The sequence below is a fragment of the Amphibalanus amphitrite genome, unplaced genomic scaffold (genome assembly GCF_019059575.1).
Source record: "Amphibalanus amphitrite isolate SeventyFive unplaced genomic scaffold, NRLGWU_Aamphi_draft 000698F_arrow, whole genome shotgun sequence".
NCBI classification, from domain to species: Eukaryota; Metazoa; Arthropoda; class Thecostraca; order Balanomorpha; family Balanidae; genus Amphibalanus; species Amphibalanus amphitrite.
In genome coordinates this window covers 224,823-295,726 of record NW_024882192.1, presented here as the reverse complement: position 1 = coordinate 295,726, position 70,904 = coordinate 224,823, and the positions used below count along the sequence as shown (strand labels likewise).

At 52.7% G+C, this 70,904-nt stretch overlaps 2 protein-coding genes across 3 annotated transcripts in view; one reads left to right on the top strand and one right to left on the bottom strand.

The window, feature by feature from the left end:
* The window catches only part of LOC122364796 (cell surface glycoprotein 1-like), a 7,244-nt gene extending 6,669 nt beyond the window's left edge, over nucleotides 1-575 (top strand). Inside the window, exon 3 of the mRNA XM_043335541.1 lies at nucleotides 1-575. This exon is cut by the window's left edge and continues 2,500 nt beyond it. Coding sequence (XP_043191476.1) covers nucleotides 1-89 — 89 coding nt within the window. The 3' untranslated portion in view covers nucleotides 90-575.
* A 12,558-nt stretch (nucleotides 576-13,133) lies between these two features.
* On the bottom strand, nucleotides 13,134-64,095 carry LOC122364795 (mucin-17-like). Of its 2 annotated transcripts, XM_043335539.1 has the most exons (18): nucleotides 63,895-64,095; nucleotides 41,992-42,027; nucleotides 29,601-41,021; nucleotides 29,124-29,165; nucleotides 28,452-28,565; nucleotides 27,368-27,498; nucleotides 20,552-24,067; nucleotides 19,730-20,252; nucleotides 19,249-19,532; nucleotides 18,687-18,825; nucleotides 18,314-18,457; nucleotides 17,853-18,089; nucleotides 17,431-17,552; nucleotides 16,919-17,170; nucleotides 16,428-16,666; nucleotides 15,649-15,775; nucleotides 14,531-14,608; nucleotides 13,134-13,937 (listed from the first exon to the last, which is right to left on the bottom strand). In XM_043335539.1, the coding sequence occupies exons 1-18, from the start codon at nucleotides 63,971-63,973 to the stop codon at nucleotides 13,827-13,829; spliced, it is 17,595 nt and encodes a 5,864-aa protein (XP_043191474.1). In that variant the 5' UTR covers nucleotides 63,974-64,095; the 3' UTR covers nucleotides 13,134-13,826. The 2 variants fall into 2 exon arrangements, with proteins under 2 accessions (XP_043191474.1, XP_043191475.1); XM_043335540.1 differs by lacking the exon at nucleotides 29,601-41,021 and having other exon boundaries at nucleotides 63,895-64,074.
* Nucleotides 64,096-70,904: the final 6,809 nt, after the last annotated feature.

Sequence of the window (70,904 nt, the reverse complement as noted above, 5' to 3'; positions counted from 1 at the left end):
CGGTGCCCGAGCCTGTGCCCGAGGGCTCCGGCGAGTTGGCGGCGGAGGCGCCCGTCGCCGAGGTGGAGGGAAGTGGGTACCTGGTGTGAGCTGACACGGCCTGCTGAGAGACGAGCAGCCACCAGCGTCACTCACCGAGCTGCAGCTCACTGGCAGCATTCAACAGGCTGAAAGGCGCCTTGGGTCATCAGCTTTTGCTTATTTCTTGTGGTCTGCCGGGCTGTTTTAAAGCATATTGATGGCTTGGTCCTCGGGAAAGTGAAAGCTGTTTGCGGTTGTTTCGGTAATGTCGGAGATTAAGTGCCTTGTGATATTGTTATGTCCATATAGGTTTATTTCTTCGCTTCTAGCTCACGATCAAATACAAGGGAACTGGCTTAAAATGATATTCTTATCTTACAATGTGCACATACTTTAGCATATATCTACCTACTGTTTAGGTTTTCATCTTTCGCTTAAGTAGGTACACAAAAATGAGTAGTTTTTTCTGGGTGTGATATACCTATAGGTCAAGAGTGATGATGTGACTTGTCAATTCGTTTGTGAATAATATATTGACTACTAAAACGGAAATATGATGAGTTTTTTTACTATTCGAATGTATGTTCCAGAACTTCGACTCAATTATAGAAAATACGCTGAACGCGGTTTTTGGCGACGCTGAGGTCTTTAATATTCTAATTTACACGATGAGTTGGCAAAATTACGGAAATGTGAAAACGTAAAACAAATTAGGTGCTTTAGCTGTCCGTATTTCACATAAGTGGATCAGACATCCCTGGATCTGTCAGTAGGCAAACCGCAAACAAAAATCAAGAGTTGGTGAATCTTTGCTGAATATCAATTAGGTCGTTTAGGGGCGTATATTGAGGCTAGCCTCTATCACAACATTGGTAACCAAGCTGCTTGGGGAAACGTAAACACTCAAACAGATATGCACACTCGTAGAATATTACTTCCATTCGTTATTGAACACCAACTCAAGGACAATATGGTATAGCGCCACCCATAGCCCATACTGTCACCGAACTCGACAATTTCAATCGCCAAATCATACACACGAGACTCCTCACACAATCCTGCACTGATCAGTGTAGGTACGGAGGAGTGCGACCCGGCCCGTCACGTCATCTCGACGTGAAGCGGCCGAGCAGTGTCGAGCTGTGCCGCCATTGTCGGCACGCTGTCCGGCCACCACCCATCAGACCGGTATCCGGGACGTGGAGCTCCACGCGAGGCCCCGTTTTCCTCCTGTCCTGGCAGCAGTACGGGGCCGACAGCCACGCTATCCCGGTCGAAACTGACCGGGGACGAGCCAACTGGCGTGCCAAGGTCATCGGCGCTCCTCCATAGTCGGCCTCCTGTCAGAGGTGGAACCTTCGAATTCGGCTCAGCTGGTGTAGATTAGCGATCGCGGTTTCCAGTTGCTGCCGAGTTTGCGATGAATATCCTTCCAGGCGGTGGGGGGGGGACATTTTTTGCCCCCCCCCCCTTAGTTTTTTCGATATATCTCGAGAACCGCTGCGCCGATCGTCACCAAACTTTCAGTACCCTCCCGGGAGCAGCTAGCGCACATGGTGACCAAAATTTTTTCCAAAGGCTATGATAGGTTGGCCGCTAATGACGTCAGAGTGACGTCATTTTTGCCATTTTCGACCCAAAAAAAAGGTTTCGCGGGAAGAGCTGTCAGGCCTACAGCTTTAGAGATACAGAAAAATGTTTCAGACATAAAAGGTGTGGAATTAAAAGGGCTACAAAACTGCTATTTCGGTTTTTCGATTTTTTTTGGATTTTGACCCCCAAAAATAAAAAATAGATTTTTTTGAACATAATAGCCAAAAAATCCAAAAAGTTTTTTGAATTTCGAAAAAACCTTAATGTATGTGATAGCCCCTACCGCCTTCTATCTACATACCAAATTTGAGATCGATACCTCTTTTTTTTGGCCAAGTTATAGCGAAAAAAACTGTTCAAAATTGATGACGTCAAATTTTCAAACTCAATTTTTAGCAATTCTAGACCTTGTAGCGCAAAACAAAGACCACCATTAGACTCCCCGTGACGAGCTGCATCGAATCGATACCCATTTTATGCAAAAATATCAACTTTGAAATTTGACCTTTTTTGACCTGACCTTGACCTGACCTCCACCAGAAAGTGACCTAAACCGTACCTGATGGTCTTATAACCAGCACCATTGAGTTGGAAATGAAAAACTGGCCATAAAACATGCATCGCATAACCTTAGTAAAGTTGGGCTCATGTGGTGACCCTTGGTGACCTTTGGTGGCCTGACCTGTGACCTGACCTGGTATGACCAGTGACCTCTAATAGCAACATATGTACTAGACAACTGACGCCTTATCGCTGATTTTCGACAAAATGCGTTTTACTCGGTGTTATAGCGCCTTCCCTAGAAGCCCCGTGAACGGTGAAACATTTTATCTTTGACCTGACCTGTGACGTCACCGGTGACCCCGAGGTCAATGAAATTTGGTTGCCCTTGACAAATTTGACAGGGCTATCGAACGCCGTTTGAATTTTCCGGATCCGTCCAGTAGTTTCGGAGATACGGGGGGGGGGCAAAAAAGTGCCCCCCCCCACCGCGCGGAAGGTGGCTGGTAGGCCCACCGCCTGCCGGGATATGGTGCTTGGATCGCCTTTCCCCGTCTGGGATTTGTCCTGGGGCCGTATTCAGGTCGACTTCGAAAGTCGATTTTCTTTCGTAAGTATAATTTGGTATTCACGTCGACACTTCGTAAGTTTTTACCGACGGAGTTCACGTAACTAAAAAAATTCTCAAGACGTAGTTCATGCGTAAGAAAATTCTTGCGAAATGATCGTCGGGAATACGGCCCAAGAACTCTGTTTACCAGAGGAGATCATAGGAGGTGAACCGTTGTCGCCTCCCTGCTAACTGCGGGTCTTCTGTGCCAATTTTTTTATAATCCAAAAATGTTATAACAGTAGGTAAAGCGCCCAAAAAAACATTAGGTATGGAAGATGTCCGGCAGCGCAACCCACCTGTTCGGGCTAGCTCGCTGTTTGAAAGTGACTTCGCTGCGATAAAGAGTCTGGAAAAAAATGCCAAGAGTCTCGCGGGAGAACAGGGCCGCGACCCACAGGTACCGGAGGCTGGCGTATCGCTCGACCGACTGCGTGAGCGCCACTTACAGCCAGGTACCACAACCAGCACAGCATAATATCCGCAGACTTTTGAACGTACCTACATTTTAGCAACGAATGCATTGTTCACTCTGCACCACCCTTTGGCCACCTGCAGGAACAGAGGTGCGGTATTTTAGTATTGCGCAGAGCCCCTATCTTTACACACCGATTCACTGTGGTCATGCGCCACTGCTGATTTGACTAACTGTGGGTAAAGCAGAACTGGAACATCCAATCGAGCAGAACTGGAACATCCACATCTTTTCGGGAAGACACTCTTCGTGATGAATTCACGACTTGCCTAATTTCCTTTCATGCTTCTTTGCACAAAAGTGTGTTGGAACTAGTGATGTCAATTACGGAAAATCGGAATACCGATACCAAACCAAATACCAACTAAAACCATGGGAAAATACCGAAACCAAACCAACTTGGGAAACTGAGGGAAATACCAAATTTTTACCGATTTCTTAGCCTCTTATACATTAGTGAGGGCTTATGATACCAACAAAATACCAAACACATTACGACTGAAATACCAAATACCAAGTTGGTATCGGTTTGGTATCGGTATACCAAAAAGTTGGTATCCGATTGACATCTCTAGTTGGAACGCTCGAGAACAAAACCAGCTGCATACCGATAAGACTTCTTTTAGGAGCATACGACATGTGTTTTCCATTTTGCAATGTCTTCAGTGTTTGCACAATAGGAAACCCTAGTGCAAAATGATGTTACTTTGGAACTACATAATTGGTGAATTAGGTACGTACCTAGACCTCTTTAAATACGAGACTAATTTGTTTCGAATCGGTAACGATATTAAGCCACATTGATTAAACAAATGGCGAACAACCATTAGTTATTTGTATTGTTATATGTACAAACATTCCGAAAAGCTTGCTTCAAAAGATGACTAAGTATCCTGTTTTTACTTATTTGCCAAATCTTATTAGTCAATACAATAAATTAATTGAAGTAGGTATGTCTCGTTTCTTTTATCCTTTGTAAGCATCTGGGAAGACCACATACCTACTTATTGTCGTTACATAGCTCACGATCCAAGTAAGAGCGAATCGTCAAAACGCCTCCCCGGTCTCGATACGCTTTGATCGGACCACCTCCATGATCATTGCCTGAATTACATCTCACTAGTAGAAGTCATTCTTGTTAGGTACGGAGCGAGCGAAGCGAGCGTAGTCTTTCGTTGAAATTTTCTTATGAAATTTCTGAGCATGAGCGGCCGGTCGGCCGACCGTGCGGACGCTTTTGCGAGGCTTATATCTCAGCAACATCTTGACCGATTTACATGCGGTATTTTTTGGGTAGCTTCATTCCTTCTACCAAGTATTGGATCATTTCCGATGCATGCATGGGTGACCCCGTATGCACGTGCCACGTACAAAACGAAGAGGTGCCAGTGTGGTAACAATTGCAATATCTCGGTAACTACTTAGTTACTGGGCCGATCGCGCTGAAAGTTGGCATGTAGGTAGGCACCCACCAGTATCGGCGGAACACCTTCAATTAAGGGGGGGGGGGCACTGCCGACTTATGGTCCCATTCTTTCCATGCAACGCCCATAGGTCTGATGTTAAAATGGCAAAACCATCAAGGGGTGGGGGGCACGGTGCCCCGGTGCCCCCACGTTCCGCCGCCTATATGGCTCCCACTAGGCAATGCATATCCATGTGCCACAGTTGGGGTGCTGTTGCACGTGCGCACGTGCAGGGGTCGATTCCAGATCTCGAGAACGACTGATCCGATTGCGCTGAAATGTGGTTTATGGTTAGGGACCGGTTAGTAGGGTGCCGTGCAAAAGTCAGTTGGGACCAATTTTGCATGTGCGCACGTGCAGAGTGCCGCTTCCAGATCTCGGCAACGGCTAGGCCGATTGCGCTGAAATTTGGCACATCGCAAGGGATCGGTTAGTAGGGTGCAGTACACAAGTTAGTTGGAGGTGCACCCTCACAATTTCGCACGTGCAAGGCCCACCCTCTCGCTCGCTCCGTTGGTCGCCCCAAAAGGCGTTTTATACTGGTATTGTCATTTCCAGTTTTCACTATTAACTCGGAGGCTAGTCTGTCTGTTCCGTACTTGCCCGCTAACAGTCCATGGCCAGCATCCCACACTGATGCACACCAGGAAAGTGGGAATCTGGAAGTTTCCAGAACCAGTTCTGGCCGGATAACCTTCGGTACCTTCTCCCACACCTTTTGGGAGCGACTCGAGCTCGGTCGCATGTGGGAGCCTGCAGTGACCGAGTCACTTCTTTTCCCCGGGGCGGCGCCGTTTTCCTTCTGCTCGCTTCTTTTCAGCTCACGCTCTTGTTAGATTCGCAGAAACCGGTCATTATGTCCCACTAGCATGGCAGCGTCGCTTCCACATCAATTTAATTGACAGTTACTCAGACAGGAAGTCCTGTGCACGGCATTGTTTGCCCGTGAAAACATCGTGTACACAATTCAAGAATAACGGCAGAAAATTGATGATACGACAACTGTGTTTTCTGTGGCATAAAAATAAAAAATGCATATAACGGTCACGTATTTATTATTTATGAACCTCGTCATCAAACATCAGATACCGCAGTGCACCACTATTGGGACTATTGGTATATCGTCAGCAAGGCCGCGCCAAGCTTCCACTAATTGTTCTTGCCTTGTCATTCATTGTGAGCTGAATCACTCATTACATATAGAGCATTTAATGCGTGTCTTTTACCACAGGCTTTTAATGACACGCCAAAAAGTATTGTATGCTTCGCTCTGTACCATTAGAATCGGAATAACATGACAGCTATCGCAAATGTTTGTAACTATCACTTCTGCTAGAGCAACTGCAAATTGCGATGTCAACGCATGCTTTGAACATGTATGGGGACTAAAGAGGTATAGTCTGGCAAACCTAAGAAAGAACGGAGTTAAAGCGCCTGATTCACTTTGCACGTGTTTTGACCACTTGAACTGTGTCCTTTTTCATAAAGCCTGGAATTGTAGAATTGTAGTTGTAGTTTGTAGGTTTGTACTTTCGATTGTACAAATCTGTTTCATAAAGGAAAAAGTACAATCCGAAAGTACAAACTACAATTCCACAAACCTACAACTCACATTCGGCAATTATCAGCCAAAAAACTAGCAATCTGTTTCATAAAAAGAACGGTTCCTCTGATTTTGGGATTTCCTTGACGGAAAATACAATCGAAATCTACAACGCCCTAACCGTGTGTAGAATTTCGGAGATGAAGTATAGGAATCAGCCTAACGTTGCTAATAATTTAATTCAATAATAACCATAATGCTCAGATACACGATGTATTATTACGATATAGATATGTATGTATGTATGTATGTATGTATGTATAGATATGTAGGTATTATTACGAGCGAGAGAGCGCAGCGAGCGAAGCGAGGTCTTTTCAATATAACGAAAAATATCAGTATTGAGCGGCCCGGTCCGGCCCGGGCAGTAACACTTTTGACGGGCTAATATCTCAGCAACCGCTGGACCGATTGGCCTGCGGTCTTTTTTGTTGGGTAGTCCTATTCCTTCTACCCCGTAATTGACTACTCCTGACACATTTCAAACACCCTCGTGGCACGTGCCACCATAGGCGGTGGAACGGGGGGGGGGGGGCACCGGGGAACCGTACCCCCCTTTGATTTTGCCATTTTTATCATTAGCCCTATGGGCGTTGCATGAAAAGAATGGGACCAAAAGTTGGCAGTGCCCCCCCCCCTTAATTGAAGGTGTTCCGCCGCTACTGCATGCAACGTGAAAAGTCAAGGGTGTTCATTTTCAAGCTGTTTTGCAAAGGTAGAGATTTTGAGAGGCTCATATCTCAGCAGCCGCTAGGGCGATTGTCTTGCGGTAATTTTTGTAGGGTAGCAGCATCCCTTCTACCAAAGGTCAGATACTCGTGACCTATGTAAGTGGCCCCCACTGCATGTGCAAAAAGCAAAAAGGAGAGGTGTCAACTTTGTTCCCATTTCAATAACTAGGTAATTACTGGGGCGATTTCGCTGAAACTTGGCATACATGTGGGCGCCCACCTAGCAATGCATTCCCATGTGTTGCGGTTAGGGTGCTAATACACTTGCGCACGTGCAGGGGTGCCTCCAGATCCAGAGAACCCTCTGGGGCGATTGGGCTCAAATTTGGTACACGGTTGGGGACCGGTTAGATAGAGTACCGTGCAAAGTCAGTTTGGGCCCTAGATATGGCCTTGGTGTGGGCCCCGTTTGCACGGGCGCACGTGCAGGGCGTCACATCCAGATCTTGGGGACGGCTGGGCCGCTTGCATCCGACTTTGGTGCACAGTAAACGGTGGTTAGGGTGCCGTGCACATTGCACGAGCCAGTTGGAGGTACCCTGGGGCCTGGCGCTCTGCACATGCACGGCTCACTCGCTCGCTCGCTCGCTCGTTCTTCGCCCAAAAGGCACTTAACAGGTTATTTTTATCATTTTCCTGTTTATATGTTCATGTGACTTCATATGTTTCATATGTTTCTTCATATGTTTATATAACTTCATGTGTGCCAAATTTCCGAAAAAATGCGGGCATTGAACGGCTCGACCCGACCCCCCTCGATCCGGCTGACCCACGCCAATGGCGTTTTTTGAACGGAAGGAGCTAAAGCGCTGAAATTCGTAGCATCGTTCGGGCCTATTCATAGTTTATAATTCGATAAAAAGACGGCATTTTATCAACAGTTTATTTCCCTTATTCATACGAACCTTTTATCAGTAGGAAGTCATAATAAGTTCACGAATAATGTCTAAAAGTGAAGCTAAAAGCATTTTTGTCGAAGTTATTTGCGAAAAACTTAAACAACATTTCGGGGTCGTTGACTTGACCTCTGACCTCAGGTCACCAAAACTATTTTTCTATTTTTCTCTAAGGACAAACGCTACACAACCGTGCTCGTAATTTGTCTTTATCTCTAAAACTCTATTTTTAGCAGCTATTTGAAGTTCGCGTCTGTGACGCCGAAATGGACTGTGCAGGGGTCTAAAAAAATCGACCCTGTGACGTCATCAAGGGGGCTAGGTCCAAATTTTTCCTTCAGAAGATGTCAAATTGATGGGAGAAAAGGTACTGAAAGTTTCGCTTTCCTATCTCAAAGCGTTCGGGAGGTATCGCAAATATTCGCCAGGGGGGGGGGGCGAAAAACGCCCCCCCCCCCGGGCCCGCGAGGGTTAACATAGCAGTCTTTTTTGCGGATGAAATTATCTGGAAAAAGAGCAGCCTACGCTCATGTCCGCTCAGTTTCTTCAACCAACACTAATGGAATGACCATGCACCTTCTCTTCAAGATGTAGCCCATTTCCTTTCACGCAGTAGGAAAGGCTTGCACTTTTATCAGTTTTCATCCCGTCTCCTGGGTGGCTCCAGCCTCCGTCTCCTGGGTGGCTCGGCCCAGCCGTTCTTGAGATGTAGAAGCGGACCCCTCACGTGCGCACGTGCAGTCGGTCCACCCTACCTGTCACAAATGACCATTAATCGCCAGGTGAGTGCCCCCTCCGCCCACAGTCCAAGTTTCAGCTTAATCGGCCCAGTAGTAGCCGAGTTATTCCTAGTACAATAATGTGCTGTTTACTGGTAAGCGCTTATTTTCAGTGTTTTCTAATTCCCCTTGGCGGGCGGTGCATTGAAGCCCATGCTTTGATAGCTATTGTCAAAATTTGAATGGCCTGCCGGCCATAAGCCATCGATCGGATTTTGACGAAAAATACCTGTAACGTTAACGAAACACGGCCGTATGCTTGAGTCATTTTCACAAAAGTTTATTGACTTTTCGATAATATTTTGGGTGGATATTGGTCAAAAAAGAATGCTCTTTCCGAATATGCAGGTTTCATTGCGATTTATCAGCGTTTTCAATACGTTTTGATGTTGTAAAGGACATCGCGCTCCGCGCGAATCAAAATTTCAAATTAATTTTTCATTATTAAGGAAATGGTACGGAGCATCAGTTTTTGTTTGCTATTATCTGATTACACATACATTTGTCTGCAAAATGGTACCACATCGATTTCATTCCGTCAAGCTGTTTTCCAGCGGCATCGGTTTTCTTCCCACAATGCACGAAATCGGTCATTTTTTCACAACCGGCGGTCCTGTCTTGCACGTGGCGCGTGCTATACTATGAAACCATGTCAATACGCTAGTTCCATCTGTCCTCTATCCAGTGGTGAAAACTGCTTTTCGCTGCGCCCACCCGTTGCCGACTTATACAGCCGGGAAGCGGGCGCCGCAGGCCGGTTTTCGTCCGATGTTCGTTTTGACCGTTTCCCGTGTTAACCCTATGGCGCACGCGAGCGCGTGCTGACGGCGCACCCCTGGGCCAATCCGTCCCAAATTTTAATACAGTGGTCACATCAACCCACCAATTTGGCATGCCAAATTTCACGTCGATACGCGGCGCCTTTCAGGCGCATTAAGACACATAAGGCATGACAGTCGCAGGCACGCACGCACGCACGCACGGACATGTTATAATTCATAATAGCCCTCCAGCCTGAATGGTTCGGAGAAATTTGTGCAAAAAGTTGTGACTTAAAATATGCTCTCACGATATAAATGCACATGCATCAACTTCCGCATGGCACTTTAAATCCATTCTTTCTTAAGTTTGCCAGACTATATAGTCTGGCAAATCTGAGAAAGAGCGGAGTTAAAGCGCATGAATCACTTTGCACGTGTTTTGAGCATTTGAAATGTATGGCTCCGATAAATTTGTGTGAAAAGTTGTGAGAGAAAATATGCTCTCACAATATAAATGCACATGCGTCAATGACCGCAGCACTTCAAATCCATTCTTTCTTATGGTTTGCCAGACTATAGTTATGTAAAAACTTTGCCACCAAACTTAACCGAAGGTTTGTTGTCAATAGTTAAAACACTATTCTTTAGAATTGTGTTTTTCTATTGAAAAACAAATCTGAGTTCCCTGACAATTTGGCAAAAGCTGCCTGAGATCAGTACAACTTGATGCTCTTGAAAACGGCTGCTCCAAAAATTCTGATTTTTTCAGGATTTCTAGTGGGCCAGGTGATCTACGTTCTGGTATGGGTCTCCCCTCCGCGGACCATCTGGTGCACGTGCCACGTGACTTTGAAAATTCCCGTGTTAAGCCAATGGGCAAAATGAAAAAATGCGTTCCACGGCAGATTGCTCGAAAACGATCCAAACGACCCCCCATTTTCTTCCATGCAGATCAACCACCATTCGGTGCACTACCCATGGGTATGTCGCAAAGTGGCCGGAAAAGTCCAGAACCACGTGCCACGTGCCGTTGAAAATGACCCTGCACACCGGAAATTGGGACTTTTGGTCATTTCGGCGCACCCATGATGAATCGGGCGCTTTCATCTAGGAGATTTTTGCAGATATCTTTTTGATTTGTGAAAATGACCAGCCTAGCGGTATGCCAGTCGTTGATAAATTATTATCTTGCTGCGGCCGGGCGCTTATTTGCGGTGTTTGCGTTTGGCGGCTGGCGGGCGACTTTTAGTCGTTTTTGGTTAGAAGTTAGCGTCGGTGCCGTGCGGGCGGTTTTATTTTTTCGGCATTTCGTCGTTTTTTTTCTGTGTGGTTTGCGGCGGTCGGACGATTTTTTTTTGCCGTTTGCGTTGGCTTTTCGGGCGTGCGTTTTACACGTTTTGCGGTGTTTACGTTTAGCGGCGGGCGGGCGTTTTGTGTTTTTTTTTTGCGGTGTTTGTCTTTGGCGGCGGGCGGGCGGGCGGGCGATGCGGGCGCTTTTATTTTTTGCGTCGTTTGCGGTGTTAAATTTGTTTGCGGTTGGCGGCCGCTTTTTCGTTTTCTTGCGGTGTTTTTTTTGGCGGAGGGCGGGCGATTTTTAGGCGTTTTCATTTGGCGGTTAGCGGGCGTGCGATGCGGGTGGTTTTATTGTTGTGCGGCGTTTTTGCGTTTTTTTATTTGCGGTTTGTGGCGGGCGGGCGTTTGTTTATTTTTTGCGACCTTTGCGTTGGCGTTTCGGGCGTGCGTTTTGCGCGTTTTGCGGTGTTTGCGTTTTGCGGTGTTTGCGTTTTACGGCGGGCGGGCGTTTTTCACAATTCAAAGTTCAAACCTTCGGGCCACAGCGCTCCTCGAAAAGCGCTGCCCTCCATATGCACTTTTATGATTTGTCTTAACTTATGCTTTGATGCTGTATCTGTCAATCATTTTTGTTGTAACGACCGTTTACCTACGCAAGGATAGCATTTGTAATTTGCATTTGTATTATCGATAACTTATCGTCGATATTATATTATCTACGTATGCATATTTTATCGTTAAATATAAAGCTCTTTGAGAAGCAATGGCACAACGTTTATCACTGAACTAAAAAGCTTTGTCATTTCCACTGTTCTGGTCCTCGACGAATTGTAGTTCTTAGGACATAATTGCTCCAGAATCATTTGGAGCACGTCAGCATATGTTAACACACATGCGCCATATTCCAAAAAGCGTATGGCGCTGACTACTCATGATGGCACTGCTGATAAAGCCAACAAAACACGCCTGAAAAAAGCAATTCTGGCGATGCTGAAACGCTTTCTAATAAGCGCGCATTACTGGTATTTCCAGCCCATCAGTTTAGCTGTGTTTGACAGCTGAATCAGCGTCTGATACCGTGCAGGGGTGAGTCATCAGACGGAGACGCCCGTGCCTGCCGACGCGACGGTGGCACCCGTGTGGCGTGCCGGGACCGGCGCGGCGGCTGGCCCGGGTGGATGCTCGTCGATGGGTGACTAATATATCGCCCCGTACCTGTCCGCTCCGGGCTCATCTGTTCGACGCCCCAGCCCGGGTCCGTCTATCCTGCACCCGGATCTCGTGTCTATCTCGCGCCAGGACCAACTCCTACGCCAACTCCTCGCGCCAACTCCTACGGGCTGCGCCCCGGACCCGTCCGTCCGGCCCGCCCGTACCCATTCCACGAGCACCCCGTATATGCCGTGCGACTGCCGGTCCCAGGTGTAAATCAGCCGCCATTGTCGACTAGCAGTACCAGAGTGTTCGCTGTCATTTCCTGCCTGATCGGAGCATCCGTGCATTGTGATCGCATCCCGGATATGCGGCAGGGAAGTTGGCCAGTGTTTTACAGCCAATGCCGATGTTCCCAAACTTTCCTGTGTATGGACTGTGCTTGGTTTCCGTTTTAAGAGTTAGATTACCGTATGTCGCTCATATAAATGGTGGCAGTTGTTCTTTTGTACCTTACTTGAACGTGGAAGTGAATTTTGGCGACGAAGAGCTTGCAAAAATGGTTAGTTTTAATCAAACGAGCTGGTAAGGGATCTTCAAGGCTGATCGAATCGAGTTCAAGCTACAATGTCCCAAAGACTAACATGGAGTCACGATGCTGCTAGAATAAATGAGCTGCGGGCTTTGTGTGAAATATTCGGTATTACAGAAAAAAGAAACATTTTTTCGCAGTGTGTAAGTGGATGCTGCCCTATGAAGTTCAATTCAAACCGTTAAACGTGGGTCAAAAGTTAGACTTTGCTAGTAAAAGAGCGTTGAAAGACATTCACTTGTCATTTTCAGCGATGTCTTAGATATTTTAGTTCACGAGTTATGAGTCTGTTCATCCAAGAGCGTCAAAATTTGGAAAATTTTAGGTTTGATTTATTTGTTTATCGATTTAGTAGTGACCAGAGCTTTCACCTACACTATAAAAATGAATTGTAAGTATGCTTTTGACGTTGTTTGACGTTGTTTGACGTGCTTTGCTGTTGAAGTTGTTGCCAACCTGCATTTTTAATTTTTTTCTTGGGTACGAGGCTGGTAAAGCGTAGGCATTTCGGACGGCTTTCATTTACGGAACATATAACCAACCTTAGGTTTACGCTGTCGTTTTTATGTGTGCATTAATTGACACAGAGGTTGTTGATTTGTTCCACTTAGGTATTGCTAGCTCATGTCTTTCATTCTTCCCTTCTTCGAAAATAAAGAATGGAATTATATTATAAACATATATTTCACGAATGTTCTCTCATGCACATAAAAATATTATTTCTGGCGCATCACATTTTCGATTTGATCCCACCACCTACTGGAAATTCCCTGTGACGGGCGTTCATACGGCCCATCTCGTCTGCAGCTGTCGAGTTCTATGTACACAAGTCAGGTGTCTGTTTCGCGTCCTGTTCTAGCATAGGTAGAGCACAAACTTAGTTTGGCACAATCACAATATCTTCACTTTTCCGAGCACACACCCTCGCATAGCACCGTCTGCTCACGAACAAAACAACACAGGCCCTCTGACTGTGGAGGTATGTACAAAACGACCAATATCACTCACTACGCGCAACTCTGCATCTACTCTCCACGGCTCGATTCACTACGGAGAAGGGGGCAGAACTCTTGAGCAAGTACCTCTCACACATACGAGCGGCTGAGTGCCGACGGCACCCGAAGACGGCACCCGGCAGCACAAGGAATAACGAATAACAACTTAAAGCGACTGGGAGCGGCGTCTCCCTCCCTGTGTGTGATGTGATCGGACGACGGCGGGTGGCCGGGGCCGCACCCACCGCGGCCCGGCCGACCGCCCGTCGGCCGCCGCGCGGCGCGCACCAATAAATAGTTCACTCGGCGTCCGCGCCGCGCGGCCGGGTCACTACGAGGTCGGCGGGTCTTGGCGGCCTCACCGCGGGCCCCGTCGGCTGCCGGCGGCCGACGCCGCGCGAGAGCTGCGCCGTCCGTGGATCTGAGGGAAGTCGTCGACCACACTGAACTCGGAGAGCGCGTCCGAGTCCTGTGGGACAGACAGCACCGGTCAGACGGGGGCGCTCCAGGGGCGGGCGTGCAGGCTGGGCTGGTCTTTGTGTAAGACTGGGCAGTGCGTCGAAACTTTCCTTGGAAAAGGCATGCATCATCGCTCACTGACACATTTGGTATGGTGGTGACACATTTGCTGGGTGAATCGAACAATTAAGCTGAATCATCGCTAAAACAATGGATCGTGCACCTGCAAACATGGTGAACCAGTGATGGTGACCAATCTTTTCAAATTAACATTGAATAAACAAGTGGTCCGAATAAAACAAACAAGGTGAGCCATTGGACATTGACTCCTTTTTATAACGACTTGCATGCCACTTGCCCGGTCGGTTCCCAGTTGCATTGGCGTTCCCAGCCTTATGCATACCTACATAGAGCGTCAGAAGACGATTAGCATGCGAAGCTTCATGGCTTTAGAAAGTGCCCATTGCCATGGCTATGTAAGAAGGATCGTTTTCCGCATATTTTTCACAGCAATGTCATTAGCTTAAGCAAGTTCAATCTTTAAAAACCGATCAACGGTATAAGAACAAATTAGTGCACTGTGCTAGTGGTCACTGGACGTACCGCCTGAGGCCGGAACAGCTGGGTTTCCGGCATCACGAATGTGGACGCCGCGTCCCGTTCGGCCATTGTATGATGTTCCTGAAAAGTCGAACGCTCAGTCACCAACTGGCACGTGATGGCGGAATAGAGCACACATCTGTTCCGGGGACGGGTCGGTTAGGGCGCCTCAGACACCAATATTTCCTGGTGTTCAGCGGTATAGGCTGATGCACCGACGACGGGTCCGATTGGCTCCAAGGACACAGGAAAGGATAGCCAAGGGAAAACCGTGCGCCCGTCATGCGATTATCATACAATCACTTCTGACTTATTCACGTCCTCAGCTTGAAGTTTGATATGACAAAGCCATTCAAAGCTTTGTCATCGGCACGGCAGTACGCAGGGTAGGGTGGCCGGGAAAGTTTGGCACGTGTCCCTTCTTCGCGGTTTGCTTTAAAGGGACCCTCCCACCTTCAAAAAAAGTTAATGAATTGGCATGAAAGTGATGTCGCTCGATTCAGAAAGAGCAAAAACGAATATCTACCAAATTTCACCGAAAAATATTCACCGGTTTTCAAGATATTAGACTTTTACTTTTGTTTACTTTTTTGGGATCTCCGCTGTTCCTAGCGACTTCATTTTGGAAGTGCGGCGTTCGCGGCAGATGTTGCGCGCAAATAGCATATACCACCACTGCTTTACAAAGATGTTAGTATAAGGTTTTAAAATCGTTAGATCACCGCTGACGTCACAAATTCTAAGGGGGCATCTCAATGCATTAGCCCCTTAGAATCCGAAAACTGCAAGTTTGAAATTCAATATCTCCGAATTAAAGCATTTTTCGATGTTGTGAGTGCCCAAACCGGTATTTGCAGACCATGGCCACCAATTTGGCTATCTCAACTCAAAACTAATGTTAAGGTGGGATAGTCCCTTTAAGTGCCCAGTTTACGTGACAGAAGCTGCTGTTGTTTCGATTGTTAACGTTATTGCATTAACTTTTTCATTTTATTTGCCGTTCATTGTACTTTGTTTTGTTTGCGGTGTTTATTGTCCATTTTTATCTATTGACTTCGTTTGTCATTGAGGTACTGCCCGCTGGTGGTGTATGAATAAATGAAATGAAGTTGTTTACGTACGTATGTGAGCATCTGTGAGCTGCCGGCCAGGGAGCTGCGCCGGCTGCGCTGGGTGCCGTAGCCGCGCACACTGCGCACGCTCGGCCGGATCGTCGTCTCGTCGTACGAGCGTGCCTCCGACATTGTCCTGGAACGGAACGAACGGGTGGCCGTGTCACAGACTGATCTGATAGCGGCCTTGCCGCACAATGTAATCATTTGTCAGTGGACGTCCCAATTACCAAAGTGGGAACTTTTCCTTGGCATGTAACGTAGGTGTCATCCTACGAGCACCCACATTTAACGGCATGTAGGTATTGCATAGTGCATACTGCATACCTTCCATGTAACCGAATTTGGGACTCAGCTGGCGATAATAGATCTACACTTCCACCCAAGTACTTATTAAACCGGAAAATATGTAGATCAGGCCAATATGCTCGGCCTTGGATGCATTTGCCATCCAAGAGTAGGTAGTCGTCATATTTTCAATCAATTTTTGCGACGAGTCACAGCCTGATCGCGTGTCGACATAGCTCAGTCTTAATGGCTTATGACAGCCCGTGTTCCACTTCCAATCGGCCTAAAATCCCAAAGCAGACACTGTGTCCCTCTTGAGCTGATCTCTCAGGCATGAACGCACATTCTTCCAGAAGTTTGACTAAAGTAACGCCGTCAGTTTAGCACCTAAGATCGAAGTGCTTACAATGAACATTCTCCCACGACACTGCGTCCTCTACCTACCCAAACGCTCCTCCCGTCCCTCCTACTTTTCCCGTCTGTTCGCGCCCTGTACTGACCTCTCCCTGAAGAAGGAGTGGGCTCTGTAGTCGGCGTCCCCGCCGATGGACTCGGCCCTCAGACTGAGGCTGTCTGAGCTGCGACTGCGCCCGGTCGGATGGTGGCTGACCGCCTCCTCCGGCCGCGGTCGGCGGCCCCCACTGACGCTGCGCGCGCTGCGCTGGGGCGCCGTGAAGGTCCCCGCGCGGGGCCGCATGCGGCCGCGACCGGCCGGCTCCAGCACGCTCATCAGACGTGACTGTTGACACCGAATGGTGGATAGTTAGTGGGGAGACAGTGGGTCAAATGCCCAAGCGAAAGCTTATCAGGGCTGATGGCACCGAGGGACAACATGAATTCGACTTCTCAGTTGAGCTTTTCCGTAAGAAATAAACCTACCGAAGCAGAGCGATCACTCCACAATTCTAAAACAATGCGGGCTCAGCTACCAGTCACCCCTGTCCCTCCAGTGCTGCTTCCCGGTCCTCCCCGGTCCGCTCGGCCGGCTCACCTGGCTGGCTCGCAGGTCGGCGCCGCCGTCTGGGCCGACGCGCAACGCCGACGAGGCGGCGCTGGCCGGCCGCGGCTGCGGGTGACGGTGCTTGGCGCGCGGGATGAACACAGCCGGTCGGATCGCCGTGCTGGCCAGGCTGCGCTCCTCCTGGAAGCTGGCGTTGGTGCGGCCTGACCGGCGGCTGCGGCCCGCCACAGAGGCGGGCGGCACTGGTGCCGGCCTCTTATTGACCGGTGGCGGAGCGCCCAGCTGTCGAAACAACACGCAAAAGTTGTAATTCAAGCTCGTTTCGCTCATATTTCGGATCGAGAGAAGTATTTCGTCAAGATGGAAAACAACTACACCACACAAGATTTTTTGTTTGTTTGTTTGTTTTGTTGGGTTAACACCACACAAGATATAAATACTGTCTTTATAAAGGCATCAGTGAAAATCTGAGCGCAGTACGTCTGGCGTTCGCAGCGTTTTGCGATGGTAGTGGTATGAGTGTGAGTTATCAGTTTGCGTACCATCCGCGGCGGACTGGTGGCGCTGGTGTCGCTGCTGCTGTCCAGCATGGCCCTCCGGTCGAGCACCGGGTTACCGAGGTCGGTGCCGCGGTGTCGCAGGAAGCCGGCCGGACCCGTGAATACTGCAACAGAGAGGGACGAACGTCAGCGAGAAAAGAGCATGGAACACCCACATCCTCCTCGTTTACAGGAACCGCCTCGTGGAGGAAATTCAGATAAGCTTTAAGTCGCCGTCGGTGATGCTCATACGAGGTTCGAGACAGCGGCTAGCTGCTAGAATGTCCTCTCGTCATCACAGTCAATGTCACGCATTGGTCTGCATATTCGTATATCAGCAAGATGATCTGAATCAATGGGATACGCAGCATCAAGGTGTATGCCTAACACTTCATTCGGCTCCCTCCTCCGCCTATGTGACGTACCGAGCGGCGGCGCGACGTGGCTCCGTCCGCGGCGGCGGCGGCAGCAGAGGAAGCAGCAGGCGCACAGCATCAGCGCCAGCACGGCGCCGACGGTGACCAGCGCAATCAGCAGCACGCGCAGGTTGATCTGGCACCGTGTGCCGGCGTACCAGCGGTGGCAGCGGCAGCCGGTGCCGCCGCCGTCCTGGGCGTAACACTCGCCGCTGTAGCTGCACTCCTTGCAGCCGGCCGACTCGGCTGTGGAAGACACGGGAAAGAAGGGTTAGAAAGGGGACAGGGAAAGGGACAGGATAAGAGGTGGACGATCAAAGAGCGCGAGAATCGACAGTATTCTAGGTGCGCTACTCGGAGATGCCAGATGACCGGAAAGCTTTCATTTGCTATAGTTACGTGCACTGGCCAAACATGTTGCCGAAATTATCCTCTCTTGAGCTCGAAAAATCAGCTGAGTCGGCACTCACTGGAGCAGGCCCTTCCGGGCGCGTCGTTGACGTTGAGGTCGACCATGCCGTCCCTGCAGCTACAGGTGAACGTGCCGGCCAGGTTGTAGCAGAAGGCCTGCTCGTGGCAGTCGTTGTAGTCGCCGTCCTGGCACTCGTCAAAGTCTGCAGGGGGAGTCAACGAGTGAGCGAAGAACACACGGCTGTGACCTCTCGGACATCTTGGAACTTGTGTCTACTATGCGAGAAAATATCGTTAAGTAACTATTGAGCATCGGCACGACTAAGCCGGTCCGCTTTCCTTTGCAATCTGACAACCTTCTACTACTAAGCGGATGCGATCAGTGGTCTGCGATGGGTATTGACAAAACGTCTGTTTGTCTGTGACACTAACCGAGAGCGGTGATGGCGTCGCTGTGCTGTGACACGACCAGCTGCTGGCCGCCCATCGAGTAGTTGGTGCTGCGCAGCGCCTCCGCCAGCGTGTGCCGCAGGGAGCTCCGGTCCAGGGAGTCGCTCTCGCGCTCAGACACCTGGGGAGCAGGCGTCAGGTCAGATCGGGTGGGGTCTTGTCGATTTAGTCTCAGTGGTCAATGACGACATGCTTTCCAAGAAGCATTTCCAAAAACATCTTGAGGCAATCGGCTGGTGCGAGAGTCCTGAAAGTTCGTTCATGTTTCAGGCGATTTTGTATGTTGACAGTTCGTTCACATCTGAAACGATTTATATGGGAACGGAGGCCAATGACAACAAATGTAAGTGGCGAAAGACATCGGGAACTTCCCATGCGGACTGACGCAACCGCTACGCTTCCAGCCCCAGCATTAATAGCGACCGGTAATGAACCAGAGAGGTACATTCTCCATTTCCCACTGGGACATGAGGGTGCGTTCACCCGTTCACCATACTGGACGCCTTTTAACCGGATCTACAGCTCACCATCGTCCGATCCTCACCTGAACCATCAGTTCCGCCAGCAGGCCGTCCAGGCTGGGCGGCGGGCGGGTGCGGGGCAGCCCGGGCGCGCCGGCCGCCTCGGTCTCCACGAAGCCCATCAGTTTGGTCGTGTGCAGCCGGTCTCCCAGTTTGGTGTCGATGAGCGCCTCCTGGAGGCCGCGCTCGGTGATGCGCGCCAGCTGTTCGTACTCGGCCGACGAGCGGTCGGCGAACTGGGGCCGGAACGACAGCGGGATGTCGTTCACCCGGTCCAGCAGCACTTGCAGGCGGTACGTCAGCGTGGCTGGAAACGGGAGGGTGAAGGGGTGAGAAATGGCCGGTATCGTGTGTGAGGGGATGTGATGGAAAGCATTGCCGATCATTTACGCTTTTGAGTTGAAAATCATAGCCAAAAAGTGATAGAAAAATATCATCTATTACGCTGAATGTGTTGTGAATGTCATGCCACTGCGAGCAACAATTCCCCAGAGCTTCACTCACGTTCACAGGGGTCCTGCTCGCGGGCGCGAGCGAAGCCAGGTCTGCAGGCGCACTGGTACACTCCGCCGATGGGCCGACAGGTCTCAAAGATGGCCTCGAGGCAGGGTCTCTGGCAGCGCGTGGCCACCGCCTCGGCCTGTTCGACGACCAGGTGCTGGCCGGCGCCGGGGCTGATCACCACACGGTTGACCTCGTTGTCGTCGGTGATGCCCTGCTGGGCGCCGTCGAGGTCGATCGAGTCCGCCAGCAGCACACCGGCCACGGAGACCCTGTCCCTCTCCCTTTCCCGCTCCCGGTTCGTGGTCGGCTCAGGCCGGCGGGGTGGCGGCGGAGGTGGTGGCGGGGTGGATGGCGTCGGCGGCTGGCGGGTGGAGGTGGTGGCGGTCCGCAGCGGCTCCACGCGAGTCGGCGTCGCTGTGTTGAGTGTGTGAATCTGCGTGGACGTGCCGATGACGGTGGAGACGATGGTGATGGGCGGAAGAGTGCTGGTGATCACCTTGGTGCTGGTTACCACCGCACTGCCCTGATGGTGGTGATAGGGAACTGCGTCAGAAGGGTAATCAAGATGAGCACCGCTGTCTTGAACAGTTGAATATGCACTGCACCGCGCACTTTTTATTCGTTTATTCATATTCGCAATGCAAAAGATTGATTACTTAGATCAATGACTTTCTGGAACCCCACCTTCAGGAAGGAAACCAACGACAGTCTTTCGTAGTTCGGCTATTGCCAGCAAATGGCACAAAATACTCAGAATAACTTCCCCTGCTGTCCAATCAGCAGACACTGACTGCTAATATAGGCCTAACGCTGGGATCTTACCTCGAACCTGATGTCGGTCTTGGTGGCGGTGACGGTACGGGTGAACTGCTCGGTCCGGGTGATGTATTTGGTCACCGGCTGGTGGCCGGGCCCGTTGACGATCTCCGTGATGTCGTGCACGCTCTCCGATGGCAGCGCCGGCCGGGTGAACAGGCCGCCGAACACGGTCGACTCTCCCCTGATCACCGTCTCCGAGCTGTGGTGGCGGCTGGTCGTCCGCGTGTCAGGGCGCAGGGTGCGCACGTCCGGACCCAGGATGGCCGTGGTGGAACCGATGCGGACGGACGATCCCGCGTCACTGCCGAGGTCGGTGGAAGACGGGAAGGAGGAAGACGGGAATGAGGACGCTGAGGAGGCCGAGGCAGAGGCGGCAGCTGCGCTGCTCAGAGAGGCCAGCAGGGTCTGCCGGATCCTGTCAGCGAGCCGGATGGGCTGGCGGGTGGACGCCAGGCTCGGAGTGCCAGTGGTAGTCGGAGTGGCCGTCGACGACTCGAAGCTCGATGTGACGATGAAGTTGATCTTGTTGTTCTCCTCGTCGCCGGAGATGGAGCCCGAGGTCTGCTGAGGCTTCTTGGCGGCTTGACCCCTTTCGGTGGAAGCAGAGAGTTCCAGGTCGTCGCCGCCCTCGTCGGGACGGAGCTCCTGGGGAGCGCCTATCACCGGTGCCTCTGATGGCGCCGTCTCCGTTATGGCTTCCTCAGTTGTCACTCGGATGACGGACTCCGTGTTAGGCCTGTTGAAGATTCCTCCTGGCTGAACGGGATTCCGTGCGGGGATCACAATCGACACCGGAACCGGAACCTGACCGGAGATCGGCACAGGAACCTCAAGGGTCGCCTGGTTAGGAATCCGATTCCGGACCGGAACCGGAGCAGGGGCTGGAGCTGGAGAGGGTGCCGGGGCCGGCGGCCGTGTGAACTCCGGTCCTCGGGTGACCTGTGGGGTCAATGCCGGGGCGGACGGGGCCGGGCGGACTGGCGGCGGTCGGCGCGGTCTGTTGGGGTTCGGCTGGAACTGGATCACCGCCGGCCGGGTGGTGATGGGCACCACGTCGGCGAACACGTTGGTGCCAACGATCCTGTTGTCGCCCTCCAGCGAGGCGATGGTGTGCAGCGTGGAGGTGCTCCTGGGCGGCCAGAGGACTTGGTTCGGCACCGGTACCGGTGGTCGGACCAGCGGCCTGCGTCGCTCCGAGTCCGGTTGGAACCCGCCGTCCGAGCTGTCGAAGAACGTCAGCTGGCCGGTGCCGAACGGACCTTGCACGCTGGCCGCATACTCCTGGTCATCGAGGCCCTGCTGGTCGGCGAAACCGCCTCCGAGGAACTCCTGCTGCCCGGTGAAACCCTGGCCGGTCAGCTCGTTGCTGAAGCCTCCTGTGTTTCCACCGAGCTCCGCCTCGACATAGGTCGGCTGACTGCCCGAGTCTGGAGACGACTGATCGACCCTCCGGTTGGCGTCTAACTCAGAGGCCAGCGTCGCGCCGACGACGACCACCGGCTGCGGCTGGGGCACCGAGAACGGCGGCCGGCCGTCGACAGCTGTCGGTCGGACGAACTGCGTCTCTGCGCCGGTGGTGATGGAGACGTGGACGCGGGTGGAGCCGGCGGCCGGGCCGAGCTGGTGCGGCAGCTGGAACTGGAACGGCTGGCCGGGCCGGTCCTCGATCCGCTCCAGCTGCAGGAAGTTCTCCTCCGGCTGGCCGCGCGGCGGCTCCTGGCCGTTGGGGAACACGGCGATGAACCCGTTTGGCGGCGGCGGCTGCTTGCGGCGGTTGGCCGGCCGCAGCGGTCGCCCGTTGGGTCGCGGAGGCCGGCGGAGCGGGCCTGGACGGCGCGGTCGGTCCTGGCGGCGCGCCGGTACGCCGGAGCGCTGCGGCGGGCGGCGGCCGGTGCTCGGCACACCCCTGATGGGGATCACCTGCCCGTCTGGGCCGCGCACAGCCAGTACCGGTCCGCTGGGCCCGCCCACCCCTGCCGGTTCGGCGGTGGCCAGCTGCTGCTCACGGCGCAGACTGTTGGCCAGCCCGCCGACCGGGATGAAGGCCGGGTTCCTCTGCTGCACCTGGACGGCGGGCGGCGGCCGCACGGGCTCCGGCGGCACACCGGCCGAGCCGTCGCGCCGCACCGCCAGCGGCAGCACGTTGCGGAACAGGCCGGCGGCCGTGTCCACCATGGAGCCGATGTTGATGCCGCTCAGTCCGGCCGCGCCCAGGCCGCTCAGGCTCAGCAGACTGCCGGCCAGATTACCGAGCGCCTCTGCCGGTGGCTTGCTGGTGGTGCTGGGGCTGGCAGGCGCTGGCGTGGTGCTGGTGCTGGCAGTCAGAGCTGCCGTGCTGGAGCTCGATGGCGAGCTGTCTCCGGCGGCAGGCGAAGCGGTCTCGACAAATACGATGGCCTCCTGAGTGATTGGAGATGCAGTCGCGGCGGTCGTCGGCTTGTCGGCTGACCCGGCGTCATCTGAAGATGTTGTAGATGTCAGCTCAGCGTTTGCGGTCACCGGGTCCGTTGAACTCTGCTCCTGGGTTTGGTCGATGTTTTCGACTGGCGTCAGGACCGAACTCTCAACCACGGCCGCTGGCTCCGGAATCTGGAACCCACTCTGTCCCTGTCCTGCCGCTGGCCTGGCGGTCTCCGAGTCCCCCGACAGTAGCGTCGAGGTTGGTTTCGTTTCCGTGGCCTGGGCCTGGCTCGGTCTGTTCTCAGTGGTCAGAGCAGCAGCTTGGCCGAGGGTCGGGGTGCGGGTGAGCGCGACCGCCGGCGAGACAGTCCTCGTGAGCGAACCGCGTAGGGAGCTGAGATGGGAGGCCGCCAGGCGGGTAGTCACCTTCTCGGTCTGGACGCGGGACGTGACCTCGGTCCTGGTGCGCACCACGGTGGCGCTGCCCTCCAGCAGCGTGGTGTAGAACGTGCTGGTCGTGTAGTAGGTCTTGGTGGCCACCACGTGGATCTCGTCCTGTTCGCCGACTGGCGGCAGACTCGGGTCGACTGCGGGCGGCTGACGGACCGGGGCCAGCGGAGATGGCGCGGCCGTGGCCTGGATCGGTGGCCGGACCGCGGACGGGCGCACAGCCGCCTCTTCAGCCGGCGGCCCCACGTCCAGCTGCGTGATGACGCTGGTGCTGCGACTGCGGAGCACCTGGGTGCCGGATATGAACGCCGTGTCGAACAGAGTCACCGTCGACAGGTAGGTCTTGGTGACCTGCTGCGGGGCGGTGGCCGGCGCCTCCGTCACCACCACGCGCGTCACCACCTCCTGCGAGGAGGTGACCTGCTCCTGCGCTCCCCGAGTTGTGGTGGTGAAGTAGGTGAACGTGGTGAAGTAGGTAGCCGTCTCGAAGCGCGTGGACTGCGGCCGGGCGGCGGCCGTAGCCGGCACAGTGACCACGTTGGAGACGGTTTCTCGCGAGGTGGTGACCCCGGCCTGGCCGCCACGGCGCACCAGGTAGGTGAAGGTCGTGTAGTACGTCTGCGTCCGGTAGAAGCGCTGGTCGAAGCCGGACGTGCCGCGGGTGCCCAGCTGAAACGGAGGACAGAGTGGTGGCGTGAGAAAACGCTGCGGCTGCCTCTGTGTGTACTACCTCTACCTCTACCTCTACCTGGATTTGAAATAAGTTGCTGTTGGGGGAACATTGAGACGAGATAATATGTTCGTTCATGGCACATAATATGACAAAACAGCATAAGGCGTAACAACATCACTGAGTATCTGTGAGGTGCATGTGCTGTGCTTTGAGTGAATGTTGTGGTTTTAGGTATACAAAGGTGCACTTCAAACCTGCGACGTCGTAAACAAGTGCTTGTGCAAGTGAATATATGTCTGGTTTCTGGAAAAATTATCGTTATGTTGTCATGCATTTCCCCTAGAGACCACTCAATTGAGGCTGGCGACATCATCGAGTCTTTCGCAACAAGTCGGCAATGACGAGCTACCGTTCATTTTAGGGCAGCCAGGGGATTATCGTAAAATGTAGGCTAACCACTTCATTACCTATCACTAATTGTCTGATTGTCAATCACGAGTACCTGCTCAATCATCTCCACCTTCAACCGATAAAGGGCTTAGAACTAAAGCAGCATTTTGTTGGCACAGATATCTCTGACAAGTGGCCGCTTCTGCTAGCTCTCTGTGACCGGTAGCACAATGACCGAGTTTATCGGCCACCTGGTTCCGCAGAGACTCCAGGTCGAGGAACAGGTCGGGATGAAGAGCAACCTCTGTGACAGCTAGTGAATTACACGGCTAGCTCTGCAGCTTGGTCGTCATAAAACCTATCGTGACAAGTACATTATTTTACACGGTGCGCGTATCTGGATCCTGCTGTAAAATAATGACGGCATTTGTGTCCGTAAACAGTTCATTTTTTACTTTGTTTGGTGTTTCGCAAGCACAGGCTGAATAAAAACGTTAAACAGTGCTTTCATTTTTACTTGGTTTGGCATTTGGTAAGCACGGGCTGAATGAAAAAGTTTGAATGGATGCGTGCGTACGGCTCACGCTCGCCTGAGTTGTGATTCGGTGCGCTGCTGCGCGTGTCTATTGTGGGAGTCTCGTGGCGCCCGCTCCGGGGCCGGTTCCCAGACCAGTTCCGACGCAATGCGCCGGCCCGAAATGGTGTCAGTCGACTACCGAGCCCCGATTGGCGTCAGCCGGTGAGAACAGCGCCACATGACCTGATCGACCGACCGGCCAACCGACCAGAGGCCGGTCAGGGGCTCAGGCAGACCGCCAAAAGCAGTCGGACCATCTTCGGACGGCGCATTCCGTTCGTCTGTGACGTCATCCAGGATCCGGCCGTCCCCGTTGACCTTTGACCTCGACCGGCGTCACCCGACCTCGTTCTCCAACCGCCGCCGACGGGCCGAAATCAATATGGAAATGGCGGCCGAGCCAATCAATTACCCGAGTTCCGTATCGGGCCCAAAGTAATGATGCTGTGACGTCAAATGCCAGGCCGTCTCTCAAGCCAGACAAATTAAATCATGTCAATTAGTGTAACTCGAGTGTTTCTCCTCCGAAGAGATTCAATACCAGAAGAGAAGTTCGATTTTCTCCAAATGCATCCATCACCTCCACCGGTTAGTTCCATTGCCCTCTAAGGGAACCCATCACCAACACAGCAGCCTGTGCTCTCCCCTCACCTATTCCATGCTCCGTGCGACTCTGCACCCTCTGATCTGACCCAGCAGGTTCGAATCTACCCTGCGGTGCATGTGGCCGCGCTGACTGGCCGCGCTGACCGGCTGCGCGCTGACCTCACCTGCGGCCGCGCGCTGACCCGGCGCCCGCTGGCCGGTTCGGTCACCACCAGCGCCTGCAGAATGCTGCGCCGCGTGTCTGTCACCAGGTGGCCAGCAGCGGCCCGGCGCGCCGACAGCAGTGTCACCGTGCTCAGATAGGTTTTAGTTAGCATCGAGACCGCCAGCCGCGGCTGCAAAAGGGCCGCCGTCGGCGGTCAGCGCCGGAGGGCCGGGGTTAGATAGAGAAATGGGTTAGCGAAACACTTGGCTTAGCGAGAGAAGTGGGTTAGCGAGGTTAGATTAGCTGGGGTCAGGGTAGCACTGCACTGGGGTTAGCGTCAAGTGAGTTAGTGTATTGTAAGCTGCTAGGTGAGAAAGGGCTTAGCGATATCAGTGTATGTTAGTGGCGAGCTACATGGAGTTAGCAGGAGGTCGGCTACCAAAACTAGCAAAGTTGTAAGTCTCTTGATGTTACTGGTTAACTCAGAGCTGCAGCCTCCTGGTGCTACTGACCAACTCTACTGCTGACTCGTGGTGTTACTGACCAACTCACTACTGCGGTCTCCTAGTGTTACTGACCAACTCACTATTGCGGTCTCCTAGTGTTACTGACCAACTCACTATTGCAGTCTCCCGTTGCTTCTGTTCAGTTCAGAGTTTCATTTGCAGTCTTTATGTTATCGGCCAGGTGACATTGCAGTTTGTGATGCGCATTGAAATCAAATGTCTTCATTTGACGTAATAAGCCAAAAGTGCATTTCATAGATGCCTGGCATAATTATGAATACGTATAAAAGCCATTTAGATCTCTGTTCGTTATAATTTCATTATTGGAATTAATACCTACATGAGCTCTTTGGCGAGCACTAGTGGGCGCTGAACAGAGACACTTCACATGGCACTAAATGTCAGTAGTGTTTTGAATTATATTCGATATTCATAGGCGAAAACAGAATCTCCAAGTAGCAGCGTCACCTGTCTCTGCCGCCTGTCAGCGCTGACGCCACTGCAGGGCTCCCGTTTCAAACATGGAGTCAATAGCATTCCAAACGGTGCCAATAGTGGCTACCGGACCGTTCGTCTCTCCAGTAGAGATCCGGCTCAAGTAGTTATTGGACTGGTTGGTGCCAATATAGGCCACGGTGCCGGTCCGGTCTCCTCTCGAACCGAACCTTTGGCGCTGCTACTGTCGCAGCGGAGCGGTTCTGTCTTGACCGGGCCGCCCCCGTACCCGTCAGTCGGGTTTCTCCGGGCCCTGTCCCGCCCATGGCCGCGACTGACCTACACGTTTAGGTCTTACTAAAAACATCTTTCATCTTTTATTGGTAAACATGGACATAACGGAAAAAAACTGCTGAAATTAACACTTGTTTTTAATAATGTTTATGCTCGTAAAACTTTCAGCTGCAATTGGTTATTTTCGGACAACGTTTACCAAAAGTTATAAGTGCTATAAATGCAGTGAAATGGTGTGATGGCTGCAAGCCGTGTGTGTGTGTGTGTTCAGTGAGTGCCTGCAGCTGGAAGAGGTTCACCTCGAAAGAAGGTGAGAAGTGGCTGGCGGAGAGGAGTGTCTCACCTCGGGGTCGGTCTCAGAGCTGGGCATCAGCGACACCACGTCACTGAGCGACACCGGCGGCAGGGTCAGTGTGCCAGAGTTGAACACCACCTGGCCGTTACTGACCACTTGCTCCGGTGGCACGCCGCCTCCTGGAAACAGGACACAGGTCAGGTCAGGTCGGGTCGCTGGTGAATGTATAGGCCAGATAACGTAGATCGACCTGAACCACAAGCGGAAAAGAGGCGTCGTGGCTAGCATGCTATCTCAAACTTCAAACTATAATCAATAAGTTTTTAGACTCCAGCCGAGTACCTCATGAGGTGGTGAATTCCGACACTCCGCTCATGCAAACCACCATATCAGATAATTGATTACTCGGAGCGTGCGTGGGGTCCGTTTTGCACTGAGCGCCAATTTGGCCTGCTCCTCAGTCGCTCGCCGTGACCGTGCCAAAATGGCTCCTCTGATTGAATTAAGACTGATGTGAGAGGCGAGCCTCTCGTGACGTCGGACACACCCGTAGCCGTAATTGATGGCGAGAATAGCAGAAATTATCGCCCACGCCATCCATCACGCAGAGAGGAGAGATCCTGGGAGAGAAACTGTAACTGCGGCCCCCGTGGCCCGGGTGTGACCCGTACAACACAGCTCGGGGAAATCCTGAATGGGCTTGTTATGTAACGGCTGATCATTGTTAATCCCGATACACTTCAATATAATTGATTAAATTAGCATACGAGTACGACACGTTCGATTCTCGTGCTGACAGGCTGGTTATTACATAACATTATCAGCGCTTATTGTTGTTTACTTTTTCTAATTTCCACAACCAACCCTTATTTCTCTAGCCCGTGTAAGTTTTCAGTTGGATGCGATATAATTGGATGTAAATAATTAGCAATGAGCATTGAGCAATGATCATGCTTGACAATGAACATCTCGCTGAAAGATGTTTGAGTCTCAGAACCTTGATGTATCAATTACATTGCTAATCTAAAATGCAATTCTTAGATAACTGTAATATCCCAACCAAAGAACAAAAAGTAATTACCAGCTGCATTGTTTTCAGACGGCCGGCTCCAATAGCCGAGTGATAACTCACCTGCTACCAGGACGGGCACCCCGTTGTTCATGACCTTGGTGGCTATGCCGGTGACGAGTGCGGATGTGGCCAGCACCTGGCTGACATCCTCGGACGCCACCGTCCTTCCGAACGCTGAAAGAAGACGAAACGTGACATATGTGTGGGTCAATTAAATGCTTCTCTTACGCTTACATTTTTACTTATATGTCTCTTCATCTAGGATGTCTGCTTTATTTCCTACAGTGATTACCTAACGATCTCGATTTCACAAAAAGTAAAGTCATCGTATCCCATCGTTTCCTGCTTTGATAATGGCCCGTCCTGTCCTCTGTCACGTTTCCGGCGATTTCTACCACTCAGGTGCGTCTCCCGGCGCGGCGGTCGGGAGGTTTCACACCCTGTGAGGCAATCTCCCACACCGGGGAGGGACACCCTGTCAGCCAGTGGCGGCGCGCCCGACGCATACTGATCAAAGGGAGCGTCCGTGCTGCGGGACGACTCGTCGAGGCCGCTCGACTGGGAGAAATCGCCGAACCGAATATGTTTGGGCCGCGAGGGTCGTGACGCAAGGCCTGGTCACTCTCACTGCTTGTTAGGCCGGCGGGTCTGAATGGATATGAGGGGAGGTGTGCGCGCCGCGGTCAGAGGTGAAACTGACCGGCACCGCCAGCAACAGGTGACAGTACTCACGTGGTCGACGAGAAGAAGACTCCGATTGCCGCTGGTTGATGGCTGCAAAATGTCAACCAAGTGTTAAGCGTTTGTTTTCAGGATGGGCGGAGACATTATTCACCCTACCCTTCTTTGATTTATCAAACTATAAAAAACGTTGAGTACTTTTAAGCATACATTTATGCTTTCAACTCTTCGTAGTTACACACTTGGTAGTATTATCCTAATTTAACTTTACTCAAATTGCTTCAATAAATCAGAATATCCAACTAACAGTCGAAACTGAGTCGAAAGAGCACTCAAAACAAAACGAATATTGTGTACACAAATATCACGCACACAAACAAATCAGCTGACATGAACATACAGGAAGCGCCAAAGATGACTGAAAATACACTTGACAGACACAGCAAGTGACAATAAAGGAATGCTCAAGAAGTGATCATTGCATTCGAGTAGAAAATCGCCGACTGGCTGTGCGATCGTGCCTCTCACCTGCGCCGGTTACGAGCTCTCCGAAGATGAGTACGGTGCCGGAGCTGGTGACCGCTCTGTATGTCGTCTGACGGGGGCGGGGGAAGAGAGGGACGCCGGAGAACCGACTCCGACCGGGGACGGTCAGACTGGGGGTGGCGCGGGACGAGGAGGAGGAGGAGGCCAGGATGGTGCGGCCGTCCGAGATGGCACCTGCCTCGGGTACATCACTCTCGCTCAGTGAAGACTGAATGTCAGGCGTGGTGGATTGTGTGGTGGCTACTGCTGGTCGTACCGGAGAGCTGGGCTCAGCTGTGGCCGGAGTCGTCGAAGAGACTGTCGCACCGTCTTCCACTGAGTCCGCACCTGATGGACTTGCCACGCGGAATGGCGGTCGCCTTGGTGAGGTCGGTCGAGTCCCCTCAGTGGCCGTCGGCCGAGGTCGGTTCACAGCGGACACACTAGTCAGCTGTTCCTCATCCACGGAGAACCTCCCTGCCAGACCTCTTACAGACGACACGGGTCCGTCGGAAGCGGCCGTGACCGTGGCAGACGGTTTGAACTCTCGACTGGGAGCCGCCGGTAGAGAACCAAACAGCGCCCGGGTGGCACCCGTTCGGTCCTGCTCTGTTCGAGTGGCCCGCACCGCCGGCACTGCCGCCGGTGTCGCCACGCTGAGGGTTCCGTCAAACAAGCCTGGCGAGTCGGTCAGAAGGCGGAGCTCTGAGGGCGCCAGAGTAGTCAGCGTGGAGGTCACCACAGGCAGTGTCAAGGTCTGACGACCGCCGAGGATCTCCACCAGCCTGACAGTGCTGAACTTGCGGTACACCACATTGCTGGGAAGATCTTCACTAACGATGTCTTCTTCACTGACTGACTCTGGGTCCGAGACACCAATTTCTATCTGGTCATCCTGAATGTCTTCTTCATAGAAGTCTTCAGTCTCTACTTCGTCTATGTTCTCATCGTCTGGCAAGGACGGCGCTGCGGTAGCGAGTGGTCGCCGAGTTTCAGGGGCTGTGTTCTGCAGCAGAGGTGGCCGCGAGGTGGTTGCGGGGCGGAACTGACTGATGAACGGACGTCGAGTGCGAGTTGGGTCCCGTTCGCGGGCCAGTCCAGGGAAGAACGGAATCCGTCTTGGGGTGGTGCCTGCCGTTGGCGCGCGCTCCGTGGTGGTGGTGGTGATGAGAGACGTGACGTCATCATGCTCCTCCTCCTCCTCTGCTTCCTGTTGGCTCGGCAAACTGGGTCGGCGTTGAGCGAATAGCTCGTTTTCGTTCCTTCTCTGATCTAAGGTTCGTGGCACTGTGCGTTCGGGAATGCGAGCTGCGCTGTCCTCAGATGGAACCGCACCAGCCAGCCTCTGGAAACCAGAAGGTCGTCGAGGTCGTCCAAACAATGATGGTCGGGTCGGACGCCGCCGCTCAGTAGATTGCCTGAAAGGGAGCCGTACGCGGTCTGGTCTTGAATCAGGCTCCCCAGTGGTAGAATCGACATTGCTGTTGCTGTCAATCTCTTCGCCGCTATCCTCGTCCGAGGGTCGGAGAAGAGGTCTGCGACGTGGAGATGATGCTGGTCGCAGCGGAAGTGACGGACGGGTTGGCCTTGACGGACGACGATTGCCCAGTCGGAAACGTCCTCTTGTCCTTTCCGTAGTGACATCAGCTGGCTCATCAATGACGACTTGACTGTCGGTAGTCACAGAGCCTTCCTCGCTCTCCTCCGTTGGTGCTGGTAATCTCGGCCGTTGAGGACGAGACGGACGGGCGGGTCGGTTCGGACGTATTGGAAGACGATTCCTGGAGCGGAACCCAGACAGGCTTCTAGAACGTTCTGTGGTGGTGGTGGTAATGTCCACTTCGTCACCCCCTTCATCTTCCGCTTCTGCGGAGTTGTCATTGTCCGCTGTCGTCTCTTCAGATGCTGTTGGTCTCTGTCGGCGACGAGAAGAACGGAAGGGCAGTCTTACCCTTGAGCGAAGATCAGCTAGGCCTTCACTTCCTTCAGTGGTGGTGGTGGAGGTGGTAGTGGTGGCAATGGTCGTTGTTGTTTCCTCTTGGATATCAACTACCTCGGTAGCGGCTTCAGCCTGCTCTTCAGTCGACAGAATAACATCAGGTTCTTCAGTAGTGGTCACCGAAGATGCAGGACGTCTCAGTCTGTTTCTGCGACTATCACGGCCAGATGGCAGGTCTAATCGTGCACCGACAGTGTTCTGTGAAGCACCAGTAGAAGGCCTTCGTCGACGATTGAAGCGACTGAACAGATTTGGGTCTCGGCTCTGCCTTTCCGTAGTTGGGACCGTGTCTGTGATTTCAGTCGAGGCCTCTGCTTCAGAAACTGACTCTGACGAGGTGGTATCTGTAGTGGTGGCTTCCAAAGTGGTATCTGTAAGTTTGTCAGCAGATGCTGGTGTTCTGGTGGTTTCGTCTTCAGCTGTTGCATCGTCTGGAGAAGTACTGGCGGCTGCTGATGTAGGGAATCGCCGACGAACCTTCACAACGCGTCGAAGGCTGCCACGACGGACTGAGCTATCTGTTGTATTCTCTTCAAGAGGAGATTCTGTAGTAAAGTCTGATGACTGGGCTGGTTCAATTATTTTCTTTCTTTTCAATTTCCTAACTCGCTTTCTTTGTACTCTTGATGCATCAGAAGTCGACACAGAAGCTGCCTCGTCCTTGGAAGGAGTAGAAACCTCGTTATCCAGTGTATCGTTTTCTGACAAGGTGTCCTCATCGAACAGCGAGTTGGCAGAAATTTCTGTGGCAGTATCAGAATCGGCACCAGCCTCCTGACTTATGGGCCGCGAGGTTACTCTGCCTCTCGATCGACTTCTTGTGGTGGACACGGTTGGCCTTTCCCGGAATCTGCCGCTTCCCAGCTGCGTTGTGGCTTCAGTCGGGCTAGACAAAACTTCCGGAGCGTTGGTCGGTGTCGCGGAGGGGCGAAGGCCACCTCTAGGCCTGGTGACCCGTATTCTCTGCCTCCGAGGAGTCTGAGCTCGGATGTCAGTCGCACCACTGGAATCTCTATCGTTCTTAGGCACCGCAGCACTGGTTATGGAAGTTGCAACCCGAGCCACTGTGCGAGTGCGGGTGACACGCACTCGTTGCCGTCTTAATGTCGGTTTCACACTGTTCAACTGGTCAGCAGCTTTAGTTTCTTCGTCTGGAACGAAAACAGATTTTACTCGTTTCACCTTGCGTCGCCTGCTGAAGCTTTGCTTTACATTTCTATCAGCAGCCTCATTGGAGCTTTGGTCTTCCTCGCTTTCAATTTTTCTTGGCGATGACGGAGCCGAAAACAGTGACGCCCTGTTTGCATTTTCAGGTTTCTCGTTTATCTCCTCTTGAGACTCGGTTCCTTGACCTACCACTATCTTCTTGATCTTTTTTACTTTTCTCACAAGATTTGTAGTTGCGTCTGTTGTATCTCCAGTATAGGAACTCCCAGCACCGAGTCTGTTCGCAGTGTTAGTTGCTCTGTCTTCTGAATCTCTGCTGTCGGGAACTTTCCGTGCTGTAAGGCTGTTAATTTCTTTGGCTGCGGATGGTTCAGCTGGCGAATCAACTTCGAATTCTTCAAGCGACTCTAAGTTAGAGTCGCCTGCAGAATCAGTAATGCGTTCTGTAGTCACTTGTTTGGTTGGCGTCACCACGGTTCTCACTCGTGTAACTCTTCTGGTGCCTCCACGACGAGAAGATGGTGCTCTTTGAGGTGTAACGGGAACGCTGGATGCATTTTCAGTTACATTACTGAGCTCAACTTCATCTTTTTCTTTTGGTTGCACTGGTCGCCTCCTGATCACCGAAGTTCTCCTTATTCCTGTTCTTACACCAGGGCGCTTAATCGTTGTTGCAGCACTGGCTGGGGTAGGCCGTCGTCTTAAGTTCCGACGGGATGTTGCAGGATTTGCTAGGCTAGACTGAGTGCGACTCTCAGATTGGCTCCGATTGGTTCCCCGTTGTACCGCTCTCTGAGAGACAGTCGGGGTTGTTCGGCTTGCAGAAATAGAACTTGTTGTATGTTCAACTTCTTCTATTTCATTGATGTCTGAAACTGTTGTTGAGCTATGCTCTTCATTCAGACTGGTAGCGGAGTCTAGCGATATCGATGAAGCTGGAGATGACGACTCTGTCGTAGGGCGGCGAAGACGAACACGGATCCTGCGTTGATCAGCTGAGGAAGTTGACTGGGGTACGTCAAGAATGGTGTCCGCGGCTGTCACCTCTGTTGTTGCCTCGGTGGTCGCAGATGAAGGGGAATCTTTTGACGTTCTGATGATTTTGGTTCTGACACGTTGACGTGCTCGCGAAACTACTCGTCTCCTAGAACTCGGACGGCGGGATGTTGATGGCGCTGATGAAACACCACTGACCTTCCCCTCACTGCTTTGTTTTTTGTCCGCGTCGTCTTCTTGTTCCGGCTCTTTTTCACTGTGCTTTGGTTCAGTTGTTTCTTCAATCGGATCAACTGCAACACTATCGGGTTTCAGTGAGCCTGTTTGTTTTCTTGCTTTGGATCCTCCGACCAGGCGAGTTCTCACCCGTACCCGACGTCCCCTAGTAGGCTTAGTTTCCACAGGAAGAGGTGTTGTTGCTTCCGGTGGAATTATTTCGTTGTCTTCTTCCGTGTCGATGTCGTCTATCAACGAAAGCTCTTTGGAAGTTGTATCTGATTCAGGCAGAGAGGCAGCTGTAGACGACGAAATACTCGGGATATTGTTGCTTGATGTCGTTTGTACGGTGGATTCAGGTGAAACAGTTCTTGGTCTATTTTCTTCTTTGGAAATCTCGGACAAATCTAATGCTTTAATCCCACCATCTGTCAAAACACTTTGCTTCAAGTTTGCCGGTGTCGAAAGTTCGATCTCCCTAGGGGTATCAGGTGTAGGTCTGACTACTGGCTGCTTTGTCGTGAAGCTGTTTGCTCGAAATCGCCCTCTTCCTCGCTTTGTTGACCCTTGCACAGGAAATACCGTATTTCTTATGGTTTCACGACTCGCCGTTCTCCTGCTAGTGATGTTTTCCGATTCATTGCTGGATTCTGCACGAGAGTTTTGAGATGGTGGTTTCTTGCTACCACTTTCAGAATTCCTTGACCTACTCTGATTTGAAGGTAATGCACCTCCACTTGTTTGTGGTTTTCTCTCACGTGTGCGTACCCGAACGCGACGACCACGAGTTGTTGGCTGGAAATCATCTTGAATCACGTTTTCTGCGTCAGCACCTGATGTCAGCGGTTTGGAAGAGGTTGATATGGTAACATCACTGGGGAGAGACACTTGTTTTGTCTTACTTCCAATCGGAGCACGACGTCTACTTCCCCTTGAAAACGAAGGGCCTGGGAAATCTTCTGGTCCATTCTTCTCTAAAGTAATCTTGTTATTTACCTCATCGCTATCATCATTTTTGGGGACCAACTGTTCTTTTGGTGGAAGAGGAGTTGTTGAGAAGGGTCCTTCTATAGCTGCTGTTATCTCCTCTTGAAAGGATGAGCGTAATGTTGTAGCATCTGCTTTCTCATTCTTTTCAGTTAGCGGATTCCTCTTTCTACTAACGTTTACGCTTCCTTCGTTTCTTACAGCAGCATTTGAGCCGGCAACGCTGTTTGTTCTTCCGCGATTGCCTTGACGACTTCTGGCGCTTGTTCTTCTGGCAGTCTGAAGTCCACTAGACCGATACTGACCGCCTCTGAGCGATTTTCGAGCAGATGCACGTGCCGTAAGCGTCTTGGTAATTGAATCAACCTCAGTTTGTAGAATGCCAAACAATAGGTTTTCTGATAAAGTAGGTTTGGCACCGAGTTTTGTGAGCTCCACAAACTCGATATTGCTATATGTTCTGAGTTTCGGAAGCACATGCTGCGTACTCTTCACAATAATACTGCCAAACTCATCGGTCACCGTGTTATCATAAGTATAGGTTGTAAACTCCGGTGCTTTGATGCGTCGGACTTGAGCATTGTTCAATGGAGCGAATTCCGGGTCATTGCCGTTAGATCCATCGCGACCCCTGGTGGCTTGGCGCTTCTCCCGTCTGAGTGGGGCAGACTCAGCGGGGCCCTCCCATAAAAAAGAATCCGTCTTAGAAGAGGGTCGATCCGTGAGCGATGGCGCCACGTCAATTATTTTTTCTCGATACCGAGTTGTCTTGCTCCCCTTAACGCTTTCCAAGGTCTGAGTGGCGCCAAATTTAATCATGTCTGGCTCAATCTCATTCATTGCTGACATAACGTAGAAATCAAGGTCGCCGAAAACCTGTGCATTCTTTGGTACCTTGAAAAGGCCCTGGTCGGTCTCTATGAAGGCCGGTATCTCTGTGGGACGTACTGCTGCGGTCGGCAGCTGACCCCGCTTGATGCGAGTCACCTCAGGTCCGTCCAGCGTCACTGTCGACAGCCGCGTGAAGAATTCACCAGGCTTGGAGCCACTGACAAAGATGGTGACGACAGACGTGGAGGCCGGCTGCTGCTGGGCTGCGGGCTGCTGCTGGTCCACTTCCGTCGCCTGGCGCAGCAGCTCTTCCAGCTGTGGCGGTGGCTGACTCTGAGGTAACAAACTTCGTGCGGCAGTCGGCTGGATGGCGGGCAGCTGCAGCCTGGGAGGCTGGTTCAACAGTTGCTGTAGCAGCAGCTGCTGTGGCGTCAGACCACCGAGAGCGCCAAGGCCGCCGCCGAGACCACCAAACGCGGCAGCCGGGGCGGCAGTCTGTCCCGGGATCCTCTCGGTGGAGGTTATCACCTCCGTGGCGGTGATCACCTGTACGTCGGAGTTGATGATCACTGTGTGGGTCTTTCTGCCTTGGAAGAAGATCGGTACCGTGGTGAAGTCCGACTCGGTCACAGTGGTTACGTATGACGTGGTGTAGCTAACCGTACGGAAGGCCTGCTGTGGAGGCGCAGCCACCGGGGCGTTAAATGAGCCAGACAGCACGGGAGCCGGCTGACCCTGGCTGGCCAGCAGCTGCTGCAGAAGGGCAGTCAGTGGGTTGTTGTTGTTAGCTAAGGCCGGGGATGGCTGAATCTGAGCGGCGCTCACTGTGTTCACTTCGGGCACGACGGTAAAGCCCGGCTGTGTGTAAGTCGAACGCACGTTGGAGATGCGACCACGAATCTTGGTGGGAATACGGATTGATGTCTTGATTTCAGTGGGACTCAGATAAAGGGTGGACAGCTCGGTCTGACCGCCGCCTCCAACAGCCGTTTTTGTTCCGACGTGCGTGCGCAGTTCACCATTTACCTCAGTTTCCGTGTACTGGCCCGGCTCCAGGGTGTTGGTGACGGTGTTTGCCGTGAACACATCACGGAACGACGTCCGGCCATCAGCTATAACTGGGATGGAGACGGCCACCTGCTCAGCGGAGACTACGATGATCTGACCCTCGTCCAGCACGGGCGTTGGGACGATCTCGGGTTCAGGATCTGGAGGATCGCGAGTGCGATCCTGTCCGAACAGAGGCTGACGCTGCCGAATGCGGCTGCCGGACGGTCCACGCTGCGAGGGCCGGCGTGAGGGTGAGCCACGGCTGGATGTGCCACGTGATGGTGCTGGCTCTGGGGTCGTGGCGCGAGGCGGTTCACTGATGCCCGCAGCTGCCACCTGAGCCTGCTGGAGACGCTGGCGGAGACTTACTGCGAGACCAGAACCGCTTCCTGAACTAGACGAAGGACGATTTCTTCTAGAACCCGGAATGGCCCTGCGCGTGCTGCTAGACGAGGTTCGAGAGGAGCCTGTTCTAGAGCGTGAGCGTGACGAGCCGCGCGACCGACCGGATGTCAGGGTGAACTTCTCCTTGGTGTCCTCAGATGGCGTAGGGTCGACGTTGCGCCCTCTGTTTGCCTCTGACTGACGACTGTTTCTGGCTCTAGTGCGACCGCGATTCTGGCGCCGGGCACGAGTACCAGTGGACGAGACAGAGTGATCAGCTGCCTCGATAAGTGTTTCTTGCTTTGAAAGAGAATCCCCGCGAGAGGCGCGGGACCTGCTCCTGGCTCCGAAGCTGGACTGACGCTTGGTGCGCGACAGAATCGCGCCCTCGGCGGCAGCCTGAAGGGGGTCGACGTCAGAGACGACCACAGCTACTTCGGAACCAGCATCATCTAAAAAATGGTTCTGTTCAAAAAAATTGTTGTGTTCCGGAAGCGGCTCGGCGGCGACGTATTGTTCGTATACTTCAGATCCCGCGCCTTGCAGATCATTTTCTTCGACCGGTCGTCTCCGTCTGCCACGTATGGGCCTTCTTCTTCTCACAGTGCGCCTAATGGTTTTAGGCTGTCCCCTCACGGCCAGACGTCCACGTCCGCGGCCGCGAACTCGTCTTGGAGTGATCTCAGTCAGTTCCTCCTGCTCTTCAGGCTTTGTGGGAGGTTCAGTAGTAGGCTCAGTCGGGGGCTCTGTAGGAGTTTCAGTGGTAGTGGTCGTAGTAGTTGTCGTGGTGGTCTCTTCTCCTCCAGCAATCACCGAAGAGAAGCGACTTATCAGACCACCCCTTCCGCCAGACTTTGGGCGACGGCGCAGAGGCAATGCGTTACGGGTTCCGCCAACTGATCGATTTCTGCCGAAAGCGAGGACACGAGGAGGCCTAGTAGTCACCGCTTCGGTGGTTGTTTCAATTGCTTCCTCGGTTACGGCTTCTTCCGTAGGATCAACGGGCTCTTCTTCTACTTCAGAAGCAACCGTGGTGGTTTCGTCCTGAGTCGGCTCAGTCACTTCCTCCTCCTCCTCAGGCTGGTTTCGATTAAACAAGCCGCGTAGGCCAGGACGACTGCCCGGCCTTCTAAGTCCTGGGAACGGTCGGCGCGTCCTTAAGGGGAAACGTCGCTCGGTGGAGGTCGGTGCAGGCTCTTCTTCCAAAACTGGAGAAGGTGGAGCTTCAGTCACCTCCGCGTCCTCAACGGGTGAAGGTGAGTTGATGTTTGCGGTGCTTGTAGGCTCAGGTTTAGTGGGCTCTGAAGTCGGCTCAGGTGCTCCCAATCCTGCCCTTTTGGCTGCTAGAAGTGCAAGCAGGCCGCTGGATTTACGCTTCGTGGACGTCCGGAAAGGAAGGAAGCTGCGGTTGGTTGACTGAATGCGGCTGGAAGAAGATGCAGCGCTCGAGGAAATCTGAGCACTGATGGATGATAGGAGCTTCTTGGGAGACGTGGAAATAGCAGAGCTGGGATCAGTTTCAGAGGCTGGACTGTCCAATGTGGGAGTTGCACTAACAGAGGGATTCTGAGACGACAAAGTGCTTATAGCAGCCGACTCGGAGACAGGAGTGGCTGCAACAGGCGCCACAGAACTGGGTGTCAATGCTGGGTCAATAGTCATGGTAGTACTCTTGATTATCTGGGCGTACAGTCCATGCACTGAGGTGCCGAAATACCCCGTCGAGGAAATGGTGGTGACACCATCGTTGACCTCTGATGAAACGAGCGACGAGAGGAGGCCAGTGCTGTATTGAATGGCTGGAGCCGCAGACGTGGGATCCACAGACTTGACGGGGCTGTTGGAGGTGGCAGTGGCAGAGATGGGCACAGTCGATGTCACCACGTTGCTGCTGACCACCAGGCGGCTCTGGACGACGCTACTCTCACCAGAGTGTGAGGTGGTAAAGTACGTGTAAGTTGTGAAGAATGTTTTGGTAACAAGTTTGGCTGGCGCTACCGCTGTGGAAGTTGGCGCCTTTGTTGGCTCTGCGATCTGTGACTTGGTTTCATATCGCGTGGAAACGATCTCCTTGCCGTCAACACTCGATGTAGTGAAGTATGTGAACGTTGTGAAGTAAGTTAGCGCCGGACGGGGTAATTCTTCCGTAGCAACACTGGTCACAGTGCTCAGACTGGTCTTCACCTCAGTCTGGTCACCACTGGAAAGCGTGGTGTAGTAAGTGAACGTCGTGTAATACGTTTTCAGCACCGACTTTTCCTCTTCACCATCTGCTTGTGAGGAGAAGAGAGGCGGGGCGGATGACGAAGCCAGACTTCCTTCCAGTTGTTGAGACTGTTTCAGAGCAGCCTTAGCCTCTTCTGCACTGCCAACAATGACCTGTGCTCCAGCTCCGCTGCCGACGGCCCTGCCTAGGTTGCCCCTGTCGACGGCGATGGTGGACGCGGACTGCACGACCGCGGTAGGCTCAACGTTGGCCGTCTTCGACACCAGGAAATAGATGCTAGACGTGCTCTTCACCACTTTGGCGTAACGTCCCTTGATGAAGGTACCGTACACCAGTGTAGTAAAGACAGTGGTGACCTTCTCACGAGCCACAGTGCCGCCGATGGAGGTCACCAGACCGGTCGGGTACAGGTCCACGGTGTTGTACACCCGGGTGCTGGCAGTGGACAGCACGCCATCGTCCTTCACTGGCGCAGCTTCCTCAGCAATTTCGTTCGTGGCCTCCGAGTCGGGGGTCACCGTGGAAGTAGCGTCGTTTGATGCGAAGGTGCGGGTGGTTGTGATGACATTTCCTTGGTCCGGGACGAACACAGGGGCACGGCTCAACACCACGCTCTTGCCGGCACGCGTGGGACCCACGAACTGAGCAGTCCTGCTGATCTTGGAGCGGATCTGCTCGGCGCCGGCGGACTGAGGCATGAAGACCACCACAGTGCTGCCGATAGTGGTGATGAAGTCGGAGAAGCCGACGTACGTGACGGTGGTCAGCTCGCTGCCACTCAGAGCCAGATCAAGGTCCAGGATCTCGATTGTCTCCAGGTCACTGAAGTCGCGAGACTCGCGGTTACTACCCTCCTTTAGATTCAGATCCTTGACCATCTTGTTGACCTTCTCGTTGAGAAGCGCCTGTGTCTTCTGGAAAGAGGCGCGGTTGGGTACGACCACCACTGGCTCGTCCAGGCGCAGAGAGCCCTCCTCGTCGGCGGTGTACGTAGGTAAGCGCCTCTGCGGGGGTGAGGGTCGCACTTCCTCGTCGACAATGATCACCTCCTCGCCCTGAACGACGCGCCGCGCCGTGGGCACCTCGTTCACCTCCTCGGGCAGTTCGGTGACCAGCGGCGCCTTGCTGGGGTAGCTGATCGGCATGCCGATGGTGAGAGTGGGCAGCCCGGGCTCCTGGGTGCTGCTCTCCAGCTGCGGCATCACGGAGCTGGTCCGCTCGATCACCTGGCCGTAGTGGGAGCCGAGCGAGGTGCGGATGAAGCGCGTCCGGTGCACGGTCGTGGCGTCGCCGTGCACCTCGGTATTGACCGCTTCGGAGACCACCCCGGTCGGCTGCGGCCGCTCTCCGGTGCGCGCGATGGCGTAGAAGACGCGCTCGGCGGTGCTGATGATGCGTGAGTAGTAGCCGTTGGCCACGGTGCCGACGACGAGTGTCGTGTACTCGGAGGTGGTGCCATCGGATACGAACGTGGGAGCCGAGGACAGGAGCACGCCGGTCGGCAGAGGACGGGTTGTGGTCAGGTATTTGGACGTCGTAAGGGCACCATTCACTTCCACTTCAATATCTGACAGAACAGAGAAGAGGACAATAAACATCAGACAGTGTGACAAGAGCGTGCATAGAAACGGAGAAGCGCTGCAGTCTGATACACGGACGAAGAAGTGTAATGAATATGATGTTGCAGATAGTAAAGACGAAGAACTATTTTACATTTGTTTTTAGAATGTGGCAATCAAATATAAATCGATAACAAACGGTTCAACCTTTTGATAGAAGCATTTTCTTCGAAATACCTATGAATAACAATGTCCAAACGAAGCTGACATGTTCGATGAGGTAAACTTTATTTGATTACGTAAATAGCAAACGCGAAAATGGGGCTCGTTCAAGCATTTATATCTCAGGCATAAAAATAAAAAGATTTAGTTAGAATAAGAATGATTTTAGACATCGTCTTAACGTCAAACTAAATACAGTCCATTTAAGGTGGGTAGGCTGTTTTGTACTCGTACAGTAAGTCGTCCATTTGGAAAAGGGGTGAAAGTCGTTCGGATAAGAGTATAAAACTGAAGGAAATTGTCATGCAACACAGTCTAGAAGAAAATAAGTGCTTCATTCGCATTAACGTCAAATATAAATAGCGCATAAAACGGAGGTCGGACAAGAGAAATCGCAAGTCGGTCTGGTGCAGTCCTAGGTCTCTGGCGGAGAAAGTGATGTGCAAACGATCGCCCGGCAAATCCGGACGGTCTGCTCTCTCTCTCTCTCCGCGCCTTGACGTTAACTGCTGATTTACATATCTGTTGGCGTCGCCGCTCGGCGGCTTCAGAGGCAGACCAGTCGCGGCTTTGCGAGGCGAGATAGGACAGATAAGAAACAGACAGCAGTCCAAAGGAGCCGTAGCCCGTCAGCGGGGGACTAATTCGGGCAAACTACTGCGGCATGCGTCAGTCGGTCAGTCAGTCGGTGCGTTACCCGTCACCATAGGTTTGTCTTCTTGGCAAAGGCTGCTGCACTTTCAGTAGAACACTCACCTGCCGCTCTCTCTGCTCTGTGGCAAAAGGCTCCTCCTGCAAACAGAGATATATTTCGTTAGACACCGATGTAATTACTAATTAGTGGATGACGCTTTCATGAATTTTCACTGGCGCGTTACGGCACATGCGATGGTTGGCTTAAGTCACCCTTGATGCAAATTGGCTTATCATGGCCGATGTCGACATTGGATGGAAGATGCTCACCCACGGGTCAAACAGGTTTGGATCAAGTCACGTTTGGAGCCGCGGCCACTGCAATACGTTTCAATAACTGCACCTTTCCGACACCCAACGGTTCCCCGGTGTCACGAGTGCCATTCGTATTCCTGCTCCGCTCTGACACACCCGGCTCGTGCACGGCTCAGAACATCCTCGGCGGTTTTCGTGATCGGGCGCTCCCTTCACCGGGCCGTTTGTCGAGAGGTCGGCCAGCTCCGGAGCGGCGCGGCGCGTCATGAGGCGGCCCTGCCGGCGGCGGTGGCATCGCACGGCCCCGGGAATCGTGCCGCGACCCTGGCGCGACCCGACCCGACCCGACCTCATCGCCGCGCCGCCAGCCGACCGGGCCATTGTGCAACGTTTCATCACGGCCGCTGATGCCTGGGATGCGGCGTCTGCCTGACCCCGGCGACCCGTATTTTGTAACGGATAAATAACACAGCCAGGTTCTCCCGAGTGAGGTGGTCCGCTCGCCGCTCACGTCCCGCCTGGCCACATTATACGGAGGGAATAGTTAAACAGGTGAAATGGGACATCCCTGGCGTCGATGGATGGAGAAGAGGTGTGGCTATTCCCTGCGTGTAGTTAGATTACATAACTGAATTCCTTTCATCTCATCGCCTATCCCATCCCGATCGTGGACCAAAACTGAGCAATAGCGCTCAAACGAGCGTCTGATGGTGGTGGCACCGGGCCGCCAAGTGCCATCGGCGCCTCACAAACACCCTGCGTGGCGCCGCTGCCCGGCGCGGCGTTACGACAGATTCCGCCGGATGGCCCTCTGTGATGGGAGCGCCGTAATAGCCGCGTTGCGCCGCCTCGCGCCGCGCCACCACCGCGGGCACACGGCCCTCGACCCGTTGCAACAGACGCCGGCACGCCCCGTCGTTTAGGCCCACACGGACGCTTCACAACGACCGGACCCGGCGTGTGGCCGACGCGGGGACGGCGGTCATCACCGCGCGCCGTCCCGTCCGCCTTTCCCCGCGGCCTCCCAAACGACCTCCGACGCACACAGAGACGGTCGGACCACCCGGGCGGGTGTGGCATCATCCCCGGGAGCGATGACAGGGTGGCATCCCTGACCAGCGCTTCAGCACAGCTCGAGCCGCAGCGAGGCGCGGCGCGGACAAAAGGGCCAAATCAGGCTCCCAGCGGGGCTGTCGCGCCAGATGCGCCGCCAATGGGTCACGGCCAGAAATGGGCCAGATGAGCGCGGCTCGTGAGTGGCCCACTGCGCCAGTGCGGTGCTCTGAACAGAGGCCGCTCTTACGAAGGCAACAGGTGCGCTGGCGGCTGTCACCGGAAAGGCTGGTGCGATATGGGGCGCGTACGACTCTTACCGGTACTCTCCCGACGTTATCGGGACCTAGAAGAGCTTGAATGTTCATCCACATAGCATGTAGTGGATGACTTAACCCGCGCGGGGCTGGGGGGGTAAATTTTACCCCCCCTCGCGAATTTTTGCGATATCTCAAAAACGGCGGCGCGAAGCGCCGCCAAACTTTCAGTACCTTTTCTTACATCAATTTGACACGTTCCCTGAAAATTTGAGCGACATCCGTCGGAAATTTTTTGAGAAATTGACGTTTTAGTGACGTCATGTTCGTCATTTTCGCCTCAAAAACGGCAAAAGTTCAAACGCCGCTAACATCTTCATTTTTAAAGGAATCAAGACGTAACAAAAAAGGTTATACGTAATTTTACTTTGTCTATCAAATGGTTATCTCGGTTTTTTGAAAATTTTGGATTTTGGCCTAAATTTTTTCAAAAAACTGACTTTTGGGAAAATCATTATAAAATCCAAAATTTTGAGTCTATCGAAAAAACCGGAATATATGTCAGAGAAATGGTCTATGTGCACCTACATACCAAATTTTAGAAGAATCGGTTCAAAAATGTGGGAGTTATTCAAAATTTTATGACGTCACGACACACATTTTTTTTTGAAAAATGACTTTTTTGGAAGTTCTAGACCTTGTACGGAAACAAAAATAGCACCATTCGATTCGCCGTGAAAAACTGCATCAGATAGACACCTTTTTAGGCCTTAACAACCAACTTCAAAATTTGACCTCACTTGACCTGACCTTGACCTGACCTCGACCTGAAATTCATCCAGAGGTGGTCCATATCACTTATTGAGTGTGCCTATTGAATTATATGAGTAAAATGACCCATAAAACATGTGTCGCACATGCCCTTTTCTATATTTTGTTTTTTGGTGACCTGACCTGACCTGACCTGACCTTGACCTTGACCTCTGAATGATATTGTATGCAACGAATATTGTCTTGGTAGCCTAAGAACACGTTTTGGGCGATCAGTCTCAGTCCATGACTCCATTCTTCGGCAACTACGGTGCAAGGCCGATACTGTAGAAACTTGCAATTTGTACCCTTGACCTGACCTTGACCTTGACCTCAAACTTTAAATTAAGTACATGTTTTTAGTAGTTCGTGATGAGAGCTTTCGATTGGCGTTTGTATTTTCCAAATCGGACCGTTAGTTCGGGAGATAACAGGGGGGGGGGGGGTAAAATTTACCCCCCCCCCCCCAGCCCCGCGCGTTCGGCTGGAGACCCCAGCCCCGCGCGGGTTAACTATTTTGTGGCAAAACCATTGTGCAACATAACTCAATTGCTTGAACACTTGTTCGGTCACGCCTGGCCAGGTGGCAGCCTTTCTCTTAGCGCTGCCACTGTTGCCATTCTTGTAGGTATCAGTCTATGAGAATCTGATTGGTCTTCGGCGGCCGGCGAACGGACTGTGTCGAGTGGCGACACTCCTCTCGTTTCCCTTCGTGACGCCACTCAGTCCGGCGACTTTGCCTGCCGTTCCCACGGTTCGTTCGCACAGTGGCGCCGTATCGCTATCCAACAATGTCACGATCGGCTTTTTCTGTGCTCCCTTTCAATCGGCATTATGAGGCCCGTCACGCCATCATCTAAAACAACCTCTCATGGCGATAAGACGCCTGTACTTCAAAAAGTATCTGATGAGAGGTTTTATCCAAGAAGTACAAGACGACGCTGGTTCTTGGAGGCACAGTACATAGACACGACACCGGAGCTCTGAGAACCACTCTCCGTGACCAGCTTGAGTGCAGCTATCGTTTGTCAAACGAGGCGGAACGCACTCACCGGACCAACGGTCTCCGATCGCCCGCGGCTCCCAGTGGGGCCTTGACCTGCGGGTGTGCCCCGGTGCCCGCTAAGTGGCGCCGCCAGCCTCGCCGAGCGGGCAGCGGTGCGTTGCCCGTGTCACGGCTCGCGGCGGTGACGGCGCCGCCGAGCTGTTTTCGGCGCAGGACCGCTGCCGGAACAGATGTCCAATTGTCCATCCCTCCGGCCAGCAAGGGAGTGGGAACTCGTATTCTCGTGCAATAGCGGGAGAGGGTGGTACCCGTTGCAGGACGGCGGTCACGGGCAACGGTCACGACGGCAGGGGTCAGAGGAACACTGCGCCACGCCGCAGAGGGCTGACTCCGGGAGCGCAGCACGAGCAGAGTGGGGGCGGAGGACCGGACAGCACGTGTCTGCAACTGACAGACACGTTCAAACGCAGCGACTGTGACACTTAGTGCCCTTTGTTGCCGAATAACGGCCAGTCGTTGCGCGTGTCGACAATTATAGCGGATGGAAGACATTCCGTTATTATGAGTCGCGTGCGTAACGTCGTATTTAATAAGTGGTATTAATATGCAACCCGTTGTGAAGCTTTTACAAGATAGGTATGCATCGTGCGACCAGCTGAAGTACACACTAAATAACATTTACTCACACTTCATTCAAGTAAACTGTTTTAAAGCGCGCTCGCTGTTTTGGTGAGGCCAGAAATAACACGAAATGAAGAGTAGGTAACGAAATATCAAATGGCCGAATCAGTCCATGTCATTCCAATTAACCGTCAGCGTTGAGCGTAACTGATGTTTGTGGGCATGGCTCGCGTGAATGACAGGGTATCGGCATCTATTGTTAGTTGGACCACAGCCAGCCCAACCATATCCATTGGACTGAATTAGGGACCGAGCCGGACACACAGAACACTTTGGCGCCCACCCATATAAGCCCATTGGAAACGGTCGACAGAGTATGGACTGGATTACAAACGTACAGGGTGTCCCATAAGTTCGTTCTCACCTAAATTTTACGTTTTTAGGCTCTCTTGGTTAAAGACACGCTGAAATTGGTTCGTTACTGGGCTTACGTGGTTGCCATGGCTGGTAGAAATATGCTCCACAGTAACTAATTTCTGTAGACAAAATAGTTTTGCTAGAGAGCCCGTTTCCTACACAGACGGCTAACGCCGCAACATAGAGGTCTCCAATACGGGTACGTCTCGGTATTTAGTCAGCACGTGACCATTCGCGACGATTGAGGGTGATTGACGCCTACCAGTCTGTAGACAATGTCCATCGCTAACTGGACGCACAGTCAGCAAGTGACACCGATGATTTGTCGGGAGTCAATCATTGCAAGTTTATCCTCTTTTTTGTCAGGTCTCAGGAGTGAGCCATGTGGCCAAAACTGTGTGGCGCCAAAGTGGCCATCAAAAAGGTCAAAGGGTTAGAAAGTTGGTAAACAGACTTTTCAGGATGGATTACCAGCTGTCTAAGAGTGTTCTTTCGGGGTACATAACTCAAGGTGACTTAAGCTTTGCTTACCGGAGGGCTCAAAACAGTCAAAAACGTCTTAAAATGGCCAAACATGAGTTTCGTTACGCCTGAGGCTAAAAAACTAAAGGGCTGAGGATATCAACCAGGTCATCTGGACTAACTAGTCCACGTTCGAGATGAAACACCCGTCCAAACCCGAAAACAACCCCATAAGGGCGAAGGAGGAGGCCTCCGTTTCGTCCCGTTATGTTCCTATGCGAAAGGCCAAGGTCACGGTATTGTGGGGTTATAGGCGTCCAGACGCTGACCAGGTTGCGATTGGTGTCCCAGGAACAGCTTTGGGAAGCATAATGCTTTTCCAAGAACATCTCAGGGAGGAGTTTCAACCCACAAGCTGAACTCGAACCGCGAGTATGAACACATTTATAGAGGAGAAAATGGCATCCGAGAGGTCGTAGGCCCATCTTCAGGCAAGACAGTGCATCAGTGCACAGGTCAAGCAAAGCTTAAAAGCGGTGCAAGGAGACTGTGACAGGCGTTTGTGGCAAGACCACATGCCAGGCACCTCATCGGATCAAAATTTCATAAAAATTTGTTGGTTATGCTGAAAATTAGGCTCGTCGAAGCGTAGCGCTGTTCCAGCCTCGAGGAGCTCACGACGCATGTCAAGTCAGTCTGGATTAACTTCAAGCCTGCTATGCAGCCAAACATGCCGGTTGGCATGCCGCAGCATGTGTTCATGTGTTTGCCTATTAAATGGGAAGCACATTGAGGGGTCACAAATATATCAAGACGCAATGTACTCTGTTTCACATGCAAATATAATGTGAGAACGAACTTATGAGACACCCTGTAAGTGTGTCAACAGACTTACATGATCAACTTCGGAGCGCGCTTATATGCCAAAATAACCACAGCATGCATGCTTGAGGGAAGGCCGAGGATAACAAAACCACAACGCCGCCTGTCTCGTCTCTCAGGCGCAGCATTCAGCCTTCGCGTGTGAGGCGAGCTATAACCCGTTCAGCCCAGACCTCGGCCGGCCATCCGTGCCGTCCCGTCTCGACCCCGGCGTGTGATGGGCGCCACGGAGACTCTCTCACGACCTATCGATCATCAGACGGCGAGCCGAGGTCGGCCGGCCGCCGGGTCACGAGTCACGGGCCACCCGCGGGGCGCACCCAGTCACGGCGGCCGGCTGGGTGGGGGACGCACCCCGCACCCCCGCAGCCCGCTCCACAGTCGAGGCCGGCCCCTCTACCGGGTCACACGGACTCGGCCGAGCCGCGGCCAGCGCGGCCGCTTATCGAGGCCGGCTGTGAATATCTGGGAGTGGCCGCAGGCAGTCACGTGACCGGATGTGACGTTACGTAAAATAGCGCGATCACAGGACATAATGAAGTTCATAAGTGAATAAAAGCATCCCAATCAAGACGTTATTTAACATTTTGACATACTTGGAAAACGGCATGCTAAGTAAGTTTCAATATTTTTTCTTCAATTTATCCTGTTGATAGTTTTCGAATGCCTACAAAATTCTTCTATGTATTAGGGACCACGGTGCCAGTCTGCTTTAGTCACATTGACATGTAGTGAGTTTGTATGATTCCCTTTCCAGGAACCACGCTTATCTTAAAACGGGCCAATGATTTTATCCACCCGGAGAAATCCCTACCGCTTACGCTCACGCCTGAAATCCCGACAATGCACACGTGCGTTTTAGCAGCAGCACTCATCCGCACGTCGGTCGTAAATCATACACCAGACCCGTCCAGCCGTAATGCAGCTTTTACGTTCCTGAGTTCCAATCCTTTACCGAGCTGGGAACGGTGACAGTCCTCTGAGCACCTCCAGGCACCCGGGGTCTCCGGCTGCACGCACTGGGCGAGCCGGCTCTGTCGTGCGCGCCGCTCATCTAAGCATGCCCGGTGCGCCGATTGGACGCGGGATCTGTCGGCGTGCAGCGCGACACGCGGTGGCACACGGGCTGACCCATTTCCGCCGCCCAGCTGGTCCGTGGGACTGGCCCGCCTCCCGGGCCGGGCGGCGCGTTCAGGTCCAGTGAGCACGGCGGCCCGGCAGGCGGTCAAGAGCGTCCGACATGCCGTGCGACAGTGACATGTCATCCTGTCGGCGTTGCAGGGATTGTGGTTCCGGCTGCGGTTCGCTGACGCTCAGCTTTCTGTTGTTACGATCCTGCGCCGAGTGTCGTGGCGACCGGATGACGAGGCCTGCGGTTTCCTAAACGGGCGTCTGCCGTGCCCCGGCTGGGGATGGGGCGCCTCCGTGGCTGCCCCTCTCCCTCCCTCCTCTCGGCGGGGTCCGCTCTGGCCGTGCCAGGCACCGATGGCGTATCGTCCTTCGAGGCTACGTGACGGTGCGCCCATGACCGGACCGCTGGCCAGGAGCCAGATTATTTGCGACGCTACTGCAGCCAACCATTACATTTCACAACACATCAAACACAGAATCTGCAGGGTTACACCAACGCAACTGCGGAGACGCTAATCTTGTGCACTCGTGCGCACGGCTCCGTGAAATTTCAGCAGATTGTCTCGACTGCGGGCCGCGCGCGTCGCCAGAGCAGCGTTCCGTTTTAGCGGCGTCCTGACGTGTTTGTCTAATGGTCGCGGCGCGGTGCTACGCTCGTTATCGAGCTAACTGTGTTACGGGAGCACGGTCCGCCGGCCGCCGTGGCGTCTGCCGCCGCCGGCGTCGCCGCACACAGAGACAAAAACGCTCGGACGGGCGCGACACAGTTAGATACCGGCTCCGCCATCGGAAACACACTCCCGCGACGTCTCGCGTGCCGTTGTTTGAAGGGAAGCAAAGGTTGATTTAATGTTCTTGGATACACTTTTTAGCCAAATGTTTCTCTATGTATTCCAGGTATCGGCAGAGGTCGGGCTAACTAGTTTTTGTGGTGAAGTATTAAAGACTCGAATTAATTTTCTGTTTTATGCTTTCCAATTCCGTTCGAACGGTGCCACGGTGTTTTCACAATGTTTTCTGTCTCGGTTTTCCATCCAAACCCCGCGGCGACCTGTGTCTGACATGTGTAGGCCGCCGGCCCAGGTCTCTGCATATTCATCAGCCGCTCCAGCCGCGTGTTGTCGGAGTAGTTTTGCATATGCTTCACCCGCAGACGTGAGCTTTCTAAGCTCCCACTAACGGTGGGAAGTCTCCGACACCGTTTCCGTTGACGTAACTGAACGGTGACGAAACGGCTCCATGGCGAGCAATTAACAGTCGCCCACGAGCTGTGCTCCTGCGAAAACGCGGCCGCATCTGACCGCGAGTCTGCCCCGGGCGCCGGGAGCGGCCGAAATCGCGGTCAGCTCCGCGACTGCCGCGGCGGGAGACTCCGAGCTGAGCTGAGCTGAGCTCTGAGCTGAGCTGAGGGAGCAGGTGTGAGGCACAGGAGTTGAGTCAGCCGTGCGGCGCGGCGGTCCAGTGCAACTGCGCTCACCCGACCATCCCCCGATGACCTTATGCACAAGGACGAGTGACGGAGATGCAAAAATGCGTTTCTGCAAATGCATGGCTGCCTCGGATTGTTCTTGCCAAAAGTCAAACACAATCCTTCCTAAATCTCATGAGAATTTACTTCTGAGTGTGGTGGTCAAGGAGACCGGGGACATTGCTCATGCATGTCAAATCTGGTAGCGCAGGGATAAGTTTTATACATAAAGGTGGAGACTTGGGAGTGACAGCTTTAGATGGTAGGTGGATGCGAGTTGAAGTCCCACTCGGCCGGGCCAAGGTTGCTAATCGGTATGCTACGTGCACTCCTCACCACCGTATAACATATATTTATACTCTACCCTCCACCGTACTGGACATGGTCGCCGTATTTATGCTCTGGTCGGGGCGGAGAAAGGAGAAACGCAGATAGGGATCGCAGTAGCTGCAGGCGCGGAGAGCAGATCCGGTCGGCACTGCAGGAGGCCTCGGACCGATATCGGCCCACCTCCGGCCACCGCGCCGGCTGCGCATGGAATGGGCGGTGGGCCTGCTGGGCATCAGGTTGGAGTGGGCGGCGGGTCTGATATCAGCTGCAGCTTTCAACCTATGGTTCTGCAGCGTGAAAAGCGTGCATGTATCGGAGTAACAAAGAAAGGTGGTGATGGTGTCATATTGCTGCATAAATGAGCGAACCTTTCGTTACAATTACTTTGGACACGCCAGAAGGGCATATGCTGTCAGTTTCATATGTATTTTTGTTCATGGTGCCGACTGCTGAGTTTGGTTCTGGTGACATTTGAGTGGCACCCAATTGAATGGCTCCTACTCATGACTGATGGCTGAAGCCTGATAGCTGATGAGCGTTAACTTGCGACCGACTTGGGATAACGAACCGGCGAAACTATTGACTGACGACCCGTCTGACGGCCGCCAGCCGCCAGCAGTCGGCCACCGCAGCGCAGCGCGGTGGCGTCCGCCGCCGGGCGGCTCGGGCGTAATTTTGATAAATGTCGGCGCCAGAAATAGGCCAGCGGGCCGGTGCGGTGGTGGCGGCCGCCGAGGAATGCCCACAGAGGCGGACACGGATGACGGTGCCGCGGGCAATGACGCGTGCCCCGGGACGCTGGCTCTGTCACACAGGGAGACGGGACTGGAGGGGCGCAGGAAGGGGAGACGTGACGGAAAAGAACGGGGAACTGGGACTGAACACTAATGATGACGGTGACAAGGAGGAGACACGAGGACAAGAAAGGTGGAAGAGATAGGAGGTCCTGTTATCTCGGCTGGATGAATGTCATTCCAGAAAATGACTTCCATGTGCACTTCAAATGACGCAGCAATAAAAGAGACGCGTCCCATGTTACTGTGGCCGTCTATCAGCTCCATTCCACAATTTACGCCGCTGGTTAATAGTTTCACTGCTGACGTTTGTTTGTGCGCCAGTACTAAGACGTTATCGTGCCCCTGGCTCAGCGGGGGCGGTCTCGTTGCCCCGTGATCCAGATGTTCCGGCTCAGGGACCCCTCAATAAATGGCCCAGCCTCCGACATTAGCGAGGCCCGAGTAACGGGTCGACAGTCCGGGCACGGCCACATTTTCCGCATGACGAGGGATCATTGCGCAGCGACGCTCCATTACACGGGAATTCGAGCGGAACGTAATGGGAAGTGCTCACCCGTTCATACGTGTGTTTACTTGTAATGCGATTAGAAACAGGTAGAGGATTATGTTTCCCGAGCATGCCATGTTCCAATAGTAATTAGCAATACAATTCATTATTCCTTACATCTTAAGTGTTGCTATTAGCCCTTACTATCTGTTTACGCTCTGTTTAAATCCATTAGATACAGATGAAGGTTGAATGCAATTTTCGATCCGCATGCAATTACGAAGCCTGGGCACAAACCAAGCTGTAGCCTTTTCCGCCATGTCCAGTTGCCAAGGCATCCAGCTGAGGGCCTCTGCGCCTCTCCTGACCCGTTCCTCAGCGGCCGCACCTGTATTGACCGCCGGGTCAGTGCACTGAGTTGACCTGTCGCCCACGTCAGCACGGCCACAGCTGCTGCGAGTGGGCCTCACCACCAGGTAGGGCCACTCGCCGCCGCCGGTGTCGCTTTCACGGTGGGTGCGGACGGGGCGGTGCGCCGGCACGCGCCGCGCAGAGCGCTCTCGGCAGAGCCCCCGGCCCGTTCCCAGCTCCCCGAGTCCCCGCAGTCGCCGCGAAAGCGAAAGTGTCGGCGCGGTGCCGGCGGTGTCCGGTGGCGCTGCCCGGTGTCCGGTGGCGGGACACGGGTGACCGGAGCGGCCCCAGCGGCCACCGGTCCGGCCGGTCGGTGTCGAAACCTGCCCGCGCCGCGGCCCGTGCCGCTGCCTTTCTCGGACGCACCATGGAGATGCATGGCATGTCTTCCGCGAGCGGGCCGGTTTTTGACTCCTCTCGCCGGATGTTGCACAATGGTAGGTCCGGTGCTGCATTGTGCTGCAGGAGCTCGTCACGGCGGTGTTTATGGGCATGAGTTGTCCCGAGCTGCAACAGCACTTACATGCTCCTTCCTTGCAATGCCATGACCTGCAATCACGACAGAGGACGCGGGACGGACGCCGGTGTCCGACATTGCAGCTGACCATGAACGCTAAACGTGCGACCGACAGCGCTGGCGTCGCACTCAGTTCTCAGCCGTGTGAATTGCCCTCCTTTGCATATGTGTGCCATTCTGAACATGCAACCGGATCAAGGCGATCGTAACCCGAACGCAATTGTCTCCATAACAACGTGTTTGTCACGAGTGTCCGGCATTTGTGACGCTGACCATGAACAAATTAAGCCAGCTAAAATTGGCCCCTCCAGCTGAGATAAAATTGTTGTGTGCCGGACACAACAACAAGGTCGAAGCTCTTTGAGAAGTCACGCTGCGCCTCGGGCCTTCACTGCAAAATTGCCCAGGAAGCGGAGTTCCGAGCGTCTGGCACTGCCATACGTCTCCCGACTCAGAGTCCGTACTGTCTCACTCCACCGGGCCTGGTAACCTTCCCGGCGGCGGCGGCGCCGGCGAAAGTCTGCGCCGGAACTGTGTGCCATTGCACGCCAGTGGAGCACACATCCCGCCGGCGGCGAAAGGAGCCTCCGACAGGGCAGTCTGTCGCGCTTCATCGGCGCTCCAAGGACGGATCGGCGCTCCCACACTGCCCCAGGGGGATACCGAACCTCTCCGTACGGGGAGAGAAGGGCACAGCGAAGGCCGCGACTGACCTCACTGCAGCCAGAGCCAAGGTTCGGTCACTCTGGGCGCTAACTGCGGCCTCATTTGTGTTTCTTCTGTCGCCGACCACAGTAATCGTGACCCAATAGGGTGAGGATGGGGAGGGCGGTTAGCTGCTTGGTTTCACCAACATTCCTGCGGGGATTCAGAGAATATCGCTGCGGAGTGCAGGAAATAGTTCGGAACACCGTTTCCGGCTATTAAATGAAAGGATCACGAAGATCTGTGATAATTTCTCCGGAAGCAAGTGCTTCACATTTGCAGATCGTCGCTTAGGCAAACTACGACACTGCCTTAGTGTGTTCTGGTACATTTTTGCACGCTGCCCTTATTAAGGTCAAAACGTCTTCGCGGGTGCAAAAACATTTGTATCCGCTTTCGCACTATTACCGGTTCATAGGAGAGCAGCATTGGCTCATAAGGATAATAAGTGATTATTACATGAAAGCTGAGACGTCAGGGCTCAACAATAATTGTCGCTGGAGAGCAGCAGAGGATGCTACGACCTAACCTCTTCATCAACGTCTATTATAATTAGGTTTTGGGCTTCAGTGGCAATAACATGTCTTTATGCTAATCTGGGTGAAAATTAATCCCCATGATAGTTGGACTAATGTCCTGCTCGTTGACCTAACCATCTCCTCTTCATTGTCATAAAATTTCAGTTATTTGCTTTCTTTCTCTGAGGCGCTAATCCCGCGCTCTGAGATGGTTCCAGCCGTTCTCTCTCTCTCTCTCTCTCTCTCTCTCTCTCTCTCTCTCTCTCTCTCTCTCTCTCTCTCTCTCTCTCTCTCTCTCTCTCTCTCTCTCTCTCTCTCTCCTCCGGTGACAGGTCAGTGCCCCGCTGCTCCTGACCTGTCGGCTGACCGCCGTTACCGTGCCCGCTGCCGGTTAAGGTGCCCTGTGCAGTGGGCTGGAACGACAGGGCACTGTGGCTGCCCCGCGCCACGTGCACGGTCCGACAGCTGCCCACCGACGCTTCCTTGTTCTGGGTGAAACGGTCACTCGTCGGACTTGTTCTGCTAGCTGGATTAACCGACCGCCTGCGCGAGATCGAACCGCAGACCACCCCGGCTGCTCTAATTGGGCTCACTTAGTGAGCGCCTCACATACCGGCCGGTTATCTGCAATTACAGCTCCGGCCGCGGTGCCGCCCAGTTCATCCCAAAGCCGGATATATGGCAGCACCGCCGGGTATATGGCAGCACCGCCGGATCGCAGGCGGTGCCGAAGACTCCTTCGTTACTGCTGAGTCTCCGGCGGTACTGTTATCCTCACTGGTACTGCTATAACCCCAGGGCTAACACCGGTCTCACGTGCAGTACTCGCCAGTAAATGTCCCGCATCTGGGGCGGCTACTAACACCCCGTCTAATTAGCCCTCTCGGAGGACCGGACCGGCCACCGGCAGCGGTACAAACACGGGTCACACGAAGGAGGGTGGGACGCTCCGGTGGCCAGAGACAATGCCGCTCCGGCGCCGCCACTAACGGGTGGGCCGCCCTGCCCCTGCGCGGCCTTTGCAGTCGGCCGCCCGCCTGTAAACCCGAGGCACCTGGTCCCGGCAGTGCTGCGGTCCAGCCATATTTGTTCTAACAGTGTCTGTTTGTTTTTATGTAGCTGTTTGTAGATGCATCTGCATATTATGTAACTGTTTCGGATGGTGAAGCTGACTCCTGCATAGCAGATCTACCACCACCGTTTAATTGCGACTGCATAGGAACCTGAACATATGTTTCTCGGGTGTTTGAAACGGCCCAAAGAGTGCATTGAAAGAAAAAAGCATTAATGATGTACGTAACTGCTAAGCGGCCGCATTGTTCGCACTGCCCAGGAGTTAGATCTAGCCCAGCCTTCTGTAGACAGAGGCTTATTCCTGATCCGTTTTCTATAAACCCTTTGCTTTCGTCCAGAAGCACACCTTCCAATGGCCGTTGAACCGCGATAAGCCCTTTCTTTGCGCTCGAGCGGGTGCCAATCAGGCGCGTAAAACACACACACACATACATACAAGCAGACAGGCCGATGGAGCGTAGCTCTGGTCTGCCTAACGGAGGCCGCGGCACGGCGTGCGCCTGCCTTCCCACACGGGCAGGCTGTCTGCGGTGGCCGGCCGGCTCCGCACCATTTCACAGCTGACGGTGGCACAGCGGTACATACCTACGCGACTCTCGAGCGGTCGGTGAGCTTCATACTCGGTTCTGGCTTACATAGTTGTCTCAGAGTGTGATCAAGTCAGCCCTCTGTTATACGACTCTTCGCTCCGTCTATCTCAGTTCGTATCTGCGCAATCTCGCTGGGAAAAGCTATGACGTGGGATGGCCGATATACCCGTAACAAATAATGCAAAGCGTTTCGGTCATAGCTCCCCAACGTCTCGCATCTATTTCCTAGCAATCCCCTCACATCTTGCCCAGCATTCGCGACTCACGGCATTCACAAATACTCACATATCGCAAAACGACTTTTCAGACGCATGAACGCCGTCTGGTGCGCACTGATCAGCGGCCGCCTGCCCGTCTGACCTGCCGTGGCTCGCGGCGCGGCCTCTCCGGTCACCGAGCGGTTAGTGGGTGCGGCCGGCGCGTGGGACGTGCCGGACTGCCGTGCCTGGCACGGCCGGGCGTGCCCCGCACGGCAGCCGTGCTGCTGCATATGCGTCGCACCTCTAATACCACCGTCCCCGCCCTCCGACGCCTTTACAGGAGTCTTCAGGCAGCATTTCCGGCGTCCCAGTTCAGCGTCAGAAACAATGCCGGCTCCCGCTCGGTCCGGGACGAGCTCGGTGTCAACGGTAACCGGACCTACTTCGGCCGCTCGACGGCGCGTCATACGCCGGCTAATGTGAGAATCGGCCGGCTCACTGGGCCAGTCGGATGGAGCGAGGACCGGCCGGACGGCGTGTGTCGCTCAGCCCTCGGCCTCCCTGACCTCCACCCACTGGGCACCACCCCGGTCCCCGCTGCCACAACTGCAGCCGACCGAACAACACACCGACTCATCATCGCGACATTGCCGGCGCGACGGCGCGTGACGTCACGCCCGAACGCGGCCATCCGGTGACGTCACTGGCCCGAACTCGGCCAGTAGTGCGGCGCCTAACGGTGGCCCAGGGGACAGCTGGTTAGAGCGACAGCTGGCTGATGGCCCGCCACCGCTGACCTTGTGGTCAGGTGCGGAACGCCCATCGACACTTGCCTCATCACTGCCGGCTTCTGATTCCAGAGTTACACAAATCTATGCTTGCCAAATGGTTACGAAATGTTTTGAATGCAATTAAGAGTCAGTTGGTAGTCAGGTAGGGCAATGTTATGCGAAATTCATATATTAGCACTTCAATGAGACGAAAAATTCCGATATTTATAAAGAGCTCCAGGAAATTACCGAGGCAGTTATCGTAGCATATTTTTTTATCAAGGGTGCTGAACTGATTCGCACTGAGCCGAGCAGGGTTGTGCTAACCCCTTCCGCGAACCACTCCGAGTAAGGTCCCGTCTGGCACCACGGCCACTTTAATGGGTCATGCGCCGATTTAGAGCACGAACTTCCACGGTAATAGCCCGGATTGGGTCCCACTGGAGGCCACAATAGAATCGGTAGGTATTAATACGGTGGTGATAACATTCAGCAGAGCTGAGCCGCCCTTTTCGTGATGACTGCATGCAGTCCGGACAAACGCTCCAGCTGGTATTTGAAGTCTCGGTGATTTTTGTAGGGATATACGAAACAACCAAACGAGCAGAAACTACCCTTTAAACCAGACGGTTCCGCATTTGAACGGCAGAAGTGAGCGTTGTTTTCGGCGACTGCAATGGTACAGTGGTCACTATCACCGGAGACTGCAATGTCGCAGTGGCTGCTATCACCGGAGACTGCAGCGATGCATCGGCCACAGAACGCTTACAAAACAGCGTGGGAAGGTAGTCTGTTGTTGAAACGCGATGAGTTTCCTTCTAAATGAAAGGCTTTTCAGCAATCAGGGAATGCCTGCGGTAATTGTAAAGAACGAAGGCGTAACTAATGCTGGTCACAACACGAGATCACAACACGCCAGCTCATCTAATTTTAGCTCTGTCAACCGCACCGGCTCGATTAACACTTACTCAAGCTCATCCCACCCACTCGGGTTCATATCCCTACAGTTCAACCCAGCTTTGTCCAGGGCCAGCCCACTCTATCAGCCCAGCCCACCCTATCAGCCCATTGCTCGGCTGGGCCAGCCCACTCTATCACCCAGCCCAGCTCTGTCCCGGGCCAGCCCACTCTATCAGCCCAGCCCACCCTATCAGCCCATTGCTCGGCTGGGTCAGCCCACTCTATCAGCCCAGCCCACCCTATCAGCCCATTGCTCGGCTGGGTCAGCCCACTCTATCAGCCCATTGCTCGGCTGGGTCAGCCCACTCTATCAGCCCAGCCCAGCTCTGTCCCGGGCCAGCCCACTCTATCAGCTCAATGCTCGCCCAGCGGCCTATCCATGGGCCCGCCCACGTGGGCGGCGCAGCTCCGGCCGGCGCGGCGTCGCAGCTCGGTTTGCATAGTCGGTCTCGGTTACGGCTCTGTGTAACGGTGCGCCGGCCACCGGGCCGAACTCTGGCCCGCCGCACACTGGTCGGAAACGCCCTCACGAGAGGCCACGGGCGATTCCGGAGTTTCGGATTATTTTTTACATAGATCGATTTGAAATTGATCAAATTATTATACTCAGGCCAAAAAAACTAATCCGGGTGACCAAAAATAGCTGTAATCAGCCCCCGAAGATAGGGTATCCCAGAACTCGGAAACTGACGCGGAGCAAGAGGTTTCTTGAGCCGGATATTCAAAGTCTTATTGCTGATAGACACCAAATTGAAATCCCACATATTATGCATCAAAATGTTCGTTCTGAAGTTGCCGACTGGTCAGTGCAAATTTTTTGGTATACTTTTTCCCTAACTAAGATGTACTATAGCTTTTTTATGAAGGCTCTCCTACAGTGATTCTGGAATATAACTGCAAAGTTTAGGTAAGGAAACAACAGGTAGTCCCATCTAGTTCCACTCTGATTTTTTGTGAGATGAAGTAGGATTTAAATTTACACCAGGGCAACATAAAAGCTAACTGCGCATATTTGCGCAAAATTTGCAGGAGCCGCTCTTACTACCCAACTACCGCCCGCCCCGCCCCAGTTTCGGCTCGGCCGCCGCGCCCGGCTTACGCTGACCTGTGTGGCCTGCACGCATCCATGCGTAGTTGACTGGTCATTAAAAACAGATGCGCTTGAGTTTATGAATTTTGTGAAAAGCGCGTTTTATGTATGCATTTATGTATGTATTGACATCAAAAGCCTTCCACATATTGCGTGGCGATTACGGCTTGCATTTAGAGAGCCTTGCTATTGACAACCATCACTCGGCTGAAGAAAGTGGAAATTGAAACCTTCGTGAATATAAGACGCTGCAAATATAGGACACCTGTCACTGACGTCGGGTTAGGCCTTGGGCCGTCTTTTTACATTAGATCACAATTCCGGTATTTAACCCTGGCCGGACCGATTGGTTTTCTACTTTGACCGGGGAGGGTTGGTACAACCCCCTCGCCGTTTCGCCTCTAATTGAGCTAGAGCCTCGCGGAAAAAACAAGCTTGTGTGCCGTTATAAGACGCAAAAATTAGGTACTACCCGATTTTAAGGTCTTAGGTCAGCCAGTGACCTCTTACGTCAGGTAAGTGCCACAAGGCACGGGCTCGGTTTTAGGTTAATTACTTTGCCAAAAATGGTCGCACTGCCGCGATTTTGGCATAATCGTGTTTGTCTAGCTCAGGCGCGTTGAATGCTATACTTGGTGTTCGGGTGAAGTCAACTTAACCCTCGCCGGCACAGGCCATTTTGCGTCCTTCGACGGCACAAGGGGGGGGGGGGTTGGTACGACCCCCCTCGCGTTTGGCCCCTGATCGAGCTAGAGCCTCGCAGAAAAAACGAGCGTGCTGCCCGTCACGAAAGGAAGCCGATGATACCCAATTTTAAGGTCCTAGGTCATCCGGTGACCTTCCAGGTCAGGTCAATGACCCGAAAACCGGGAAAATCGGGACCTATTAGAAAGTCGTAAATTGTGGCTGCTATGTGGCTTTCCGGGGTGCTGATTACGAACATCGTATTAGTTTTGATCAGAGATGATGTCTTTAAGCATTTAGACCAGGTCGGGTCAGGTCAGGTCAGGTCAACCGGTAGGGGTTGTGACGGATATTCGTAATACGTGTCAACCGCCTCTGACAGCTTCGTAACATGTTACGAAGGCGCCAAAACTACTTCGTAAATGTTCAAATGGTTGCTAAATTAAAATTCAGCCCCAAAAACTAGCCTAGAAACATGTAAAACTCGAAAAAGTGAACCGTCACCCGAGGTCACCAAAGGTCAATGACCTGATCTGACCTTCAGGTGACCTTGACACCCATCCTTATGTATGGGAGCAACATCAAATCACATGTTTGAACATTTGAAACCACGAAAAGCTTGCAAACGCGCGGCTAATGCGAGCCGACATACGCCGAATGCGATTTCGGCCAAACATAGTCACGGAAAAGAGGTCACAACTCACAGGTCAAAAGTCATTGGGGTCAGGGTTATGAAATTTTCAGGGTAGGTGTAAAATTGATCAATGCGAGGGCACTGAAAGCTTCGTCGCGATCGGCCGCTTTTTACGCGAGTTATTCGCGAAAAACCTTAGGGGGGTTGCATCACCCCCCCCCCCTGTGCCGGCGAGGGCTAAGGTGTTAACCTCGGGTCAAGGTCAGGTCGGACTTCGGAGCCCCTCAGGTCACGAAAATGGTTGAAGGAGGTCATATCGCATATCATTCGATTCGGCAGGTCTTCCTGAGTCCAATGGTGGCTTTCCCGACTCTCTAGCTCCATCTGATCAGGAGTTATTGACGAAAAACTTACATGGCCTTAGTGACGTCATAAATGACGTCACGCAAAGTCAACAATGCTAAAGTCAAGCACTGGACCTTGCAAGGAGTGCATGAAACCATTCCCGGTGCCCGAATAGCAGCTGCCAATTTCCCTTGCTGACTTAAAGTGGTGCTAGATCCTGTATTATACTCAATTATGACGTCATAACTTAACAGATTCACGTCATATATTTAGTGCTTGACATCCAAATGATAGCTTACATATGACAGAGAAGGTATGCAAAGTTTTATGAAGTTTGCTTCACTGGTTGTGGAATAACAAGCAAAACACTTTTGCGGAAAGGCCGCTGGCCTCTCGCTGGAGCGTTTCCGACCAGTGTGCGCCGCCGCGCTGCTGACCTACTTGGGCCGGCCGCCGGCGGACGTCGGGGTGCCCGCCGGCCGGCCCGGTGATTCGCTTTTTGCCGAGTGGTGGGGGCGGGGCGGGGCTTAGTAAGGATAGGGGTGTGGGAGGGAGCTCATCGACCGGTGACGCGTCAAGGTGGAGGGGGGAGGGGGAGGGGTGATGTGATTCGAGGCTCGAGCTGTTGTTAAAAGTATGGTGAATTACATTTAATTACATCTTGAATGGCATTTATGATGCGTTGATTGATGTGATGTTCCGTCCTGAAATTGTGTTTTGGTAAGCCCACACGAAGAACAGCTCTCCCAATGTATGAGTTCCGGGGAAATATCAGTGACTTGATCCCGCCGTCAGTGCGGATAATTTAATCTGCTACTACATCGTGTCTCGGTGATGTCCCGCCGGCGAGTTTTCTAAGCCGCGTCCGAGCTCGTCTGACGGCAGCTCTCTGGTACTAATTCATGTGGGGCGCCACCCGGCACCCAGAGGCGCCGTTTCCCTGCCAGGACTGGTTCCTCGCGAGCTGGCGACGACGACGGTGAAAGTATTTTTCCGCCTCGAGAGACGATACCACGGGGGACGTGTATTACAACATAGGCTCTGGAACCAGGAAGAATTTGTCTGATTATACTTGCAGAGCCGGCCATGTGGCAAGGCTCTGAGATGTGCGGTTCACCCATGTGCTACACTAGCGGAATGTATCACTGGGAACTGCCACCGCCAGTTGTGTTGCAATCAAGTCTTTGAATGTAAGAGAAATTGCTATTAGCTTAGACAAACTTCAGTTTTCTTTTTGCATCAATGGCAAAATCTAGCCATCAGCAGCATCAACCGACCGTAGCGAGATAATGATCAAATTGATCTAGAGATAAGTGAGCCTTTAGCTTCATGCATAACAGGGATGTTCAAGATAATACATAAATATCATTGAATCGTTGATTAGCGAGTTTGCTACAGTGCGCACCCCAGTGGGTGGTTTAAGATAAGTGTCATTAACGTGACGTTGGTTATTCTTTTTTTTCCAAAACTCTGATCTATGCTTTTATAGAATTGGGAGCTAAATGACTAGGAGCAGCTGTTTCATTCGATTCGCTGCCTTACGCAACCGTTTACCGCCGCTATCAAATGCTACGCTGCGACACACGGCGATACTCTGCGACTCGGTCGAGTCATGGACATCACGGTTTCCATCAACTGTCGATAATAATCCACCAGCGAAAGGCCAGCTCTAGCCACTTGGGTTTGGCAACGTCCCACTGAGAGCGGCCGATCAGAGACAGGTGGCGGGTTCCATGGACCCACGGTTACCCAACCGTTACCTCACGGGCCACGGGCAGGCGAGATCAGTCGCCACGCTTTGACCTGTGGCCTCAGAATTTGTCGCAACGCCCACGACCAATAGACCTGGCCCGGAGAAATCCCGGAAAACGCCACATTCGATCACGAATTGGAATCGTAGTCGCCACAAGAGAAATGCATCCACCGTTGTGAAATTGGTAAAGACGGAATGTCGTCAGGAATTGAGTCAATTCACACCACGTCTTTGTCACAAATGAGGCGTGATATTGATGACGAGATGACATAAATCGTGCCTAATGAGGCGGAAAATCACTGAATAGGGCGGCACGTGAGGTGGGATGTGACGCAGCTACCTTGCTGCAGAAACCCCTGACGGACTCGCTACCACAGTCGGGCCGTCGGGAGTGTGTCTCTGGGGCGTGCCGGCCGCTCGGCCGACTGGTCAGCGCGTCCCGTGCCGCCCATCCAGCCGAGACGGCCGGCCGGGTGTCGAGATGGCTCGGCGACGGGCGTCCCACATACCCGGCAGTAGCCGTGATGCAACCGCAGCCACCGCTGACCGCCGGCGAGCCGCCGATGGCGGTCAGCGCGGCGCGACAGAGACGAGCGCGCCGCATGGCGCAACTCCGAGCGTCGCCGTCACCGCCGCTGGCTCAGAGAAAGGGCCGGCCGGACACCTGCGTGAGGCGTGGCGTGCGCGCCGCCTGCCCTTCCCCTCCGGAGGGCGCGCGGCCGGCCGCGGGCCGTGGAAGGACGGAGGACGGCGGACAGCGGGTGCATCCGCTCCCGACGCTCCACTGATCCGTGACGCGATCGGTGCCTCTGCTGCGCCCGACAGCTGGGCTGCATCTCCGGCCGGCCGGTCTGCTGGTCAGCCTCACCGATGAGCATCACAAAACAAAGGCACGTGAGACGGCACGGGCAGTGGCCGCTGTCCCAGTGGCTGCATTGTTCCCGCTCGGTGCTCTCCACTCCGACCAACAGTGGTTTTTATCGCTGAGAATCGTGCGACATAGATCCGATCGGTTCGGAATCCAGGAGACTGTGTGAATCATGACCTACAATTACCAGGGGATATGTGTTTTGAACGTTGAGGGATCCATGATAGCGGCGACATATTTCACAGTAGCTGTACGCATATGAATAAGAAGACTTATTCATTGTTGAACACAAGTAAAATAATAGTGTGGTGCAAGCTTTCATTGAAGTAATGAGCTCTTTCAATGAACCTCCAATCTTGGCCTCGCAACAAGTTTTCCGGAAACTGGTTATAGCTATGTGAAAGCTTTATTTAAAATAGCCGTGATATTGGTGTGCTTTTGAAAATATGAATTTATGATTTAGAAACAACGTTACTCGGACTGCAAGGTGGTAATTAAAAGCGCAACTTGTTTGTCTCGCAGTGGCGGTTTTTGGTCGTTTCGATGAGAGTGGTGTTTGAAGCCTTTTCCAGCACAGTTAATCGATGCAGTTGCCGATAAATTAAGAACAAGTGCTGAAGAAGCCCAGCAAAATCTGAAGGCTTATAACTAGTTAGATCGCGATAAATGAGCTTCGCAAAAATGAGAAATATAACCGCAGATAAGGCAGAAACATCAATCTGGAACAACCATATTTACATTTTAAGTTCGTGACGCTGGCAACAGCAAACCTTGTTGCCATTTTGTTGGCCACAAATGAAACCTCCACCAGCCCATCAGTCCCGATTCCAGTCTTGGATACGGTCCCCGGTAAGAGTCGGTGGCCACTTACCGATGAGGGCTGCGGCGAGCAGCGCGCCGAGGGCAGCGCCGCCGGTCCATGATGGCCTCATGGACCTGCGCGCGGCCATGCTGGCTGGCTCTCTGGGTGATCGCTGACGGTCGGCTGGCGAGGACGCTCAGAGCAGGTGCGCCATGCCACAGGACGTCAACAGCACGCGACCGGCCTCTGTCGGCGTCACCACCGTACTGCAGCGGCCGGCGGCCGGCGCCCGGTCAGCTCGGCCGGCCGGCCGGCGCAGTGCGCAGGCGCGCCCGCCGGCCCGCGGCGGCGCCGCAGTGACCCGGTCGGGTCAGCCGCGCCGTCGGCGCCGCTTACGTCACAGAAACGACCAGGTGAAATGAAAATGTGCGCCCGACTCGCCGCTGACCGGCCCAATGTCGAAAACTGTTGACGCTAAAGGCGAGGGAAAGTCAGACTAGCCGTTCTCACCTCTAATCCGGCTGTTTGGAGAACCTGGAGATGATCTCATGGGTTCATGGCTATAATGGCCACCCAATGGGTTATCGACGAATCAACACTCCAATTGCTCGAATAATGTGGAATTTGTCTCGGTTGTCAAAACTTATGGGTTTAAATAGCATACATTGGGGGAGACATTTTAGCCCATTGTAGCAGATTTTAGTCGTAGTCAGCGCTAATTTAAGTACCGATCGATACTTGTTTTGGCCTATATAAGTGCAACTGCCTCTGCCGTGGACCGATTGGTATATTGTCGTGAACAGAGTGAAATATAGAGATGGTAATTACATATTTTCTAGAGGTGTGCAAGTTATGGTAAGAACTGTGATTCCTTTAAGTGCTATTTATGATTTTAATTGTACTAGTACAAAAGAACGTGAAAAAATGCCAGTTTTATAGAGAATAAATTCAACTGACAACTACCTACATTTTACAATGCTTTAGGGAAAGGTGCTCAAAATAATTGGGCCCCAGTCCGCATATCTATATATGGAAGGCAAGCGCAGTGTCCAAAGTCCTTAAAATAACACCCGGGCCAGGCCAAAATGTCCGTGTTCATACACCGACTCAGCATAAGCATTGTTGCAGAAACACAGTTTTGTCATCAGGAATGACATGAGTATTATTATGGTAGGTCGTATAAATATGCGCTCCAATAGAACTCACACCAACGAATGCACGAATTCCATTTGATCTTGCTTCTCCATATAATCAGCATTATTGAAAAGAGCGACCAGATCGTGTCGTCCAGCACTCAGCTGTTGAGTGACACAACTGGTGTATTCAGACAAGTCCGATGCATTTAGAGCCGACAATCGGCGTGTTCAGGCGCCATTCCGAGATGGCTGTCTCACCGTCTGGCCGAGTCGCCACGGGAGACGACGGGCGAACGGTCCGTACGGGCTCATTAGGTCATGACGGGCACATTACAGACGTTCATTAGGGCAGCCAATCACGGCAAACGGCTGGGTGGATACAGATACTCAATCAGCACCGATCGTAACTATAAACCGGCCGCTGCTCCAGACATTGCACAATGAGTGATCAGCGCCGGATATCTAGCTAGGCACTGGCTCAGCTGTCTATGTTTGATGTTATTGATGTATAAAAGAACGCCTTGATGGGGTTATTTTTCATGCTTCTTTATAGACGCTGTTTTATTTTTTGCTTGAATGATAAAGCACAAAATGAACGTTATCCCGACAACCCTATTTTTTTCGGCCGGACCGTCAGGGAGGAATGTTTAGCGCGACAAGCTCCGCCCAACGCGAATTTTGACATAATTCCTGTCAAAAGGTTGATGCTAAGCTACAAACTCATTCAGTGGGTCTGTCGTCTCGTCGACCTGCCTTCAAACTTCGATCAAACTGCCCCTGAAATGCTCCTCCAGGCCTGAGATCACGTGGCATATAGTGTCCTCGGCGTGCCGGCCCCACCCAGCCCGCTGGCGGTGCGACGCCCTCGCCCTCGCACCGGCACGCACTCTGCATTTGTTTGTGCGCGCAGTGGCCGCCGCCCACCGGCTCGGCCCGGCGCGCACCAGAGTGAAAGACGTGACAAATGCGGCGCACACGTCCAGCGTGTCGGCAATCGCGGCGCGCGGATGCGGCGGAGAATTTATGCCGCGCGGCCCGGAGAATCATCGCTTAGCGCCCGGGCCAAAGGGAAAGTGCGGGCCAATGGTGGTGTGAAAGGTCGGGGGTCGTCTCCAGGGACGCCGCTGGGGGGGGGGGGGGTGAGGATGCGCCCGACCTCTGACCTGACCCGAGCGCGGGAGCGGCGTGGAGGACGTCGAGAAGGAGATGGGCCGAGATGGAGGGAGAAGAGGACTGTTCCGTCAAGCCGACGTCCATCACAGGCACTTTGACGTGTCCAAGTGTCCAATGATTTCGTCCCGTACCCGTCGACATCCTTACAAACATCCCCGAGCGGCGTGCAGAAAAGTGACGTCACAAATCAATTATTGATCCTTGGGAGGTACTGAGCTAGCACTGAAACTGAGATCACGTGATAATGCTAAGATGCAGGATGCTATCAATCTGTTGTAAGCAGAACCCTGACTAAATCGGGAAGCCGTTCCGTTTTAACCCTATTAGTGGCAGGCTCCTGGCTACCCCCTATTAGTGGCAGGGGGGGGGGCTGTTTACGACCCCCCCCCTTGATATCTCGAGATCTAACGGGCCGATTTTCAAAATTCAAACGGCATTCGATTTCGCTCAACGTGATCTACATTTCTAAAAAATAAAAATTAAAAAATGTCAATAGGGGGGGGGGGGGGTAGAGGGGGGTAAAAACGGGCAAATTGCAGATACATTTTAGACTGTTTATCACGGCCAGGTTTCTGAACCAATCTTAACGCAACTTTTGCCGATCGATAGAGAATGAACCAGGAATTCACATGGATCCTAAAAATATGCATTTTCAAAAATCATAGGCGGATACAGATCATTGAGATTGGGGGTACACAAAAAGTATAGTAAATAAGGTTTTTGTTGGTACTGTTTCTAAAAAGGGTGGTAATGGTCTTGTTATGTTACAATTTTCTTATGAGAGAACGACTACAATTGTATTGGTCATGCATAGGCGGTGTCAGGGCACCTATGTTGGGAGGTAAAACATAACCCCCCTTTTTGGACGCCTGGATCCGCCTATTATAGCAAAAACGTGTCAAAAGAGGATGCACAATAACTTTGTATATGTTATCACATGATACCTTTCATTCACTGTTCGTAAAACTGGTGCAGCATCGTGATCTTCGCCCAAATGACTCGCTTCACGAATAGGACCCCCAATTCCCAGTGCTCTGGAGACGCCCCTGGTAAAGTTATGAACTTGAAATTTTCAGGGAATGTGCCCAATTTAGTTTTAGGAAAAGTCAGAAAATTTCAGCATCGTAGCTTCAGCGGTTTCGGAGATATTCCCGAAAAACCTGAGGGGTGGATAAAAACAACCCCCCCTGCCACTAATAGGGTTAATATGCTCGTATAATCATATGTCATGACAAATGCCTAACTCAAGGATATCGCGTGAAACCGAGGTGATCAGTATGAATCCTGCAGCAGACGCTTTTTGAACTGAGTTATCTAAGAGTACCTAATATGTAATGCTTTGCCTTACCCCGTACAGGTAACCGAAACGCTGCATATTTAGCCTGCTCGTCTACTAGCAGAAGCTTAAGTATTGAAGGTATTTGCTTTGCATAGCTTCCTGTGCCTACTGCTATGTATGACGTTCTTTTTTCGAGGTAATTTTTGACTGGAGAGAGGTTTATGATTAATAATGGTGTGGTGTCCTCGCTCCTCGGTCGGGCTGGTTGCGAAAAATGCTCATTGAATTGGAAATGTCGAATATCGTTTATGCTTAGCGCCATTCATGTGCATTCGAAATGATATTCATAGAAAGTAAGAAGTGATAAAGAAGAGAAGGGAGAAGGACAAGGCTAGATAGCGGATCTTATTCGGAGGTTAGGTATGCATTAGATACCAGGGAGACATTGTATTTACTATTTTGTTATACAACAAAATCTAGGAAACTGTTTATCCCAATATATCATACCTTATATGTATGTGCTAATGACTGTTCGTTTTAACACGCCTTCATCGATAATTCATACCTATGGCGTTTTCATCAGTTACTATTCTTTCTGTCGTGAGTGCATCCGGAAAACCCAAACAATGGCGTCTAAGCTCACGCAGACATGGGCAGTTGGGACATACTTTTTAGTATTCCGGCTTCGCGTGGACTCTCTCCCCGGTTTGAACGATCGAGACAGCTTTTCAACCAGCCAACACCGACCGGGCCCGGCCGGCACTCAGCCGGGACACTCCTCAGAGGCTCCGGTGTCGGCGGACACTCCCACTGCCCGGCGGAGGGCACTCCCGTTGTCTCTCTCTCTCTCTCTCTCTCTCTCTCTCTCTCTCTCTCTCTCTCTCTCTCTCTCTCTCTCTCTCTCTCTCTCTCTCTCTCTCTCTCTCTCTCTCGCTGTCTCTCTCCTCTGGGTGGGTGGCGTCTAACTCGAAGTAGTACTGGCCCGCAGCGGGCTCCACAGTCAGGCAGCAGGTCTGGTGTCTTCCCCCGTCTCTCCTACCCCGCCCCTTACAGCTCGGCTGCTGCATAATCGGGGGAGCGCCGCCCGGCGACGCCGCCCGGTGAAACTGAGCGGCTCCCACGCATGAAAAACGGCTTTACATAATAGTTGCTGAGTTGTATGGCGAGGCGATATATGTATGTATATTGTGCAGTGTATGTGCGATAACTACCAGAGCCCCGAATAGTTAGTCCGTTTTTCTGGAATAAACAAAACAAATATTTCACTTCTAGCCTGTGGCGCCACTCACCCCTCCGCGAGAGTTCCATCGCACGCATCTGCGAATTACGAGCTCTCTGGAAGACCGCTGCATGAACGATAGTGCCTGCTCACTCTTAACCCGCGCCCTGGTGGGGTCTGTTTATAACGCGACCTGGTGGGGGGGGGGGGGGCTATTTTTTGCCCCCCCCTCGTATCTCCGAAACTACTGGACGGATCCGCAAAATTCAAACGGTGTTCGATAGCCCTGTCAAATTTGTCGAAGGAAACCAAATTTCATTGACCTTGGGGTCACCGATGACGTCACAGGTCAGGTCAAAGATGAAATGTTTCACCGTTCACGGGTCTTGTAGGGAATGCGCTATAACACCGAGGAAAACGCATTTTGTCGAGAATCAGCGGTAGGGCGTCAGTTGCCTAGTAGATATGTTGCTATTAGAGGTCACTGGCAATACCAGGTCAGGTCACAGGTCAGGTCACCAAGGGTCACAGGTCAGGTCACATGAGCCCAACTTTACTAAGGTTGTGTGATACATGTTTTATGGCCAATTTTTCATTTCCAACGCAATGGTGTTGGTTATAAGACTATCAGGTACGGCTTAGGTCACTTTCTGGTGAAGATCAGGTCAAGGTCAGGCCAAAAAGGTCAAATTTTAAAGTTGATAGTTTTGCATAAAATAGGTATTGATTCGATGCAGCTCGTCACGGGGAGTTTAATGGTGGTCTTTGTTTTGCGCTACGGGGTCTAGAATTGCTAAAAATTGAGTTTGAAAATTTGACGTCATCAATTTTGAACAGTTTTTTTCGCTATAACTTCGCCAAAAAAAAAGAGGTATCAATCTCAAATTTGGTATGTGGATGGAAGGCGGTAAGGACTATCACATATATTCCGGTTTTTGCGAAATTTAAAAAACTTTTTAGATTTTTCGATTATTATATCTACAAAATCTATTTTTTGATTTTTGGGGGTTAAAATAAGAAAAATTCAAAAATCCGAGATAACAGTTTTGTAGCCCTGTTCAATTTACAGCTTTTATGTCTTCATCATTTTTCTGTATTTGCAAAGCTATAGGCCTGACAGCTCTTCTCGCGAAACCTTTTTTTGGGTCGAAAACGGCAGAACATGACGTCACTCTGACGTCATTTCCGGCCAACCTATCATAGCCTTTGGGAAAATTTTTGGTCACAATGTGTAAAATTGATGTCCGGGAGGATACTGAAAGTTTGGTGACGATCGGCGCAGTGATTCTGGAGATATATCGAAAAGTCTGGAGGGGGGGGGGGGGGTAAAAAATAGCCCCCCCACCAGGTCGCGGGTTAAATATTGCTTGTATAGCATTTGTTATTGGCTGATTTTGCGGGTGCGCTTGAGTCCTATACCCGGCGCCTTATGAAACCTATCACAGCTGCACTATCCGTTAATTGCTCCGAACTGTTGTCTCCCATCCTGCCGATGTATAAGGGACAGGTCACCGCGACTGGTTGAGACGTTACCACCTTCCCACGGCTTCAGGCTGCGTGTCGGCCTGGGAGTCGGCGAGATGGAAATGGCCGTGCACGGCTCCGTAAAGGGAGGGGGACGGGGCGGGAACGGCCGCTCACACCCGCAGGCGGTGCCACCTTACCCCCCCCCCCCCCTGATGGGGGATGTCGCTGACGGTCGACTATCGATGGCGAACCTGAGATGAGTGACGGTCTCACGCCGGTGCTGGCCGGAAGAAAGCAGGGCTTACAACTCGACAGCAGCCGCAGAGACTCGGCCCTGTTTTAGCTGATTTCGTTCAGCTCCATGCAAAGGTACTTACATGCCCAGACCTAATTGCAAAATAAATATTTTACACTCTTTGTTAATTCTTAATCGAAGGTTTGTTGTCAATAGTTAAAACACTATTCGTTAGAATTGTGTGTTTCTATTGAAAAAAAACAAATCTTATTGATCGGCATCCTCACAAGTCTATAAAAGTTTGTGGTACGTTAATTGAAGACGTGCAACCTGCATGATACAATAGGTACTGACCATTATTTCATTGCTTAGGATATTGTAGCATCTTCTGGCCTGAGTGATTTTACAAGGTGTTACTATTTTGATATCTGGCACCTACTCATCGCAGCTGGTTGAAGTTACCTACCATCTCGCCTTGTTATCGCCATTGTTGTCTTAACCCGCGCCTCGCTGGGCTATTCAGCCATACACGCCCTGCTGGGGGGGACAGATTCTGCCCCCCCGTCTAAC

Bases quoted from the DNA above. Each gene is read 5' to 3' on its own strand.
- LOC122364795 (XM_043335539.1), bottom strand. From the start codon at position 63,973: ATGGCCGCGCGCAGGTCCATGAGGCCATCATGGACCGGCGGCGCTGCC. The intron at 19,533-19,729 runs GTGAGTGAAGCT...TCCCGTTTCCAG, and splicing joins CGAGCAGGACCCCTGTGAAC to CCACGCTGACGTACCGCCTG. The intron at 13,938-14,530 runs GTACGTCCAGTG...TCTGTCCCACAG, and splicing joins AGCTGTTCCGGCCTCAGGCG to GACTCGGACGCGCTCTCCGA.